Source organism: Teleopsis dalmanni, chromosome X (assembly GCF_002237135.1).
Source record: "Teleopsis dalmanni isolate 2A chromosome X, ASM223713v2, whole genome shotgun sequence".
Taxonomy (NCBI): domain Eukaryota; kingdom Metazoa; phylum Arthropoda; class Insecta; order Diptera; family Diopsidae; genus Teleopsis; species Teleopsis dalmanni.
The window spans coordinates 52464912-52529040 of NC_051848.1; the positions used below are offsets into that span (position 1 = coordinate 52464912).

The 64129-nt window shown below is 29.2% G+C and overlaps 8 protein-coding genes across 13 annotated transcripts in view; 3 read left to right on the forward strand and 5 right to left on the reverse strand.

Moving 5' to 3' along the window:
• Positions 1-12696: 12696 nt before the first annotated feature.
• LOC119687278 (myotubularin-related protein 2) lies at positions 12697-16880 on the reverse strand. The gene is made up of 2 exons (XM_038101541.1): positions 15080-16880; positions 12697-13071 (listed from the first exon to the last, which is right to left on the reverse strand). Exons 1-2 carry the CDS (start codon positions 16806-16808, stop codon positions 12749-12751), a joined length of 2052 nt encoding a protein of 683 aa, XP_037957469.1. The 5' UTR covers positions 16809-16880; the 3' UTR covers positions 12697-12748.
• A 100-nt stretch (positions 16881-16980) lies between these two features.
• LOC119687277 (FAST kinase domain-containing protein 1, mitochondrial) lies at positions 16981-24124 on the forward strand. 2 transcript variants are annotated; one of them, XM_038101539.1, is made up of 9 exons: positions 16981-17564; positions 17616-18925; positions 18988-19139; positions 20081-20360; positions 21222-21372; positions 22320-22443; positions 22509-22618; positions 23723-23805; positions 23861-24124. In XM_038101539.1, the coding sequence occupies exons 1-9, from the start codon at positions 17193-17195 to the stop codon at positions 24066-24068; spliced, it is 2790 nt and encodes a 929-aa protein (XP_037957467.1). In that variant the 5' UTR covers positions 16981-17192; the 3' UTR covers positions 24069-24124. The 2 variants fall into 2 exon arrangements, with proteins under 2 accessions (XP_037957467.1, XP_037957468.1); XM_038101540.1 differs by having other exon boundaries at positions 23727-23805; positions 23861-23940.
• Positions 24125-24265: 141 nt separating this feature from the next.
• Positions 24266-33470, reverse strand: LOC119687351 (phosphoribosylformylglycinamidine synthase). 2 transcript variants are annotated; one of them, XM_038101638.1, is made up of 9 exons: positions 33384-33470; positions 32807-33292; positions 30411-31345; positions 29095-29174; positions 28552-28812; positions 27948-28162; positions 27240-27885; positions 25915-27063; positions 24266-25054 (listed from the first exon to the last, which is right to left on the reverse strand). In XM_038101638.1, exons 2-9 carry the CDS (start codon positions 32882-32884, stop codon positions 24336-24338), a joined length of 4083 nt encoding a protein of 1360 aa, XP_037957566.1. In that variant the 5' UTR covers positions 32885-33292; positions 33384-33470; the 3' UTR covers positions 24266-24335. The 2 variants fall into 2 exon arrangements, with proteins under 2 accessions (XP_037957566.1, XP_037957567.1); XM_038101639.1 differs by having other exon boundaries at positions 33380-33468.
• Positions 33471-38152: 4682 nt separating this feature from the next.
• LOC119689454 (protein slowmo) lies at positions 38153-40189 on the reverse strand. Of its 2 annotated transcripts, none has more exons than XM_038104288.1 (3): positions 40110-40189; positions 39673-39722; positions 38153-39572 (listed from the first exon to the last, which is right to left on the reverse strand). In XM_038104288.1, the coding sequence occupies exon 3, from the start codon at positions 39488-39490 to the stop codon at positions 38843-38845; it is 648 nt and encodes a 215-aa protein (XP_037960216.1). In that variant the 5' UTR covers positions 39491-39572; positions 39673-39722; positions 40110-40189; the 3' UTR covers positions 38153-38842. The 2 variants fall into 2 exon arrangements, with proteins under 2 accessions (XP_037960216.1, XP_037960214.1); XM_038104286.1 differs by lacking the exon at positions 40110-40189 and adding an exon at positions 39829-39925.
• Positions 40190-44831: 4642 nt separating this feature from the next.
• On the forward strand, positions 44832-47473 carry LOC119690067 (lysine-specific demethylase 3A-like). The gene is made up of 3 exons (XM_038105056.1): positions 44832-45011; positions 45070-45282; positions 45422-47473. The coding sequence occupies exons 1-3, from the start codon at positions 44948-44950 to the stop codon at positions 47383-47385; spliced, it is 2241 nt and encodes a 746-aa protein (XP_037960984.1). The 5' UTR covers positions 44832-44947; the 3' UTR covers positions 47386-47473.
• Positions 47474-52720: 5247 nt separating this feature from the next.
• Positions 52721-54475, reverse strand: LOC119689252. Of its 2 annotated transcripts, none has more exons than XM_038104043.1 (2): positions 54385-54475; positions 52721-54278 (listed from the first exon to the last, which is right to left on the reverse strand). In XM_038104043.1, exon 2 carries the CDS (start codon positions 54215-54217, stop codon positions 52730-52732), a length of 1488 nt encoding a protein of 495 aa, XP_037959971.1. In that variant the 5' UTR covers positions 54218-54278; positions 54385-54475; the 3' UTR covers positions 52721-52729. The 2 variants fall into 2 exon arrangements, with proteins under 2 accessions (XP_037959971.1, XP_037959972.1); XM_038104044.1 differs by having other exon boundaries at positions 52721-54264; positions 54385-54469.
• Positions 54476-58428: 3953 nt separating this feature from the next.
• LOC119662715 lies at positions 58429-60233 on the reverse strand. Of its 2 annotated transcripts, none has more exons than XM_038072412.1 (2): positions 60110-60233; positions 58429-60033 (listed from the first exon to the last, which is right to left on the reverse strand). In XM_038072412.1, exon 2 carries the CDS (start codon positions 59984-59986, stop codon positions 58436-58438), a length of 1551 nt encoding a protein of 516 aa, XP_037928340.1. In that variant the 5' UTR covers positions 59987-60033; positions 60110-60233; the 3' UTR covers positions 58429-58435. The 2 variants fall into 2 exon arrangements, with proteins under 2 accessions (XP_037928340.1, XP_037928339.1); XM_038072411.1 differs by having other exon boundaries at positions 58429-60047.
• Positions 60234-63137: 2904 nt separating this feature from the next.
• The window catches only part of LOC119688414 (sesquipedalian-1-like), a 22468-nt gene continuing 21476 nt past the window's right edge, over positions 63138-64129 (forward strand). Inside the window, exons 1-3 of the mRNA XM_038103095.1 lie at positions 63138-63582; positions 63664-63858; positions 63948-64124. Of these exons, the coding sequence (XP_037959023.1) occupies positions 63381-63582; positions 63664-63858; positions 63948-64124 (574 nt within the window). The 5' untranslated portion in view covers positions 63138-63380. The remainder of the gene's footprint in view (positions 63583-63663; positions 63859-63947; positions 64125-64129) is intronic.

The window sequence follows — 64129 nt, forward strand, 5'->3', positions numbered from 1 at the left end:
ATATGGATTTTACTAAAAGTTTTTAAAAAATTTTACTAGGAAATACAAATCCATGGGATCTAGAGAATTTACTATTCAGAACAATTTTTAAATAGTCATATCTCATGCTTTTTTCGTTGTACTCTATTCAGAAGAACAAGTCATATCTCATGCTTAGTAAATGATAGAGACTTTAAAACTTTTTCCGTTGCACTCTATTCAGAAGAACTTGACCCTTAATTGATAAACTATTTTGGAACTTGCTTAAATTTGTAATCAGTATGTTTACCATCGTTATATTTCAAAAAAATAATAATTTTTTCAAATTTGTAATTAATTTTCCGTTAAATCGAATACCAGTAACCGACATACATATACTTTGTTTTGCCCTCATTCACCGCTACGCCTTTTCTTACAGATTCCTTTTCGATATTGTAGCTGTAAAAGTATCTCTAACATCACGCTTGCTACGCCCAATGATGTCAATGTTGTTGGCGTAAATAAGGAAATGGACACATTTGTGAGATATTATTACATTACGATTAACAACTGAAATGCGCATTATCAGTTTCACCACGAAATTGAAAAGTTCACATGATAATGGATCACCTTGTCCGAAGCCTCCCACGGTATCAAAAGGTTCGGAGAGACTCGATTCTACCTTGCCGCAGCTACGAGTATTGCTCAACGTCATTCTGCAGAGTCATATTAACTTTGCAGAGATAGCGAACTCAGACACTGTGGCATAAACGCGATACTTTATAGGGCTGTCGAAAGCTGCTTCATAAACGATAAAAAGGTGGTGAGTGTCGATGTTATGTTCGTAAACTTTTTCCAGGATTTGTCGAAGTGTGAATATCTGATCAATGTTGGAACGACGACCGCTAAAGCCCAATCATTGAGTTTATATATGGCTTCAACCTTTCACACAATACATTTCAAAGGACATTGTACGCAACAGGTATTAGACTGATCTCGCGATACTAGGCGCAAATTGTCGGGTCGATTTTTTCAACACAGGACAAAGAGTACTGAAGTAATACATTAAAATTTCAAAAACTTTTATTACTATTTTTTCCTTTATTTATAAATAAGGAATCCATTATTCGTGTTTCAAAAATGATGATGCTTTGAGAATAATATCGAATATTTCTATATGAAGTGTTCCTATCGATAAAAAAGTTTGCAACATCAATGTTATATTAAAATGCATATTTAAATATAAAAGTTCAAAAAAAAAATATTGCTTTTTTATCTTTAATTTTTAAAAAAAAGTTAGTACAACAGAAATAAATATTTATTTTTCAAAAATTTATAAATGAATAAATTTAATTACTATTACAGGAGAGCAATATAATACACATATAATTTTATAAATTATAAATAGAACTTCATGAAAACAATTCTTAAATCTTTATTAAACAATTATAATAAATTATATATATGTAAGTGTGATATAGCTTTTCAACTTTATTGGAACGAATTGTTATTGGTATTATCACCTTAACAAAATGGGTCTGTCTGAAAAGTTAGATTGTCGACTCAGTTCAAAAGCAAACGAGACTTCCAGTCACATTCTTTATGACTACCCAGGCTGGACCTGGGGCCAGGAGGAAGTCACTGGGTCGAAAATTATTTTCTCCTTCTGATATTAGGAGGTCCGAAACGGCTGACATTTTGGCTTTCATACGAAAAGTGGAATGTCTTCTGTTCGGTTAGGGTCTATAACAGCACACAAAATCAACTATGGTGCTCCACTCCGTCAGAAGCCGATACTCTATTTATTTCTATACCATTGTAGTAAGTAAGTAAGAGTTTATTAATTTATCACTATTACAGATATGCTTTTATAACACAATGATCCTCATACAGAGTACATAAAATAGATAGATAGATGAATTAGATTATTTGAGAGAATAACTATTAAGTTGTCTGTCTTCTATACCATTGCACCATTGTATCATTTTAATTATAAGATGCATTAGAGAAGTCATGAAATACTATCCACTAACCTCTTTAGCCTCTTTATGCTTATACAGACTATTTTATAAAAATCATGTGTAATGACACGTGTAATATTTAATTACTCTAAGTATTTTCACACTATTAATGTCCCTAACATACCTATTAGTAACAAGTTTAAAGGGCACACCTGAACTGCATGCATATTCATTATTCCATTTAAGTTCTACTTAAAAGCTGAACGGACTATAAAGTGTATTATCCCCTCATGCCCGCTGGTATGAAGTTGACAGCTTCAACTTAATACTTTCGACTATGTTTCGTCTGTAGTCACTGATTAAATAAATTTGTAGTAGAATTAAATTTGGGTCTTTGCTTTAGCGAAGTCACCATCTCGAAACTCATTGCACAAACATCACTCGTACCTTGAATTTAAATGTACAAAAGTCACATTCCTGAATTTTGAATACAGTTTTGTATCCTCTTTGAGTGTCCAGGCATGGCAAGCCGCCTTTGCAGGTCTGGTCTGTCTGGTTATTTTTCTGTATAGCGTAAAATATGTTTAGATATGCCTAGTATTCTATTTCATATGTTCACATATATGTGCCGGTGATATGAATAATCATGTGTATACTATTCTAACAGGACTTTTCACACAGCTGGTGAGAACTTATACTAGGATGTACTGACATTTTTAGTGCACAAAACTGTTAAAATGTTTGCAACTTCAATGTTTACGCCGCATTCTTACGGAAAGTTTTATCTGCAAGGACCAATGCAGATGTACGTTCTAATTAGTTGAAGTGAGATTTTAACTGCAAGGAATTTAATTGTTGGCATATGAAATGTTTTTAAATAGTTCACCCATAACAATGAAACACAAAATTAAGAAAATTAAAAATAAATAAAACTATAAAGTTTTTATAGAATCTTACTTCAAATCCTTACAATATTATTAACAATACTTTATCTTAAAAAAATGTAACTAATATCTATGCTACTCTAATCTAAATATTGGATGATATAAAAAGTATCTGCTGCAGATACATTTTTTAACCAATACTTTCTTTATTGAGAACTAAATTTAATAAAGTTTATATTAGTTATTATTATACCTATATGACTTCTTACTATTTTTCAGGAGTTCATAGTTCTATCGGCAAATAACTTTGCCGGTAGAGCAATTTTTTACCATTAAGACAGTTTTGCTGAGACCAAGGACATTGGTAGTCAGATGGTGCAAAGACTGAGCTATACGGTAGATACATCAAGACTTTCCAAACAAGTTCCATCAATTTGTTTTGAGTAACTGGAAATGTGTGTTGAAACAAATAATAAATAATAATGACTAGATTTGGTTTAATTATTATGTTGAAGCTATTTGAGCCAGTGCACTTAAGCACTTTTACTCTTTCTTAACTCGAGATATTTTTAAAACCTCTCTTTACGCTTTGACTGGATTATTGTTTATCACTTTATCAGACTAAGCAATAATTCACCGCAGATCTGCATACCTCCCCGAGGAGCCTGTAACCAATCTGAGATTTGATAACGCGGTATTGGTAAGTCTGTCAATTTTCGCAAATAATTTCAGGTCTCTATTCTTTATATATTTTTTGATAAGATCAATCTTGAGGTCCCTGACGATGTCATTCGTCCTAATGTACCATGGTACTTTGAAAAGTCTTCTCAGAGCCTGGCTTTGTTTAGATTGAAGGTGAAACTAAAATTGAAAATCTAACACCGATCCCTAATGTTATTTAACCTACATGCTTTCTTTATTCGGTAAGGCTTTAACCCAAAAAACCGTTGCTTCATAAGGTCACTGAAGATTTACCGAAAAAAAAGCTTTTTGCTTATTTATTGAAATAGTTTAATTAAACAAAAATAATAATTTCGTCTATAAAATTATACTATGAACTTCATTTGTTTAAAAACAAATTTTGTATATCAAGTAATATGGCACCTCAATGTCCATACCGGAGTGCTTTAAGGATTGCGTCAAAATGGAAACTTCCGAAATATTGTATGAACACAGAGCGTTCTCATAAATGTGTTAATTTAATATTTAAACATTAATTATAAACTTTTCACTTACCCTGCTCAAATGGATAATGTTTTTCATGAGGTATGAGGCAAAATACCTGGAAAGGATGTCGAATACATACCCTATAACATATGTTCGGAATGCAAATTCTCGTACAAATGCGAATGGTGGAAGATTTTGCTTGTTTGTTTTGTGAGTAATTGGTGTGCATATGCAGTTTTCTATGCGGTTTTTAATTTTATGCTAAAATAAAAGTTGTACAAATGAAAATAATTAATTAGAAGTCTACAGAGAGCACAGATTTATGTGGCACGAGCCCGACGTTAAAGTTTTTAAACTTTTTGGATAAACAATAAAATTATGTGAACGAAAATTTAGTTTAAAAAATACAAAAAAAAATCAATATTTAAAGTAATTATAATTAATTACACAATTATCCATTTGCTCTCCATTTTGTATATATAATTGACCTTAACCAATCAAGAAGTAGAAAAAATTTAAAAATATAAAACACATCATACAAAATCAATAGATATCCAAATCACGTCTTTGTTGTTTTATCTACAACGTCAATTACCTCTCTTCTCAGGAATCCGCTCTTAATAAAAGATTTCATTGAAATATAAAGCTTATGATTTTATAATATTTTCCACAACCGAGCTGCATCCACGGTTGCCACTTGAAAATGTTTTTCTGTACCAAAATTGGTTCAAAAAGGTACCATTTCTGTAAAAAAAGGTCCAATGTTTTTTTATTGTCTTTTAATGAGAAAATACAATATACATATATAAAATGTACAGAAGATATAGAACAGCACAAGTCTTTTAATCCATAAACATTTTCTTATTTAAATAATCGGACTATCTTTTGCTGACCATATATAATACATATCTTTTTTACGAAATAGTTTTTTACATAACATAATATCATTTAAGGTCTTAAAATCCATTCCGATCGAAATTATTTTTTACCTTTTGCAGCTAAAATATTTGTACTAAATCAATACTTAAAATTTAATTAATAGTGCACAGTTGCATCCATAAATAAATTTTATTAAATAATATAATAATATGTACGGTAAAGTTCGCGCTTTAGCAAAAAGCCCCATATTCTAAAAACGAGTACCAGAATACCATATGGAACAAAAAGTAACAATTTTGGTACTAAAGTACCAAAGTACTCAAAGATTTATAAAAAAATGGTTCATGGGAATTAGGTAGCAGTCTCACTTAATTTTCTACTCAGAGATCCATTAAAAATTAATTTTGAAATTTAAAAATAAGCAAGTCATACCTTTCCAGTTTTCTCTACAGCGTCACTTAATTCTCTACTCAGCAATCCATAAAAAATTATAAGTTTTGTCTACAGCCTCACTTATCTATCTGTCTAGGTATCCATCAAGAAAGAGTTAATGTGAATAATTCGTCAATTATTTTCTTTATTTGTCGATTAAATGATTATTGTCGTTAGAGTAATAGTTTGTGTTTGATATAGATATTAAGTTATACGAACAATGTACGCTACTCATGCTAGATAGTTCTGAATCTGCTTCTTTAAGGCATCAAACGGAGATAAACCATTCGTTGGGGGCTTGAATCTGGTTATGATATGAGACATAATTTATAAACATTTCTAATTTAGCTAGCTATTGCAGGCACCTTCCTACAATTTTATTGACTATAGATCTACGAAAAAATTGTGACGAAAAAACCTACAGAAGAATACACTAATAAGAATCGAAGTTAAAAACAATATATAATGTATAAATACAACGTATAGTTGTGCAGTACTTAATATTAACGTACAAATGCATGAAAACGCATATGGGTCTGATCAACCTCATGAGACTCGAATGTGCCTATCAAACCATATGCCCAACGGAGTGTTAAGCAAAGAAACTTTATAGCTATATATATTTAACAACTATTTTATTCTTATTCTTTGAACTAAGAATACTTAAAAAATGTTTAATACGATTTTAGCTAGGACCATTTTATATCCGTTTCGTTAGTTCTGTTTTAGTCCTACTTTTCGATCTTCCAATCTGTTTTAGCTTAAATTAAAATAAGATAGTAATACGCAAAATTTCGATTATTTGAAGCTTTTATCAAAGGATAGCGCAAATATGAAGTGTTCCGTTGAGATGATAACTTCGGAAGATAACTTTTTTGAATGAATTCACAGATACACAGGCACAAAATTAACTCTAACCTAAAAATGTATGAATCTCTACTTCTTAAAAAAATTTATCCAAGGAGAGTAACTCAAGTCATAAATCTAATTTTTATCAAAAATGTTGAAAAAAAATTTGTTTTTTGTTTTTCGTATATATACCATATGTTAACTTCTTATCTTATAAACATTTATTGCAAATTGATTTATCATTAATCGCACACCTGTAATCGTCCTTTAGAGCGAGCTTCTTCAATTCTTTCCTCTTTTATGGACAAACACATACAAATTTATCAGAGCGTGTAAGACCTCTCCCCTAACGTATCCATCCCCAATATCCTCCCTGAAGACTTTATTCAAGCTTTACGCTGCAAACACCCCCCTCCCCTCACAATACTTCCCTCACTACTCTACACCATTCCCCTTTTCAACCGCGACTATCGTGACCCTAGTCACAAAGCTTGTCGCCAGTCTCACTCGGACGTATGCGCTTTAACGCCACTCCCATCACTCTGTGTTCCTAATTTACGCCCCTGCTTTCAGACTTAGAGAAACCCAGATCGCTAAGTATTAAGGCTTTATGTTCACATTTCTCTCCTTTGATATCTGGAATGAAGTTTTCTAAATGCTGTGGAAATTTTCTCTCCATTCATTTCTATGAGTTGGTTTTAGTGGATTCAAGTCTCACCCTGTGGTTTTCGATGATTTCCACCTATTGCGTATAGGAGATATAAGAAATAAATTTAAAAGAATATGCAATGCAATTAATAAAAAAAAAATATGAAAAAAATAAAAATAAATATAAATAAAATAATATTGAATATTTAAAATATTTCCAAATTAATAATAAAATAATAGAAGTGATATGAATAAAATTCTCCTCTCCATATCTACGTATGCCCATGAACAGATTTCGAGACTTTATCTAACATTATTCTCACCCATAGGTTTTTGATTTTCACCGAGCTTAGGCAATTCATTTCACTCATAACAATTAACTACTATTCTCACCCTTTTAAATTCTCCTTTCAATGCCGGTATCTCAACTTAATATCATCCGTTCGTTCATTCTTGTAATAATAATGTCCCACTCATGGAGATTATGGGTTCTGTTTAAATTAAAATTAAAATGCGAGCAGAAAAAGTCGTGACTGTCATATATCTCACTTCAATAACCAAAGGACTCGATTAAGAGTCTATTAAGTTAAAAGAAATAGTTAGCTACCCAACATTTGTTCGTTTTACTTCTCCTAAATTTTCCCAAATGTGTTTATATTTTTTTTCAATTTATTTGAATATTTTTCTTTACAGGAGAAAGTTTCCTTATTTACTTCTAAATTAACTTTCAAATCTTTATTATTTCACATTTTGGAATGTGAATCTTTAACTGTTGTTATTTCAGTTCATTCTTGTGTGAATGGTTCTTCTCTTTGATTTGCTTCTCAACTCCTACTACTCCTAATAGAGGACTTTACTATAAACTTAAACTGTAGCAAAACGCAACCATGAAAATGTCTTAAGTAACTTTTAGTGCGTTTGAGACAATGTAACTACATTTTGAGTTGGCATATTAAGTACGATTCAAAGCTTCAATTCTTCTAAATAAAATATAATCTACACTTATTGTAAGCTTTTTTTTAATTTGCTGGGAAATGTTTTAAGGCAATAATTAAAAAAATTTGTTGTATAACGAGTTGGATTTTTGGTTCTATTTTTATTTAGAATAAATATTCTAAATTCTATTTAGAAAAGGTTCTATTCTAATAATAATTTTCATACCTATAATAAGTTGAAACTTTTGGACTCAAGTCAATCGTTAGTTTAATTACTTGTATATCATGTGTATCTTGATATATTTATATATTCTATTCTTAACGAGTCTTTCTTTTCGAATACATAATATAATCGAAGTAATAATGGTCAATCTTTTGCTTTCTATTATTTCAATAAGATCATTGCTATCACGGAAGTCAAAACTTTTATTAGCCTGTGTATTAGACAACTGTGTATTATTAGAAAGTGGAATAGTGGAATATGTTAATAATTTAATGAACAAAATTGTTTTTTTAGTCAACTATAATAAACTGGACTTTTACACTATACTTATATATATAACATGGTAAAGTTAAAGATATTTCTAATATAGAAACATGGTTTTAACATAAAACATAGCTATAATATCATATATTTAATATATAGGACAAGCTTATCCCACACTTCTGTAAATCCTGTTTGCTGCTATCCAAAATTATGAGTATATTTACCAATTACTATTTAAGCAATTACATTATCAATTCCTTCAATTCCTTCTATATTTGTGGGATTAATTTTCTATATCACAGCTCACTGTTTCAAGTAATAAAATAGGCACTCTACGTGTTTTTATTGAGGTGCCAGGCTTAATATAATTTATAAAAAAATTTTTTTAATTTTTTAAAAATTCTTGAACACAGAAGCGATATTGAGCTAACAAATGAAAATATTGTACCCATTTTTCACTTTACCTTCTAATGCAAACCTATAGCACTTCAAAAGATCGATCTCAAGTGGAACGTTAAATTTTCATTTTATTCTAATAGGTATATAGAACCACTGAAGCTAGTAAACAACCACAAAAACTTGTAAGCAATTGATAAGTTAGGAGTATTTTTAATCAGATACCTGGAGATTTATCTTTTTTTACACGAAATTATCTAGCAGCCCACTAGTAGTACTTGTAATATTTTCAAAATATTTCTTAGAATATTTTAATTTTATCAGATAAAGTTTGAGTCCTTGCACGTAAAAACTCTTAAAAGATAACACATATATATTTTCTATATTTCATACTTATTGTATGCATTGGTATATATTTATTGAATGTTCAATGAATATTCATATATTCATTCATTGGTATATGTTATTAGCAATATTCTATTGCATTTTTTTATTCTTAGTTTTTATTAGCTTACTTGATAACGAACAGGTTTTTACGATCCCAACCAGCCAAATAAACAGACGGAAAGAAATATGAATAAGCTACTGTAATTTACCATTATGCCATTATTGCCAGTTATATAGTAAACAACTTGAATAGATAAATTTATTACGTCATATCTTTATTGGTATAATATAATAAAATCGATTTAGCAATCTACTGAACTTATAAGAACTACAATGCCCTTTATTTAAAATAATACCAATAGATTGATCATTTTCTATTGATAACATATTGAAGCACTTAGAGAAAACGTCAATATAAATTACTTTTCTAATGAAAAGAAATAGCCTACTAAAATACAAGTCATTACTATTAGTTATAGAATTGCAACACAAAAGATCAACTACTATCAACTCACTTAGCGATATCTCCAGCATCAGCATTAGGCTTTGTTAATGCCTCTGGTTGGTTCTAGTTTGACCCTCTATCAACTACCCACTATTACGAGGTTTTTATGGATTCAAAACGGCTTTTATCTTTAGCTATTTGAGGAGGATTCGTCCTCCCTCCACCACAACTAACTAACTAACTATGGTCGCAGTGCTCCGCTCCATTGGGAGCTTGTACCCTGTTTATTTCTATTAGTTATAGAATTTGTTGATAAGTGGCAATGATAATTAAAACTAAACGCGATATTCCGTAAAAATAATAAGTGTGAACTTCCTCGAATTCAAAAATCGATTGATTTTATCGAAGTGAAATCAATTTATCTAGTAGTAGTAGTTATCTAAATCGAAGCATTTATTATCGATATCATCTAATTGCATACTCTGGAAGTCCACTTTACAACGTAATATTCCTTTAATACTTCTAATTCCTGTAACAAATTGGCTGTCCTACTGAGATTTGTCAGTAATAATTTCAAGCATAGCATCAATCGATTCTTTATTACAAAAGCATTACCAATAACCCTCAGAATCAGTATTACTGTTTATCTTCAAGCATTGGAAACGTTAGATAAGTATGAATACCATCCTTTTCAAAATATGATATTAAAACCTATCAGAGGAACTATATATTTTTAGATATACATAGGTATAGTGATACACATATATACACATATCAAAAATATCTGCAATTTTTACACAATTTGATTAATTATCAAAAAAGTATATATGGAATATGTGAAGCATAACCCATCGACTAGGTGGCTTAAGGTGCTGAAGCTCTTTTCGATATAAGGGCTATAGAGGGCTATTTTCATGTATAGCTTTATTCATTATTAATGCATCATGACTGTTTACTAGCCTAAAATTTTTTTGTAAATTACTGTAATTATCTGAATAATGCATTTCTACATTAAATTTAAGTTTAGATGCTACAAAAATAAACTAACCTTAATATAAAACAATAATCTGCAGTGACTAACTGTCTAACTTTTTCTATAACTTTGGAAAAGCAATAGTTTATTAAAAAATTACTTAAAAACTCTTAAAAACTGTTATTGATATTGATTTTGCTAATATAAAATGTATGAAACTATTAATCAGAATATTTTCATCTCCTTAAGAAGAATAATTATTACCATATCTACAGCTAGCTACTAATACTTGCAATTCACTTACATCATGTATATTTTCCCGGTTCACCAGGTCTCCGTATAATAACATCAAGTATTGGAAACAATGACTGATTCGGTACTACTTCGGAACCCCCACAGAGAAACTGTGACTCAAATCTTAGCCAAGTGTTATATAGGAACCCCCACAGAGAAACTGTGACTCATTGTAGCAAAGACTGATTTTTAAGGAAAGCATTTCTTTGACTGTTTATCGGATTTCCAATCAAAAACTTAGGAGGATGAATTTAGTTCTAACTGTCAGCGATTCTTACTAGATACCTACATAATATTAAAATCGTGAACAACCATAAATTATAGAAAGCAGAAGCATATCTGCTGATCACTCGTTGCAATCAAACAACCGATATCATAATAATATAATCACAAACAAATAATGATTTAGAAATAACATTCCTCATATTAAGAAATTACATTCCCAATCACTTTTAGAAATCCCTCACTAATCCTTCAGAATTAATGCATTATAATATGTATTAATCTTACATATATCACATATCTCAATTAATATCATCTTATATACGTGATTAATATCGTATTGTGTGTGTGTGTGTATTATCTAATTATTATATTATCTTATTATATTATTATTATATATATATATTTATCTTATTTTATTATTTTATCTTATTATTATATTATCTTATTATATTATTTTATTATTTTATCTTCTTATATTATCTTACCATTTTCGTAAGATATGTGGCTTATATAAGTATGTCGTCACATATATTAATAAATATCCTTATAAAATAACTTAATTAAAAATAAATAAATCTTAATTTATATATGTGATTAATATCCTACCTTATTATCTTATTTTATTATTTAATCTTATTATTATAATATTATGTGACATCTTCTATATATATCTCATATCTTAATTAATATCCTTATGAAATATCTTAATTAAAAATATAGAAATCTTTATTGCGATTAATCAGTTTATATGACAAATTTAAGTAATGGACTATTTATCGTGGTTATGACGTAAAGAAAATATGATTACATGTAAAGTGCTAATATCTAAGCTCAGTGAAGGAAAAGAAACTTTGCCACTTCAAGGATACATTTGTGCTCAAGTTAGTGTGGCAGTTAAAAACTGAAAACAGATAGTCGATATCATTAGGAGTACAGTTGAATATCTAAAATACCCGTTTATAAAATAATTACAAGTAAATTTTCAATACATGAATATATCCTAACCTCATGTATGCAAATTACTGCAGCAAGAAGGCGTCTTTCATTATAAGTTCTTAAAAAATTAGACCAATGTTATTTAAATAAGTTTTTTATGATTTTTATATTAAATATATTATATTATATATTATATTATATTATATTATTTATATAATATTTATTATATTTATATTATATTATATTATATATTATATATTATATATTATATTATATTAAATATATATTATATTAGCTACCAAAATATAAAAAATCATATTAATATACATATATGGACATTAAATCAAAAATCATATTTAATTATAACATAATTTTTAACTTCATTTATTATATAATATATTGCATCTATAAATAATAAAATGAATTACATTTTAAAATACATTAAAAAATTATTACATTTTATATCATTTTTAAATTAATATAATACGATATATATTATAATATGTTGTGTATAAAAATAAATGATATAACAGAATAAGTTTCATATTAATATATTACAGTTATATAATAAAATATATTAACTATATTGATTGTATTTTCATTAATATATGTTTTTATAAACAACAAAATATATTTTATTACTTAAGCATAATTTTAAGTGATTTAGAGTCTCCCAATAGTTTCAAAGCTAATATAAATGAAATACAGTATGTACTTTGTATATACGATATAATAACTAATTGTCGCTATAATAAAAATAAAAATTTTAAATTCTAATTTTCTTTTTACTAAAATTCTTTACCATAAAAAATATATTCACTAACAATTATTTGGAAATACTTTTCAAAAAATCTAAATATATAAAAAGTTCTAATGATAATCTTTAGTTTGTTTAATGCATGGGTGAGGCCAAACGCGTTAATGACTGCGCTAATTGGCGGGTTTGTGCCCTGAGGCGCATATCTCTAACTTGCTTCACAAGCTGTTCCTGCAACGCAAGCAGCTCACGTGTACGTTGATAAATTTTATTTTGTGGTCGCATACTGGGGTTCCAACGGCAATAAAGCCCTTTCCATAATTTCACAATACGCATGCTAGCAACTGGTCTTATCACATTTTTAGCACCTTGCGAAAATGATGGATATAATGGATTTAAATATTGATCCAAAGAACCATTTATATGTGTCCATAGCGATACTGTTTTATGTTTTAAATCTGCAATTTAAAAAAACAAAATAATTTAATTTAATTAATTTAAAAATGTAAAGAGAGAAGTTTATATTTTTATATAGCAAGTATATCAAAATTATGTTACACTTAATAGAACTGATTGCTTAAAATTCGTTTCATGACTATTGACTATATACAATAAGATCTAATTTATAAGTTAATGTAATAAAACATGATAAACACCTAATATAGTTATTATGGAACTAGACTTCTCTCAAACGTCAACACCAAAACTAATTATTCCATTTGGAAAAAGTATTCAACTAAATAAAAAATAATTGTATTTCAGATACATTAAGAAACGTATTTACGCGTTGAAATGTGAAGAATGACCTCATTCAGCTCACATAATATCTACTGGTAACAGACATGCTTTAAAATGCTTATCTTTGAAACATAAATTTGTTAATAAAAGGACTTCATAGACAGCGATCCTATAGAACAAATAGACTATCTCATAAGTAGCCTATATGAACGTTATAACGTCAAAAATTGTAGGAATTCACAGAAACTTTAAGTTAATGTGCAATCAGTCTTAAATTGGGTTTTCAATTTAAATCACGCACTCTTTATAAGAAGTCAACTCCCTTTAATTATTCTATTTAATAAAAACTAATAAACTAATTATTTAAGACATGCCAGTTGGAATAACACTATTCTTTCTCAGAACTCCGATACGAAAAATTTAGATAATGTTTTAAAAAGAAATATATATAAAAAATGAATATCATCCCAAAATACTGCAAATTTGGATGTAACAAGGACAGTTTATAGAATTCCCGCAACCGCACTTGCAAAAATTTATTTTCAAGCTTACCGACAAAAATATAACTCTTTAATTAACTTTAGTATAAGTAAAAATAATTTCAGGCACTACAATATACCTAGTACAGACTACAATAGCCTGAAAAAAGTATATTGTTTGGCTTACAACCTTCAACATAAAAGTTGGAAATATGTTCAATCTTTCAAAGGTTCAGATCATTGCAGTGTCTTCAAGGTAAAGGCGCTGTAGTTAATTCGTTCTCCATACAAAGACCATATCCCTTATCCCTTTTCTGATAACCGCACAACACTTAAAGCCAGAAAATGTCACACATTTTTTGAAGAGGATTATATGAGTATCAGAGAACAAAAACCGCGAAGCATGTAAACTTGCAAAAGCTGGTTTTCAAAAGCATATTTTACTATGAGAATGGATAGAGATTGTATCTAATGGTCAACTGCAACTGTCTTAGTTTTTATTCTTTTGTTATTGTCATTGTAAAGAGACTGGTTTATGGACGTAGATACGGCCTCTTTAGAACCTTGCTGTTGTATCTATTTTTCTGTCAGTTGATAGTGATGCTTATACGACTAAAAGTACTATGTGCTCTACAGACAATTAAAATACAATAAATTTCTGCCAAAACTTTGAAAGAATGATGTATCAATAATGATGTGCCATTGCATTATAACTATATATACAATTTAATTTAAACAAATGTATTTGTAGAATATAATAATTATATAATCGATAGAACCTGTAGAGCAGGAAACAGTAATGAATTACAGGATAAATATTCCGATTAGAATATGATATAAGGAAAGCTGATCCTTAGTTGTATTCATTCAATTCATATGGTAAGTATGGATATTAATTATATATATAACGAATTTCCTCCAGAACTAAAATATCATTCCTTAAGCTTGAAAATTTACCAAAAAGTTGCTTATATTAATACAAACACTGGAGGAGATGAAGGTCATAACTACATTGATACAACTCATTAAACTGATGCTGATTATCTATACTTTATGGAATTTTCTTTGTCATCACTACATTATAAGGGACATAAAAACATTGATGCAACTCCTTGAACTGTTAAAAGTATATGTGTTTTTTATGGTCTAACATACCTCCTATATACAAAACATAAAAATACACTGCTTGAATAGTGTATATGATTAGTTTTTTTTTTTTGTTCTATTTAATATTGAATTTAAGGCTTACCTTCACCAACACGTTCAGCTTCTGTATTGCACAGAAATGTTCCAAAGCGACAGGAATACAAATGATCAATAATTGTGATAAGAAAATGTTCATTAAATTCGAATGCGTTTTTGAATTGCTCGCTAACTTGCCACACACAATCGATAAATTGCAAAAATACTGGCGACCGATCTGCATCGGAATGACGATTATCACCGTGTCCGATGCGCTGCTGAAATTTATGTCCAAACGAAAGCCATTCCTTTTCAATGAGCACCTCAAATCCACGCAAAGTTCGATAATATGGATCTAATAATAACATTGCTAACGCTGTAAGTTGCGCTGTACGATCCCAACCATCGGAACAATGCACCACAACAGATGTACTCATTGTTTCAACTTTATCGACTATACGAACAGCACCAGCCAATATACACTTTATATGTTTCAACCAGAGACTATTATCAATCGAAGATAACCATTTTGAATCATCTATAGTTGGATAACATGCTTCTTTCACCTTTCGTAAGCTTTCTCGCATCACATGTATATTGTGTATATCTAAAAAGTGTATCTCAACGTTTTTGTATGCCTCTTCGGATTCATAACCACCGCCTTTAGCTTTATTAGCTATTGCATTAGCACTGGGTCGTGCATCCATTATAGCTAATTTATCAGATTGTGCATTTGCTTCCATTATAAAACTAATATACAACTCATCATCTGCATTACGTTTGCCACCCACACCCACCAATGGTTGAGAGCAACGTGTTATTGTGGCCTGCGAACGTGGATGCATCCACGACAAAACTGGCAGTCGACAACGTGAACGAAATTGTGCAACACGTCGTAAAAACTCATCTGATGCAGCCTTTGGTACAGCCCAGACAGCCGGATAACTATCGCACACTGCATAGGCCTCATTTATTTTTGTGGCTCTCCACATATCATTTGGTACACCAAGACGACGCAATTCAGCTAAAGGTTCATATACAGCCCATCCATTATCAGTTGCTATTGGTGGTGAGCCAGTTGCAGCAGAATGTGCAAAAGCAAAAAGTCGCCCACTAAATGACAATGGAAATGCGTATGACTGTAGCTTCTCAAAAACAGTGCGGCGGGAATGGTTTTGTTGTTTGTGTGCAAAACGTAAATTACGCATATCTTTACAAAATATTTCAATACCATATGAATTTTCACCTCTTGATGTAGCTCCACCAATTTTCTCCACGCGTGCTATCACACCTAGTGGTACATCAACAACTACTGGTGGCTCCTGATCTCGCATTGGTAATGAACGAAAATATAAACGATAATTTGTTATTGTGAGTGCTCCAAATACTGGTCCACGATATGGACACACATAAGTGACATCGTTCTTTTGATCTTGATCTTCCTCGCCGTCAAGGTAAACAAAGGGTGTGTCTCTGGGTGAAACGCCTTCCGCACCCTGTTTCGAGCCGCCGGAACTTGATTTCGAATCTGTGTCCAGTGAAATAGTGCTAGCATTTTTTGACGTAACTTTGTCAGTTAATTTTGTACTACTTTCCAGTGGTTCAATCGTGTTCATTTCAAATTTATGTAAAACAAAAGCAATACACAATAAAGGTGGCAAAGGCAAAACTACAGACAATACCCAAGCCCAAATATAGGAGACAATTTTTGAGTGTATTGGTTTAATAAAACACAACAAATACAACAATGGCAAGCAGCTGGAAGAACAATGAAGAAGTATAATGACAGATGACATCTACTCTCTGTCAACGGTGTGTTCAGTGCAGGCACTACAAATTTATGCAAGATATAACACGAAAGTTACTTATATCTTGCATATTTTTAAACTTATTAATTAATGTTTATTTATAAACAATTTTGTGAAACATTTATAACAAAAAATTAACACAAAAATGTGTTCATTGTGTCATTTTGTTGTAGTTCGCAATTGAACACAAATGTATGTGTTTTGACAGCAAATTATAATAAATGTAAACTGCATTGAGAGCTCAACACAGCTGATTTAATTAATGCCGAGCACAAAAATCATTAAATGTGGCGGGATTCGTCATGTTTATACAAATTAGCACGTACAAATTAAATTATATAAAAATAATAAAGTTAAGTAAATGAAGGCAAGATGAATTGCACAGTTTTCCCCAACAAGCAAATAAGAATTATATTGCGCATTTTACAAAGAAGACAGTTAACACTGTATGCAGCCTGTGCTTCAAGTTTGAATAGGACTACATGCGACCTTAATCGAGGATATAAAAATCTTTTCAAAAATCAAATTCACAATGTAACTGCAGTCTGTGATACTAAACGTTTTTATTGTCAAACTAATGTTCCAGTAGAACACAGCGACACCATTCTGCCTACAAAAAGTTCATATTTGGATGTATTTGTTGATCTAGACTCTGACTTGACAAATACAATGCTTAAGGCATTGATTTATCCAAATCCTGATGTACTGCAAAATAAACTTAATCATTGTCAAAGTGAACAAGAGGTATTAACATATTCATTAATATATAAATAATAAAGCTTATTTTTTCGCTAGTTGCTGGAAGAACTTTTGCAACAGAAACACGAATTTAAAAGTCGCCACTACGTTCAAAGCATCCTTATATTGTGGACGCTTTTTAAAAACACAAGATGCCTACCTAATAATCAAGTGTATTTTATGAATTTAATGTCGCATATACTGGAGGGACTGCAAAAATACATACCAAACCTAAACGAAATTGAACTGAGTTGTTCATATCTTTACTTACGCAAATTGGGTGCAGAAAATACACATACTACAATGCGTGAACTTCTATGTAACTCGCTTGAAAATGTAAAATTTGCAAGGGCGCCTATACCGCTTTGTGCACTTTCACGTTTGGTGGTAGGCATAAACACCGGTAGGGAATTTCACGTGCCAACTGTTTGTCAGCATTTTATGTGGCACATTAACGCTCATTTACAAAATTGTGTAACGGAAGAAGATGTGCGATTACTATCGATATGTTTTCTCAATTTGCACGCACTGGTTACTAAGGATATGCTGGACAAATTTAAGTCAAAAGTCCGTGAAATGTTGTTGATAGGCACCTTAAATTCTACCACTGTGAAATCGTTGCTGAAATTGACAAATATGCTAAATATGAGTATATGGTCACAGCAGAATTCTGTTTTGATACGCGATATAATGCATATGCTCCACACAAGTATACCGCAAATGAATGAAAACGAAATAAAGTTTTTATGTCGAGCATTTCACCATCATCATGAACCAGCTAGTGTGGCAGACCCACTAATGAAAGCTACCGAAAAGTTACCTTCAACAAATATATCAGCATTTGCATGCTTTATGCCATTTGCAGAACTAAAAAAACGTGAAGAGCTTACTAAACTATTTAGGAAAATGGTAGTTGTTAGAGAAAATTGGTCTGATTATAATGCCAGTAGTAATTTCTTTACAATATTACGCGGTTTAAAAATTGCTGATGTTAAGCTTTGTGATCTTTATTGGTCTACGGTGTTGGAACAGATTCAACAAGAACGAAATGAGGATTTAGTATTTTTACGCCATTGCCATCGTTATATGAACTTTAATAATAATTTGGGTGGAACATATCGTTACACACCTCTCGAAAGACATTTAAGTCAATTATCAATGGATGCTATTGAAAATAGTATAAATGGGCGGTTACCAAACAAATTTGCACGTCTGGCTGCTTTTGTAATAGCTTATGGTCATACAGAATTATGTTGGAAAAAATTTCCCAATGTTATAATATCGAAAATTCTATCTATGGCTGAACAGTTTACTATAAATGACTGTCTATTACTCAGTCGTGGCATACAAATCGCTTCAGAATTAAGGTTAATATAAAAACATATAAATATATATTCTACAATAACGGACATACATTTTATATATGTAGATTTCGCTTTTACATACCGACCCTGCTTGATTTGCAGTTGGACACAATTACCAATGTGTTAACAGCTTGTGCCGAAAGGCATCTCAGCAAAGAGGATAAATTAACTGTACCAGAACTTAACACAATCGTTCGTTCACTTGGATCATATAAAAGTAAGCTTTCAAATTATGATTATTCTATATTCTATGTTATTCTATATATTAAAGTTTTTGGGAAGAATGTGCTTATAGTACCTGCACATCAGTAAAGCAGTGCTTAAAAGTGTTACAATACTCGAGCAATTTTTATAATAATGTTAAACGCTCAAACAGCTTTAATCGCTTCTGTTTGTTTAATTTTGTAGCAATTTGTTTTTATTTTTACTCACTTTATATTCTTTAACATTAAAATTGAACGTTTAACGAGCTCAGTGATTAATTAATGTTTCAAAGTATTGAATCGATGAGGAAAAAATAGTGTGTACAAACGAAAAATAATTATTAAACTATGGATATATATAAAAAGTTTCCGAAAAAATGATGAAACTCTAAGAAAAATGTATTCGTCAATCCACCGCGTAGTGAACAACTTTAAAGAAACCGGAATTTTAATATCTAAGCCGCGTCCTGGGCGTCCAAAAATTGTATCAGTCCAGGAAAAGCGAAAAATAGTCCATATGACAAAAAAAAGTAAACACTGATTTACTGTACAATTTTATAGAGTTCTAACTAATAAAAATGGGATAATCATATACATAGGAATTTGTATATACTGCAGTTATAGATAATTGTTGTTAGAGAGCTATCTTTATATACTTTTTCTATAATTATTTTACATTTCAGAATTTCGTCTTAAAATATAATATGAATAGGTCTGGTCATCAAGTAACTGTAGTGCCATCTTTTGATCGTATTCAAAAAAACAAATGTTTGTCTGATTGATTTTAACTTAGCTTTTTTTGTTGTGGTTAGATATAAAGCGAAAAATTTAATTCGACACCTGGAGAAAAGCAAAAGGACAGCAAAATTACCGATTTCTAATATATATATATAACTTTCTGATTAATTTTTATTAATGAATTTAATTCATTTATTAATATTTAATTTTATTTCAGAGCTCAAAAATTCCGTTACATACCACAACGCACTTAATAAATATAAAGAAGTCGATTTAAGCGATTTGAACTCTCGTCTAATACGTGATATAACAATAAATTTAACTACCTCAAATTTTATAATACCAGAATTATTGGATGCCATGTGTAACTATGTAGAAAAGAACTATGAGTATGTAACTGCCGACACGGTTGAAAAACTTTTAACATGCTGCTACCATTTGGGCTATACACCAAAAACCTTAACCCTATTTGAATATGCAGCTTCAATGCTAATGAGGTGCGTGAACAACTGGTAATATAATTTATGATGAAAGAAACCATGTTTCTCAATGAAAACTATTGTTTTAACAGAGAGGTATTTTGAACAAAAGTAAATTACAACAACAAAATGTAATTTTTAATTAATTAATTTAATTTTTGAATGACTATATAGCTGTTCCGAGTATTTCCAAATACCCAACATCAGTGGTTTTATGGAAATATTTCTAGTATTTGATTATTTGTAAATAATTTTTTGACACTGCAAAGTTCAACCAAGGGTTGAACTCTTGCCCTGCCAAATTTGAAGCATAGAGTCAGTGTGACCTAAAGTCACACTTGACTTGCATCTTCGACCTTGCAGTTTTGTTAATTTGCTCTAAAATTTCATTAACAAGTTCACTTGTTGTGCAACATTAACACGAAATCATAAACCAGTTATAGACTAATTGTATTAATTAATTATATTTATTTTCAATTGTTAATTTTTTTTATGTAACATTAAATATTTAAAATCTATTTATCTGTAATAAGTAAATTTTGATGGCCTTGCTCGCTTAAATTAACAAATAACCTAGCTTTACTCACAATAAACTCCTTTACTCAATTAATAGACTTTACTCATTAAGTCTATTATGATATATTTTGTAACTATGGGAATTTACATCTATTGCATATTATGATGTCCTGATACCTATATTAACAGTGTCATTTCAAACTGTCAAAGTTCGATTGTTTTAGCGCAAATGAACTTTGAGCACAACCTATAGAGCCACTATTACGTGCTTGTACAATTGTTAAAGTATTATTATTTAAAATTTCATATCTTATAATCTAAAACTTAAAAGCCATTTAATGATCTGTTGTTTTAATTTTTCAGAGACTTTGAGCATATGAGTGGTATATCCATTGTACAGACATGCTTAGCGCTTTGCTTTTATAAAGCAATTCCTGAGCAACTTATCAATAGAGTGTTTTGTGTGAAATTCATTCAACGTATAGAAAATGAGATACAAATGTGCTATTCAAAGGTATGTATATCAGTTTAAACAAAACGTGATCATAGTCTATCGAAACTGTTGTAATACATATTGTAATACATATATTAAATGCATTTAAAATGACACTCTCACTCATACAAAAATCAGAATTTATTTATAGCTTTAACGTACTGACTCTTTAAACTTCAAGTTTCAAGGTGAACTGTCGATGATCTTGTAAAATGTAACTTAAGTAAAGACCACTATTCTGATAACGGATTTTAGTAAAGGCAGCTATTTTGAACAGATTTTTGTATAGGATAAAATCATAAAATATATTTTTATATAGTATAAAAATATTTCCTATATAATAATCCTATATACTATATGTACTATATAATATATATACTGATGTATGGCATATATATATGGAATAGTTCATTACGATGTTTTGCAGACTAGTCGTACAAACAATTGCATATACTACCTAAAAATTCGAAGTAATTTGCATAAGACAATCCGGTAAAAGGTGCCGAGATTTGAGAAATAGACTTGTTTTTTGTAACAGTTTCTTACGAAAAGTAATATAACATCACTGTAATTTTGGAAGCACTGTACACCCCAGACATGGGGTAAAAATACACTCGAAGTAGGACGTACATAATATTATACAAAACTACGGATGAGATAAAGGCCAAACTACAGAACGAGTTCAAGACGTGTTTTTTAAACTGTAGAAGTAACGAAAATTAAAACTTAAACTTTGAGTTTTATACGCTAACATTTAAAACGAATGGGCCTTACGATCACCATAAAAATCTAATATAACCTATATGCACAATATCAAAGACGATCGACTTTGAAGGGAATGGAATAAGCAATGAATGTTAAATTAATACTTTTTGAATAAATCAAAAGTGTTCATGTACATTAATTTTTTTTTTTTTGTGACTATTTATTTTTATTATTAATACATACAAAAATTATTTATTTTTAAGGCTACATATCCAGAACGTGTACTTAATTTAGTGATGCAGCTGAATCGCACGGTATGCTTGGATTTTCCTGAAGCTAATGTTCCTTGGTTTCAACAAAATTATCTAGAAGCACACCTAAGCAGAAGTAAACGCTATTACAGCTTTATACTATATACGTATTAATTTGTTTTTTCTTTTATTTTTTAATAGAACAACCGATACAAAGTAATTTTAGTGAAGATGTACGAGAATTACTTAAAAAATTACTGAAAGACAATAAATATCTTCGTTGTAATCACATAACGCCTTATGGATATCAGGTGAGAAGTTAAAATATTTTGTATAACATTATTATTAATATATTACTGCACTCCCAAATCAAACGAGCAATAATGCATTTATAAATAATAGAGAAAACCGTAATATGGAAAAGGATGCTACCTTTCCAAGGTAACTGTTCCAACCTTTAGTTGAACTGTGAAATACAGTATTAGTTGTATGTATATAGTATATAGAATATAGGGATGTATATAGTAACATAGAAACCAAAGTTTGTATTTGCTTACTTATGAGCAGCTCAGACTCCATCCACAATGTGTGCCCTAACTGCAGCTCTTCTCACAAATCTTCGTCCAATTAACCTTTGGACTCACCCCATTGAAGTGGCCAGGTTTCTCCGTCTGGATCCAGGATGATGGTTTATATATACCTCTTCCCTACTCTTCCTCATTAAAATCTTACGGACATTTATTAAAAACTACTAACTAACTTTATCCATTTATATGATTTAATTGAATTGAAATATATTAGTAATAGGTCAACTCAGTGATAAACTCAGTGTGAGTTGAACTCAGATAACTCAGTGGGAACTGAACTCAATAAGAACTAAATTCGGAACTACATAGCGATAACTGGACTCAGTGAGAACTGAATCTAGTAAGAACTGAACTTAGTGAGAATTGCATTTAGTAAGAACTGAACTCAATGAGAACTAAACTCAGTATGAAGTGAACTTAGTAAGACAGCAGCACAAAAGATCAACCATGGTCGCAGTGCTCCGCTCCGTTAAGAGCTGGTACCCTATTTATTCTTAAGTTGGTTAGGAGTAGCCAAGGGGTGATATACATATATATATATATATATATATATGGCGACCCAAAGTAACGTTTCACAACGAAAAGAAAAATCGGTTAATAGACATATATCATAAATACTGAGATTGTGAGATCCAATCTTTAAAAATCATTATTTGTAGACGAATACCATTCTCCGAAGCTGTTTCTTAAATGTAAATAGAAAGAAAAATATAAGTAATAAATAATATCTGTTAACAATCAAATACGCACACGTAAACGATAAAATAATATATAATTTCCTATTTATCTTTATGAAAAGTTAATATTCTTATTATCTTATTCTTTCAGATAGACTTTGTTATACATTTTGATAAGGACAAGCAACTCATACCAGCACCGGTTGAGTCCACATTATTGGATCGTATAACCAAGTAATTTAATTTAATTTATAAATTTGTTTGTTTTTTTATATATAACTGCTTACAGGGTAGCTATATTGTTGCTTAAATTGGACTCATTTTGTGAAAATGATCTAACTACACTACGTGGTCCGGAATTACTAAAAATAAAGCATCTTGAAATGATGGGTTATAAGGTGTTGCATATCAACGAGCATGATTGGAACTCAAAGTATTTGAATGTACCTGGTGCTAAAGATAACTATCTTAAATGTTTGTTGAAGATTTCGAATTGACCCGCAAGACTGTTTTATGTATAATACTTTTGTTATTGTTAGATATATATATGTAATCTTTGTACAAAAATTTGTAATTTATTGTAATTTACATTATTTTTAGAATTAATTTTTAAATAAATAATATTGTTCATAATTTTTTTTTGTTTATTTATTATTATATATAATCACTATGTAATTACTTATTAATATATTTTAAAGATTTTATTTCTATAAAAAATGTATGATATTCGTAAAAAGTGTTTGAAACACATAAATATAAATGCTCTATTCATCACGTTCCGTCTCCTCTTGGCACCAGTCATAAGCATTGTTGAACATTAATTGCCATGGACTTTCTTTCGTTGCTACATTAAAGTTAGGTGGTACATATGGCCACAGATGCATATCACTACAACGTTCTGGATGTGGCATTATAGCTAAATGGCGGCCGTCTTCAGAACATAAACCAGCTATGCCATTAGAGCTGCCATTTGGATTCATTGGATAACTTTCAGTTGGCCTTCCGTCATCGTCAACATAATACATTGCAACCGCTCCTGTGTTTACCAACACATCTAATATATTTAGATTGCGGAAAACAAATTGTCCCTCACCATGAGCTACCCAGCAACCTAATGTGGAGCCCGCTAATTTACGCAGCATAATGGATTTTGTTTGCTTATTTATAAGTAAACTGCTCCAACGGCATTCAAACCGTTCAGATTTATTATGCATTAAAGCAACGTCGGATATATCAGTATCGTCATTTGTATAAAGATGTCGTTCTACATCACCCACCCAACCGATTAATGTCATCAATTGGCAACCATTACAAACGCCCAACGAAAAAACATCTTCTCGTTCTTTAAATGCACGAAATTGTGGTTTTAACACATCGCTAAACATAATATTCCCAGCCCAACCTTTCGCAGAACCCAATGTATCCGCATAACTGAAACCACCTGGAAACACTAAGCCGCGATAATTGCTTAAAGTAGTTTTACCTGTAAGAAAAACATATCAAAACATTTATATAAATATATATAAAATAAATAAAATATTTATTATATAAACAAATGAAGATACAGGATGTTTTCGAATAACGTAAGAATCGAACCCTTGATCACACAAGCGATAAAACTCTTATATGACTCCAATTGTTCTTCTTGTTGTTGTAACAAACTGGGACCTGCTTGTTAAATTCCTATGGAGGGTGTAAAACGGCACTTAATCGTTGAAATTGACAAGGTGCCTCCGGAACATAGACCCGGCCAAGTTGTCCTTCTGATTCTGTTTTCTTCGAAACCCCATATCTTGTCTAATATTTGTATATATAAAAAAATATACAATGTTGAAATACAGTAAAAGCTTTCTTAAGCGCACACCGACAGGACCTGGAATTTTGTTTCAGTAGCCCGTGGAGACTTACATGGCAGATAACATGAAAGGAATTATAAAAACGAATTCATGGGTTAGAGTATTGTTGGGTAAGAGAGGTGTAAAAGATGAGAGGATTGTTTGGGAATAAGAGTGGGTTATGGATGAGTGGAATTTTAATTAAAGGTAACCTGAATCAAGTCGAGGAAACCTAGACACTACAATGGAGAAAAATGCATCAGGATATGAAAACAGATGGACGAAATCGTGGGTCGTAGATCCGCAGTAAGGTCACACAATTCTATTTTAATGAAGCTGACAGGTTAAAAACGTACTTTATATTAAAAATGGAAACTTGGGAATAATAATAGTGCACGGTAAAGAGTGATGTTTATATTTGAAAACACCCGTTCAACAAAGCTTTCGCAATATACATATTTCTTCTTTATTGAATACCATATAATTTTATAACAAAAGCAGTTCTTACCACTTAATAGATCACTCATAGTTACATCATGAACTTCAAAATTTGCTTTTAGCAAACAAGCCATCATTTCTCGATCACTATTAACACCTTCTTCACGTAGCACAGCCACACGTACTATACTTCCGCTACGTTTTAGCTTAAGCTCTGCAGCTAAATCAACTGAACATGAATATGTGGGTCCTCTACGATAAGTTAGCGATCTATATTCTTCAGTAACGCAGCTTGCATCTGCCTGCAATTTTTCCAATTGATAACTGGTACATTCCCATTGTTTACACAAATTTCGGACACTGTTCTGTAACAACACATTTCCTTTAGACTTAACGCATACATCTGCATCTAAGCCATATTGCGTAGTCTTTCCAATTATATAGGTTGGAACTTTCGCGCACATATATTCGTTTTGCACCTCAGCTAATATTGAATCCTCAACTTCTACAACCCAACCGCATTCTTCAGCGAATAAAATAGCAAATTCTGGCATACTGACAGCAGATTTATCTACATTATTTAAATCTATTTCGGTTATAACATCCGTTAAATCCAACTCAACGCCAGCAATGCCAGCGAAAGCCATTTCCAAAACACACACCAGCAAACCGCCATCGCTGATATCATGTCCAGCAAGTAATTTACGTTCTGCTAATAATAATTGCGTTTTATTAAAAGCATTCTTTAAGGTTTTTGTACGCTGCAACGTCGGGCATTCATTCCCTTGTTGCATATAGACTTGAGCTAATGCAGAAGCACCCAAACGGAATTTGCCTTCTATGTTTATCCACAAAAGGCTTGTTTGCTTACGCATGGAAGGTCCTTTCAGATCAGGTGTTATTCGAAGTGTGACATCCGGACATGGTGCGTATGTTGAAATTACTAAAGTGCCAGGCGATTTCACTGTGTCACCGCTTACTTTAGCTGCCATCGATAATGAATCCTTTCCGCCATCAACAGCTATATTTAGATCCTTCATAATAGCACACATTTCTTCGCAAGCATTAAACATTTTTGCTCCTTCACCTGGTAATTTAGCAGCCCACATCCAATTGCCAGAGCATTTAACATTTGACAAGTCTGTTATCTTCACGAAGACCAAGTTGGATAGTGCCTCTGCTACAGACATACGTGCCATTGCAGCAGCATCCAGCAAACCTAACAATTAAATATTTTTGTTAATGCAATTGAATAACAGTAAACCATTCATTTTAAGCATATCGTAACTTCTTAGGATTAACCAAACTCAGCAAAATTAGTTAAACAATAACTATAGACTTTAATTTCACCTTAACAGAAGTTTAAGTAGCTTTCTATCTCTTAAAATGAATTACCTTTAATTGGTTGTGTACCGATTGATGTAGCAATACCCTCTGTTCCAAAATGCGAAACAAGAGTTAGCCCGTAATCAGCAACTGGTGTATGCAATGGTCCAACACATTGTTGTTGTACTATTAAGCCAGTCACACAACGATCTACTTTATTAGTTAGAAAACGTTTACTGCCTACAGTAACCAAGGTTAAAACTCTTGCCAAGCTCTCAACATAATCAAAAAACGGTTCGAATTTCAATGGCAATAGTTTCACTAACTTGCTTTCCAATTCATATTCACGTTTAGGCATATCACCTAAAACATGTTCCAAATGTAAGTCAAATGGCATTGGACCGAATTCCGTGGGATCGTTTGTTTTTAAAGCACGTTCAAAATCTGCTTCACTCTCTACCAAAGACACACGTCCATCACCAGTTACAATACCAACAAAATTAATTGGACATCGTTCACGTTCACAAATCCGTTCTAACATTTTGCGATCCTCTGCTTTACATAGTATAGCATTATTTTCTTGATATTCAGCACCCCATAGCTCGAGCGCAGTTATTGTAGGATCTCCAAGTTGAAATTCTTTTGAAAAAATTATAGCACCAGCGAAACCAGGTTCTACAAGTTCTTTTAATACATTACCATTTCCACCTGCACCCTATTTTCATAAAATTAAATATAAGTACAAGAAGGAAGTTGTTTAGGAATATCAATACATACCTGATCATGTATGGCTAGTATAGGATTTTTTTCACCCATTTCAATACAGGCACGCACCACACGGTTCACCTTATTTTCCATTTCTGCATCACCACGTTGCACAGCATTAAAATCCAAATCTGTATCATTTGAACCCTGTATTTCAACTGAACTCGCTGCACCACCACCAACGCCAATGCGATAAACTGGTCCACCAATTTTAGCCAGCAACATACCTTATTAAAAACCTCAATTTAGTGAAAGAGTTGTTAAGAGTTGTTAAGCATAATAATTTTAATATAAATGAAAAAAAACAGAGAATAAGGTCGTTTTTAGATATATTATAGAAAAAATTTTAAAAAACAAATGTTTATTTTTTCAAAAATACAGTAAAAACTCTATTGAGAAAACACGTAGCGCTACTTTCTTCTTAAGTCAGAGTAAATCAGATTATGAAAAAATAAATTGATTATAGAAAGTACCCACACAAGAAGTGCGTATATAGAAGAGTTTTTACTGTATTTAATGTAATTAGTACCTAAAGCTCATAACTAACACAAATTAAGCAATGTGCTTTGAAATTAATTTTAATATATTTAAGAAATTATTATGCTTATCTACATACCACGTTGAGGATTAATTTTAGCAGTCATAGAAGCATCCATGGTACCCAAACCACCACTAAACATAATGGGCTTCACGTACTCATCACGTTCACCTTGCGCATTCATAATCCCATAAGAGGTCACAAATCCTGAAATAACTGGCTCGCCAAATTTGTTACCATAATCGGATGCGCCATTACTAGCATCGATTAGTACTTTCAGAGGTTCAGCAAAAGAAGCTGGATAGGTAAAGTTGTTATTCTCATGGTGTTGTGGGTAATCTACAAAAAAAAAAAGTTATATATACAAATAATATATATAAATAATATATATAAATAATATATATAAATAATATATATAAATAATATATATAAATAATATATATAAATAATATATATAAATAATATTATATACATATATTTTTAATACAAGTTCCGTGAAGAGAGATTTTTTATAATGAAAAAGTAATAAATACCAGTAATTAAAAATAGTATTTTTATAAAACCATTTATAAGAATAAATACAGCAGAGTTATCTTTATATTAACAGCATACGTCACTTACGTGGTATGTTCAAACATCCGACACAATATCCTGCAGTACCGGCTATAGGTCTGCCACCGCGTCCTACACCTTGTACATCTCTGCAAAAAAAATAAATTTTTTTTATAAAAAAAAACAATAAAATATAAATAAAAAAACTTGATTCTCAAAAAGAATATGATTTTATATTGAAATTAAATATGGTAGGCTGTTTTATTCGTTCGTCCTTCTCTCTCTCTTTCTTTGCCGTTCGCTATCGCTCGCTTGCTTGTTTGCAATCTCTCTTTCTCACTCCCTCTTTCTCTCTCTCACTCTCTTTCTCTCTCACTCTCTCTCTTAATATTTCTTTTTCTCTCATTCTCTTCCACTCTCTCTCTCTCTCTCATGCTCTCTCCCTCCTGCTCTCTCTGTCATGCTCTCTCTCTCATGCTCTCTCTCTCTCATGCTCTCTCTCTCTCTTTCTCTTTCACTCTCTCTTTCATGCCCTCTCTTCTTCTCTATCTATCTCTATCTATCTATGACAACAGTTTGTGTTAAACTATATTATATATATTCTGAGCAACTTTTTCCACTATCCTTTATATTAAAATATACTTGGTTATTGAGATATCGATATTGAAATTTTTAAACATTTTATAAAATTGGTATTACGACCGATATTTAATTAGTTTTTTATATATATACCGGGCTTAGGTCGTTTATTTAACACATAGGTTTATAAAAATGTTTTTTTAAAACAATTAAAAAATTTTTACACTTTTTTCCAACTGTGTTAAATGTTTAAATTTATTTAATTTTTATACAAAAATTAAATAAATTTAAACATATACAGTGTATACACTGAAGATGGTCTACGATGTAGACCGAAATATTTGTATTAATATAATTTTTGTATAAAAATTAAATAAATTTAAACATTTAACACAGTTGGAAAAAAGTGTAAAAATTTTTTAATTGTTTTAAAAAAACATTTTTATAAACCTATGTGTTAAATAAACGACCTAAGCCCGGTATATATATAAAAAACTAAACATTTTATATTTATTACACTAACAAGTAGAACTAGTATACAAAATTCGCGTCAGATGGCGTTTGGTGTTTTCCATGTAAAACTTTCCATGCAACTTTAAAGCTCGATATCTTAAAAACGAAACTATATGAATATAAAGCGTAATGAAAGAAATGATTTAGAATATTAAAATTTACTAAAATCGGTTGTCAAATTCTGGCGATTCACAATAACATAAAATATAGAGTCAGAAATGATTAATAAAAGTTGAGAGTGGACAAATCTTAACCAAGGCTTAAATGAGTTAATAGTACATGTATAGACATACCTTATACGTCCACCAGTACCAGTTGTAGCACCACTAAATGGCGCAACTGCCGTAGGCATATTATGCGTCTCAGCTGTAAAAATCAAATCAGACTTGGTTGAGCATATTTCAACCTTATCGGGTCCATCAAAACTCTGTGGTCTTATTTGTAAATGCTCGAAACCAGTTATTGCACTACTATTATCACTAAATTTAATTGTGTTATTTGGATAGGTGTGTGCTTGAGTGTCCATTATCATGCGTATTAATGATTTTGGTTTCTCTTCGCCATCAATAATCATTTTACCACGGAAAAACCAATGCCGGGAATGTTCACTATTGCTTTGTGCACAATCAAATAGCTCAACGGTAGTGGGATTGCGCTTTAAGACTTTTGTAAACAAATTATTATAATAATCTAAATCCCATTCTCCAAAAGCTAATCCCAATTTAACATTAACTTCCTCCAATGCTTTGCGGCCTTGCTCCAGTACCGGCACAAAATACCATGATGTCAGAGATTTTGGTAGTCTCTCATCGAACGTTTTTTTGGGCATATTTTCAGCAGTGTAACAACATTCGGTCATTCGATCGCTTAAATAGTCAATAATTTTTGCAACAATATCCTTAGGACATTTCTCTTTGAAACCAATAAGATAACGCATTGACGATTCCAAACGCGTTATTTGTTTCATTCCAATATTGTGGCATATATTTAAACAATTTGTGGAAAATGCTGTACAAAAGTTAAATCGCGGCCCAATTTCAATGAGGAGTTCGCGATCTGCAGATTGAAGGCATAACGCGGATTGACGTTTGAGGTGATCTACACTTTGTGGCTGTTTCAGTAACCAACGTAATGCTTTATCATATTTGTCATTCCATAGTGCAATATCAAGTGCTATCTCAATATGAAAACACTTTTCCATTGACAAACTGTCAATGTCCGCATTAATCTGTAAATATAAACAATATATATAATATCGAATATTTATTTTATTATCAAAGTGATCGTATGTCAGAAGTTTAATATGACGTAGAATAATATCACTAAGCTGGAGGTAGGATTTAAGCTGTAAGTCAACAACTGTGTTGTTGGTGTGACAAAAAAATGGATCAGCTTGGCTCCGATTTTTGTGCGAAGTGAATCATCTTATCATGTCGCTTATTTGGGATGGTTTCCAGAGCAACTCGGATTAAGTCCCGCCGCCAGTCGTCATTTGAGATGTTTACTGGTTAGCTGGTTTACTGGTTGAATAACAGTAACAATTACTATAAGTGCTACAGTCTACACACATATCAATAATATGAGTTTATTCATAATAAGAAATTGGTTTTCACATGAATATATATTCACCTAATTAATATTAGAATAAAAGGCCTTCTCACCAAATCTCCTTAGCTCAATTTACTCAGTAAATGGAAAGAATATGTCAGAAATATAAAATAAGGGTTTTAAATGTAACTTGTGGCAGTTGAAATATCTTGTCACCTTAGTGTGGCTACAGGTCACTTTTGCGTACAGAACGAGACAATTAAAAGTACGTACAATATGAGATATACAGCAAAAGTTTGGGCAGATGTCTATAAAAGATAAGATTCTTTGTGATAAGTAATTGGTTTACACACGTAAATATTAGTATACGTATATAGTTTAATTAAATCTTCAAAAGTATTTATTTAATGTTCAAAAAGAAAAATATTAATTTAATTTAATTTATATTGTATATATAATGAAAACTTTTCAAACGGACGGACAGCCCTATTAAGCGGATATATCTTTTCGGTGGATAATTTTTCTAACACAAATTGAATATTCGTAAGACTAAGTTTACAAATTTACCTTATTTAGGCGAACATTACACTTAAACAAATAAAAGTCAGTTTACAAAAAAGATTTCACTGTAATATATAATAATATATAGCATATATATATATATATATTCAGTCAACATATGTATAAATATATTCAGTCATATATATGTATATATATATTCCATAACTCAAACTTCTATAACTCGTATTTTCTATAACTCGAACGAAATAGAGTGCAACAGGGTTTAGAGAGCATATAACATACAATAACAAAAAAATTCTTTAGCTCGAAGTCTCCATAAGTCGCACCTTTTCTTTGCAAAATGGTAATTCGAGTTATGGAAGTTTGACTGTATACCATATATATAATTGAATGTAATATTTATAATATATATGTTGTGTTATATATATTATTGTTATATTGTTATTTATGTGGGAAATAATATATATATATATATATATATATATAGAAGCTGCATTTAATTATTAATATATATATAGATATATATATAGAAGCTGCATTTAATTATTAATATATATATATATATATAAAAAAATGGAAGCTTTATCTAATTATTAAGCGGGATGAATTCTTTATTTACCTCTCTCAATTGATCAAATACTTTGTGCATACGCTCCACCTCCCAATTATCAAAGGTATAATAACGTAATATGACCATATTGTCACAAAAATAATATTACACTTTATTGTAATTGAAAGTTTAACACCACCTCGGCAAGCCGTTGTGATACACTAATTAATCGAACGTTGACAAATATTGCCAAAAGCCTGCTTTTTTGCAGTTATTTGTGCAAATTGTGAATATCAGTGCGTGGAGGAAGGTCAAGTCAAATGTAATGCAATCCCACAGCTGCAGGTTATCATTAACAATGAATATGTTATGTGATTACCGACCGCACTTTCGTTACAACTGTTGACGTTATGGCCGCTCGTCGTACGTAACGTCAACACCGAATTGAGAATACGAGGTGCAGTGTTAAATATTGTTTACGCCACACTCGCGCCGCATCATTTCCATTGATAAGCAAAATATTGTGTTAAAAATATTATTTAAAACATTAATAAGCTGCAGAATAAAAATATTTATTAATATTTTTTCAATACATATTCATATATTTCAAATAATATACAAAACGTCACAAACAAAACAAACCAACACTAGAAATCAATCAACTAAATTTACGAACACCGCGCCAATCGCAACGAACACGTGCAGCTAAGCAACTATACAAAAAGCCCGCGTATCGTTGTTGCTGTCAAATTAAGATAACAAAAATGTAACTATCTGTATTACGTATTCGGTATCCAAAAAAATACTCGTTACTTCAACTGTTAACAACAACACAGACAGTCAAAATGCTTAACACAAAAAATATGTATTTATGGTATATTTTGATTTATATAAATTAATCGATTACATTCATTGCATTGATTTCAATGCCCGGTTTCAATATTACGCACGACAGTGTCTAACTCATATTCACATAAATACGCAATAAGCTTACATATATACACTATTCATTGACTTATTAAAAGCTATTTGCACGAAAAAAATCAAAATAAATTGATTATTTGTTTAGCAATTCATTTACATTCTGCGTGCTCGCCTAGAAATATATGTGAATAACTGACTCAATATAGATGTTGGATTCTACAAATTGATTGTCTGCGGTGCCCCTTAAATCTAGTTAAGTTTTACAAAATTTTGACATTATAGACTTTCTATAGTCTATAGTTTTCTTGTATGAAATTTTATGTCAATTTTTCGCGCGAAATAGTTGTTAGTAGTAGACTTTATGCGTAAATAATGATTCCTATCAGACTATATAAGAAACATACCAATCAGCTGCTGACAGGACACCGCATGCTGAGAATAGTACCTTCTGAGAGTAAATCTACCTTACAATGGCATTTGTTATGGATGTGCCTCTGAAAAGTAGAAGGAATGCGTGTTCCACCTTCTTTGTCACTGCGCATCTTTAACAAATAGAAAATTAGAAATCTCTTAAACGTGTCGGGCTACCTTCTTTCAACGACCTGACAGAGCTCTTAATAAAATAAAAAATAAAAATAGTTTTGCATCTGTCAGGTTAGTTTACTTTTACTTGAATGTCTGGAGTCTGGCCTTTTAGCGTTATGTGTATGCTGACAATGGCGGTCAAGCCGGTCTATGTATGACCAACGCTAAATCGTGGTAGCACAATGGGTCAATATTTGAGGTGAAATGGGTCTTGGTGTACAAGGCCTCTTTAACTTTAACCTTATACTATGTTTAGACAGCCAAATTTCATTAACATCGTTAAAATAAAATTAAGTTAATTTGAAAAGTGTTCATACTGCTCTAATGTAAAAATTTGCACTACTTTCAAAATATTTTCCCGATTTTATTAAAGTCAGCTGTTTTTAAAAATAATTGTTACTTTGTCCTTAACTCAACTTATATTTTGCTTGATATTTATCTATAATTTATCTTTCGCATAATTGCATTTGAAATTTCCCTTAATTTCAGCTTTCATTTCAATGAAATTAAAATTATTTTAATTAATTTCGTTCTAACCTGCAAACTGAATTTTTTATGGAAAACACAACTTCGCTGAAACAAAGATGAAATTAAGATTTTTGCGAATTAAAATGTGGGTGAACATAGTATTCGTTTCAACGAAATTAAAGTTATTTTAATTAATATCGTTCTAACTTTCATGTTGAATTTTTTTTTTATGGAAAAAACAACTTAATTTTGCTGAGATTAACACGAAATTAAGGTGTGTCTGAACATAGTACAATCTGATTAGGTTTTATAAGTAAATTAAAGCAATGTGAAAGTTTTTCTACAAGTGGTAGCATTGATTACTTTCAAACAAATTCTTAGTCACAGTATGATAATAATTGTTTTTAAAATAAATAGTATAATGCGAATAAAAAATATTTAATAAAAAATTTTATTCTTTTATTTATGACCAAATTATTATAATAATTTATTAACAGGCTAATTGGTCAATTTAAATAGAAATTAAAAAACTATAATTTATTATTTATATCTAAAAACAGTTTATATTTTATTAAAATATTTAATAATAAAAAATGTAAATTTATCTTCATATGTTTTATTTTAACATAATTATATTTAGAATTGAACGAAATTTTTATTAACTACAAATAAACTAAAATATACTTTTATATAAAATTTGTTTATCTTTGATATTTGGTCTGTAAGCTCTTCATTTCTCAAAAAAAAATATGACAAATTTTAAATACCGAAACTTCAGCAAGGAATACTTATAGCAAAAGTAACGGGTAACCAATGCAGACAAATAAAGTTTGACATCACTACCGACTTGCAGATTTGAATAATAGCTTTCTCGTCTTATTTTTTATACCTTTTTATTTCTCTTTTTGTTAACATAATTTGAGAATTCAAATTTTGTTTAATATAACTTTGTTGGCATAGATTTTAAAACCATAGCAGGCACCAAAAACGTGAGCACAATACAACAACAAATTTAAATATTTCTTTCATTTTTTGTTGTTGCGGTTGTTGGTGGGTGGAGGGAAGAATGTAATAGAATTCACATGATGTCGAAAGCAGCGTGTGTTGAACTTAAATTGTTGGTGTCAAGTGGATTTAATAAATTTTTCTTTCTAAAAAATCTCACGATCGACAAGATATAACCGCAGCCTCTCAAGCATTAACATTTTTAAATATGAAATAATATTGACTGAATGAATTTGAATACAAATTCTAAATAAATAAATTATATTAATAAAATTAATGTAGATTAAAATTAATGTTATTGTTTATGTATTTATAATGTAATAAATAATACATAATGTTTATGTATTTATTTATAATGTAATTGTTTCTCTTAGTCTACAACTTGGAACTTCAGAGCGCATGACAATTAAGCTCTCATGTAAGATACGCTATCCGCTGTATTTAGTTAGACTTATGTTGCGTACAGAAGATCTCTTCCGGTTGCGTTATAATCTGCACAAAAGACATGCTAGTTGCGTCCTTGTGAGAAAGAATGAATGGCCTGGAATCCATTCATTCCATTTAGACAACCACTTGGTTGTCCTAATAGCCTGGAATGTAGAATGTAAGCGTGGATGCTTGTGGAGTCTTTTAAAGACACAGTATTTTATTTCACAGCGAAGTAATATATATCTTTATTGCATCACAGCTTAAAAGTGTCTTATAAACCTAAGAAATATTAATAAAATCTATATAAAGTCCAACTTTAATTTATAATCAAAAACAATTCTGTTGAAGAAATTTACATTTTATAGCAGTTAATTTGCAGTTCAAAATAATTCAGTTAAAGAGATTAGCATATTATAGTAGAAACAAGGGAAATATATATTTAAAATATACATTAAATATGGATGAAAACAGTCCTCAGACCATACATATATTATTAATCAGAATCCAGTTTAAAATAATCTACAGTTCTTACGCGGGATAGTAATATGAATAACATGTATGTTTACTTTATACTCTTAAGGGGATTTAAAATAGTCTATTATTTTCATACAGGGCAACATGAATAGAATATGTGACTATATGCTATCATGAAGAACCCGATTTAAAACAACCTACCATTTTAATATCAGGCAACAATACTAATATAATATGTGATCATATGCTGTTACGAAGAAACCGTTTCAAAATAAACTACAGTTATTATATCGAATAGCGATACCTATAGAATATGTGGCCATACGCTGTTACGAAGAAACCGTTTTAAAAAAAACTACAGTTATTATATCGAATAGCGATACCTATAGAGTATGTGGCTATATGGTTTTAGAAGGATTTCGATTTACAATAGTCAGCCGTTCTCTTATAAGGTAACAATACCAAGCAAGTTCTGTAAACTGGATAAAACTGTTAGCTCCGTCGGTGTCGGCTTAAGAGACCTTTCAATATATTCGTATATTCAAATGTGTAATGTTGGAATTCTTTTTTCTTGTCAAGCAAACTTTTGTCAATTAAAATTTAAAAAATATATATTACATATATAAATATATTTATGAATGTGTGTCCTTGATATCACGTCATTGGCATTGAAGAAGTAGCTAAACAGCCTCTAAAGCTGTCTTCCAATTGGAAAATTCCATATTAATCAAACTGAAAATCTCAATGAAATCTGCTACTACGTCAAGAGAACTTGGTCATTGACCTTCAATTTGGTCTATTACTATGTGCTTACCTATAGCTATATATAATTTAGTTAAAAAAATTTGAATGTTTAAAATATTTGAATGCATATACATAATCATATATATGTACACAGATATACATATTTATGTATGTATGTATGTATGTATGTATGTATGTATGTATGTATGTATGTATGTTGAAATTTAACGGCAGACAGAGTGAAGCATTTAGCTAAACTTTGGCACCGCAACGGCGTCATTTAAATAAAATACAATTAATATATACATACATGTATATTATTATTTATACATATATATGTATATATATATAATTGAAATATTAACTATTGATAAAAAAGCACAAAAAATTCATAATCATCATTTGTTTCAATTTTATTATTGCTTATCGGCATTTTTTGTACTTGTATGATTAGAAATTGTTGTTGGTGTAGTTTTAATAATAATTATGCCAATAATTAATTTCATTTCCTATCAATTCGCTATATAATACTAGTTTAAAAATAATTGAATTTCTTAACAATTTCGTTATACACAATTTTTTTTGTCTAGTTGCTTTCCGTTTACTTATTACAATATTCTTATAATTATAATAAATAAAAAAACAATAATTTGCATAAGAGCTTAAAGAACTTAATGTTATTGTTTATAACTTAGTACTAAAATAGTTGGCTAAATTATATATTATTTTATGCGAGAGGTCAGGTCTAGCCTGCAATAAATTTTTAGAAATTTAAAAATAACTAAATTCTTTTTTAATTGTATGCTTTTTTTACTTTCGATTTGCATATCGGTAATTGCACAAATGAAAAAATATATATTATATATTTTTGGTAATTTTTTATCTTTCTTTTTTTGTTGGCTTGTCGCGTATTAAATTTCACAATGGAGTGTTAAAGAAAATAATTAACTGTTGGCGGCGTTAGGGGTTGTTGTAGTTTTTGACTTGGGTCGGTTCGAAATTGCATTAAAAAGTTAATAAATTCTATAGTAAGAAAATTTAATTTTTCATAACACTTAATTTCATTTTATGCAACATATATAATTTCACACATTTTTGTATAATTAAAAATCAAATTTTCGTTTTGCATAATTAATGTTCAGCACGTTTATCAGAAATTTGTTTAGTTTATTTGGTATTAATTTAAATTGCGGCAAAAAGTTGAAACGATCCGCTTTTAACAATTATTTGATTTAGAAAAAATTTAGTTTTTTTATCATAACTATAATAGCACAAATTTCAAAAATAAATTATGTCCAATAATTAAACTATTTTGTAAATCAAAAACATTCACACAAATTTTGTTATTGTACAACACCAAATTGGTTTGGAGTCCTCCAGAGGTTGCTCCAAAAGCGCTTAACACTAATGTTGTGGCATGTTTGGCATGTGCATATATATATATAATATAATATACATATATGCAAATGCAGTTATCTAAATGTGCATGTGTTTCGCTGCCTGCGCGCTGATTTCGTCCATACTCTTCCTCGCGCTTTCAGTCATGTCATCAATGGAACGGCGGGTTGTCATAATAAGATCATCTGTGCTTTTTGCTGCTGAATTTGCAATGCCTTTAACTTCGGCATTAATACGTCCAATAACCCATTCAAGACCTTGTCGTCCTTTGCCAGCATTCATGCTGATACTTGACGTTAGAAGTTCTTCCATGTAATGAGATAGGGGCACACCTTGCACACTGACCGAAGCCTCTTGTTTCAGCAATGTTTTGGTTTCATCTGTGGGATGCGGTTCATAATACAGTACCTCGTCTACGGATATGTGACGACAAAATGTCAAATTCATAGTTTTGAGTACCATTTGCCTTCGCGAGGGGTCTACAGTTGAACGTTCACTTGCAAAGCAGGTTTTGGCAGTACCAATTAACGCATGTGTCCACTTTGGGAAATACCATTTTGATTGAACTAGACGATGTGTATGCAGCACGCCATCAATTACTTTGCGATCAACAACGTCGGTGCCAATAATTGATGGAGTCATTGGGTTTGGATACTTGCGCCATGCTGCCTGTGTTACTGTCTCCCACGGATGATTGAATGTATGCTCTGATGTCCAAATCTTCATTATGCAAGCGTAGTTGTGCGGATAAGATTAAATAACAATCGTGGTGTTCGTAGCGATTGATTCCGCTACGCAATGCTAAGGCCTATAAGTTAAAAAAAAAATTTTTATAAAAAATCTTCAATTATTATATGCGCGAAATATTTTTCAAAAAAAAAATTTATAAAAATTATTATTCACGTAACCTTTTGCCAAATATGTGTCAAACGAACGACTATCTCGTCTTAGCGAGACCCTAAAAAGAAAATTTGATGAACGATGAATGCAAAAGAATCGAATAAAACTGATTAAACACACCACACAACTAAAAAATCATATGTCTAAATTCATTTCCTACTTACTATTCTTTATTATTTACAAGGTTGTATTCGTATCAACTCGCCGAAACTTGTTATTCTAATTTAAGATTTTTTAATACAAATGAAAATCAGAAATAAAAAAATTTATTATACGTTATTGTATAAACCATTTTAAAACCTTAAACCAGGCAACTATGTTCAAATTTTAACAAAATATGTAACTTGCATTGTTACAAAAGGTATGTTCACATTGTTCACATCAAACAATTTCAGTTAATAAGTCACAAATTTCCACTAAGAATCCATTTAATCACAAAGCTTACCTTATATTAAAATAGAAAACCAATAATAAATTAATAGTATTGAATTACATTTATAGATCTTATTAATTCTATACAACTTATTAATATTGAAAATGATTATGAATTAAGTTTTTACTAAAAAAAATATTTATTCACAAAGCTTGCTTTATATTGAAAAAATAAACCAATAAAAAATTAATAAAAGTATTGAAGTTGTGAATTTCGCCATTAAAACCAACAAATATTGAAAGTGATAGTGAATCAAATTATAACTTTTGGATTCACCGACTTAAGGTAACGCAAAGAAACCAAATGGTTGTGTTCAGAGTTATGTGAAAATCAACTTGCACGGTTGCATCCACGCAAATCATTATAAATCTTAGCAAATTATTTTAAAAAATTATTAAAATACGAAAGTAAAAGTCTCTTCATGACTTTTATTTAGCATTAGTGGCTATTATGAAATGTCTACTGAGTCGATTGGTATGCAAATTTCTTATTAGAAAACTTGATAGACAAACAGATGCACTATTGTGAATGATGCAAGGGTTGTGGAGCGCGTAGCTTCAATTTAGCTTACTTTGTTCAATTTGCTTGGTTGGAACATTAAAATTAATTTAAAATTCTTGATATAAAATAGTATAAAATGTGAAAAATCTGAAAACTCCTAACTCTTAAATAATATTTTATTAATATGTAAGCATAATTTAATATTATATTATACTAGGCGTTTTCGGTGACTCGCAAGTGTGGCAAAAAATGCAAGCTGGAATTATTGAAATAATATTTACAAAAGATTTATATTTGTTGCATTCGACATTTTTCTTCTAATTTTCTTTCCTTTATTTTTAATTAAGTTAAAAATCATGAAAGCTCTTTGTATAACTACTAAAATTTACTTAATGAGTTAAACTTAAGTAAGCAGTGGAAACATATTATAAGGAGATAGGTCTTGGCACTGAACAAGATTTTCTAAAAATGAAGCCCCTCCCTAATTTAATTAATCTTTTAAGTGCATTCGCTAAGCAGTAACAAAGCAGTTGTGAAACGCTTTCATGATCCAAACCACAACTGCGACAGGATTCTTGAAATAGGAGATTCAATCTTCTAACATGGTTTTCTAATCGGCTGTGCTCTGTTAACAAGCCTACCAAAAGATTGATACCTTTACATGGCAGCTTAATGAAAGTGATTCAGTCTTCCACATGGTTTCCTAATCGGCTGTGATCTGTTTATAGGGCATTTCAATGAAAGTATTGGATTGTTTCCTAATAGAAACAATTGCTTACAATTGAGTCTACCCATCTTGTATTTAGTTGTTTAACACTGATAGAATTCAACAATTATATATATTACTAATATCGCGCAAGAGTTATTGAATGCAGGCAGCATTAAAAAATAAAAAATTTTAAAAACTGTCAGCTAACAGCACTAAATAATTGGAAAAAATATTTTCAATAAGAAAAGATAAACAGATCTTAAATACTTGGTTAATTTGAAATATTCTTTATTATTTTAATTGCAATTACCAGTGTCAGCTAATGTCACTCATAAACGAAGATCAATGTTAACCTGTCAAATTCAAAAGGTTTCTTCACAGGAACAGTCCACCTACCTGATTTACACAAAGAAAAAACTTTTTAAACCGTTTATAATTTATTTAAAAATTATGAACTTATATTGTTTATGGTAAAAATTTATGTTTACATCAGAAATCATACATTAATAAAGTTTTTACACAAAATTTCTTTTAAACAATTTTCACAATACAAAATACACTTAAAATAATATTCAATGTTCAAAATTAAGTTAAAAACGAATTCACCAAATTAATTACTAATAAAAATCTTTAAAATACAATATATTTAAATAAAATTTGTTTTATAGTCATTATGGCATAGTCCACTCTTAAACAAAGCCAGCTTAAATTATTTAGGTTCCATTATTGCAACATTAGCACCATCTTTGAAAGTGATAATAAGATTTGTTCAGCATTTCCTTTAAGTTCATATACTTTTCACTATGATTTGTTATATGCATTTTATAAAATATACTGGCAGTTTCTTATATATCATTTCCTTTTTTATTTGTTTTATACATTTTGGAAGATTTTTCAAATGTTTTTTCTGCTTCGTCCACTATATTCACCAGGATAGTTGATTTTCCGGATATTTGGTTAAACATTATGTTTATATGTTTGGTTATATATTATATTGAATAAAAAAATGTATTTATGTATATTTTACCATAATTTAAATGACGTTATACTTGTAGGTATATAACGAAAAAATGTATTTATGTATAGTTTAATATAAATTATATGACGTTGTATATACTCCTGTATGTACATAACGGCTTAGCGATATAACGGCAACCCAAAATTTGATAATTGTTTTTGCATAATGTAACTTAAAAGTATGCACATTATAATCAAAATAGCTTGCGTTTTAATTTTAATAAAGCTGAAAAAATTTGCTAAAAAGTATAAGCAACAACAAAAATATGAAAAGCACTTCGAGAGAACAGTTCCAATGCCGTTTCAAATATAAAGTAATTGCAAGATGTGCCTAGTTTTTGGATGGATATACAGTAGTCAATTTTAATGAAATAAACCATAAAAAATTGCTTCTTGATGTAACTATCATTCACAAGCATTTTTAAATGTTAAAAGGTTTTCAATAGGTTAGGTTAGGTTAGTATATTTTAATCCGTCTGGATTCAATAATGTTGAGGCATACCTACATTACCTACTACTTTACGATTGTGTTAAGAAGTTAAATTTTGTATTATAACAATACTGAAAAAATTTTATCTTTTTCTACTTTTAATACTTTTAATATATATTATTATTTCCAATGAATGCTATACACTCACAAACTTGTAAACTATGTAGGTATGAAATATAATATTATATTTGTTATATATTTATTAGGTCTGTTCCACAAGCTACTCGTAGTAAAGCTCAAGTAAAACACAAGTAAAATTTACACGAAAATATACGAAAATTTGTTGGTGGAACGCACTTGTGTATACATAGTGTTATTCCAAGTTACTACGAGTAACTCATGGAACAGACTTATTATATCGCAGACTTTAGGAATCATGTTGATTTGAGTGATAGGATGAAATAATTTGAACATATTTTCTACATATTAATTACTAATAAATAACTGTAAATGTTGAAAAATAACTTTTGCTCTCCAAAAAAAAATTTCATTAACTAGTCTCAAATTTTTAAAAATTTTTTATGCAAATACAAAGAGAAATAAATATAAATTTAACAATTAATTTTAACCTACAAGAGGTATACTGAAGGTTTAGATCAAATTTATAGACCTTTAATTAAAAATAAATTGTTAAGTTTAAAATTAAAAACTAATTATCATAGGTGGGATGGAAATCTATGTCTCGCACATTGACGGCACATCTAATTAAGCTAGATTTTTTTTGATATCTTATACTTTAATTAATATATAAAAAATTATCTCCTACATTCATTCTACTTAAATAGATATGTTACTAATATTACTAATATCTTCACACTTCACTATATAGTTATAATATATAAAAAGTTTATCGACTATCAGTTCAACAACAGGGAGTCATATTAGTTGTGGAGTAGATATAAATAAAACCTATAAAATTTATAAATATTAATAATAAAATTAATTCAATAAAGATCGAATTAAGTCCACTGGTCGTGTTCTTTTAAGTCTGCGACATCTTGTGAGCTCAACTATAGAGAGTAAGCTAATATTGGAGTTTTCATGTACAATGATTGTTAAGTGATATTTTCTACTACTAGTTTCGATTTCTTCGTTGATTGTTGGAATTTGAAGATTATTGTGTATGATTGAGTTGCTTATGTACCATCCTGCATTTATTATTTGCCTAAGGATTTTAGACTGGTGCCGTTGGATTATGTCTATATTCGAATTTTATGATGTTCCCCACATTTGTAATCCGTAAGTCCATATTGGTTTAATTATCATTTTATAGAGTATGATTTTATTATTTAAGCAAACTATATATAACTATATATATAATATAATATAGTTTTTTCTTAATTCTAATTATATAAAACTAATTTAGTATTTGCTATTATTATAAACAAATACTTCGTGATTAAGATGAATAATAAAAATTTTCTTATTATAAAAAATTGAAGTTAAATGAATTCTAATAAATAATTTTATTTCAATGAATTTTTTATTTAATTTTAATTTAATAACGTATAATATAATAATAATTATTACTTCATTTAATTAAAAAAATCAATAATTAGGCTTTATAAATTTAAGACTTTGATTTTACCCACTTTCACTTCAACTTCAGCTATTCTTTTTAAACATAGACTATGGCTGATCATATACTATTATAATATCAAAATATTTTGGATAGTTTAAGATATATAAATAAATACATTATATATTATAAATATGTAAATTTATAAAATGTATAAATTTATTTTATATATTATTTTAATAATCACTGGTACCAACTAAAAACTATAATTCATAAAATATAATTGATAGTTATTTAGAAGCGTAATATTATATTTTTATTAGTACAAATTTATTATTATATTAAAACATTAATTGAATTTTTTATTTAGTCAAGTAAAATGTGAATTTTACCCACTGTTAGCAGGGCATATATTTATATTTTCGAACGGTTTTCAAACTTTTTAAATAGCGGCAGCACCATTTTGCCGTACATTTTTGTGGTTCATGGGTTCTTTGATTTTCTATCCGTTTTTAGTGCAAAACGTTTGGACATATACTAAACTTCTTTGTGTAAAATTTAAAATTCTTATAGTCATTGTTATCATTTCTATTATATTTATAATTGAAATAAAAATGTGTGACATTAATGATGAGTCTGATATTATTAGTTGCTCAGGATCGCGTCACAGTGATGCTGGTTAGAAATTAAACCGAACTAATGTCTTTTTTTTTAATTATGTTTTTTTTTTTTGCAGATTACATCGATGAACGCGCAATCCTGGCTCTGGAAGACCTAGTATCAGAACCAGGACCAAAGCCACAACCAGAGCCAGAGCGAGTGCTAGAACCAGAGCCAGAGCCAGTGCTAGAGCCAGAGCCAGTGCTCGAGCCAGAGCCAGAGCCAGTGCTAGAGTCAGTGCCAGAAGCTGTGAGTTCAAGCCGTGATGATAAGAACAACAGTGGCTCATGTCAGTATTTCAGTAATTGTGTACTATAACTGTATTCTATAAGTGTATAATATATAACTGTTTGTATAACTGTTTCGTACAACTGTATTCTTTAGTAATTGTATTTTTTAATATGTGTATTTCTTAATAACTATTTTAGATCATTCACTTTCTAAAAGAATAAAAATAGATGAAAGTGATGACCCAGAGCATAAACGGCAACAAGATGATGACTTGGACCTTAACCCATCATCGTCTTTAAAAAGTGTGAACAAAAATTTGAAACCATCACTTGAAAATCTTAATATAGCCTTACAATATGACGTATGTGCTAAGCTGCAGGAATCACGTATTTCCCTATGTATTGATTGTAGTAAAAAGAAAAAATCAAGTAAAATGGACAAAAAGTTTTGTCGTTTCCTGAATTTTCGTAAAGTGAGAGTTATGCCAGATGGCACAGTAAAAGCTATTGGTTTTTTGAAAGAAAATGATACATTAAATAAAGGTGATGAATCTGTTTTTCAACCGCTAGAACCCACAAATGCCAATTTAAATATAGCAGACAGTCTTTACATACTAGATCATATAGGCGATCACTTTTGTAAACTCTGGCAAAAAGAAATGCAAACCATTAGTAAATTAAGGAATGAAGGAATAGAGCTGGCGAAAAGAAATATAATCCCTAATGTGCGTGAAATGTGCGACACCTGTGCAACAACAATTTTCAATGTTCATTATATATGCGGAGAATGCGGATTTATTATGTGCGTGGATTGTGTTCAAGAACGTGGAGCACTAATAAGAGGTATTAAAGTCACCTGTATGTACAGAAAGTGCAGAAATGCAGAAAAACTTGTACCATGTTATATAATACCTAGTGATATATTTAAAGACCTAGTGCGTAAAATGCATGAAATACGTACATTTCACAAACAAATACAAAACTGTGAGTGCACGGAATTCGAAAAGTATGACGCGACACTTGACACACCTCGAAGAAGAAAAGTCGAAAAACCTAAAACCGCTGCCGATAGGGCAATCAAGAAATTTCAAAGCAGATGGAAAGTGTGTAAATCAATTATTATACAAAAATTGGCTGTAAAATTGGATTATTCAATCTGGACGCCAGAATATTTTGAGCAAAAGTTTGGTGACGTCAACGTCGATTTAGTCAACTGTATGACTAATAATAAAATAAAAGGTCGTAAAATGCGTATCTTCTGGCAAGGCTTCGAAAATTCAATGCGTAGAATGAAAGACTTCTTTAACAGACCAATGATACTTAAAATTAAAGATTGGCCACCAAACGATGATTTTGCCAAGATTCTTCCCAGCCACTATGAACATTGGCTATCGTTATTACCCGTGTCAAAGTATACATTACGCGAAGGTACTTTAAATATGGCTAGCAGCTTGCCAAAGTCTTTTGTTCCACCAGATTTGGGCCCAAAGATGTATAACGCATATGGTGTAACAGAATTTCCAAGTAAAGCCACAACAAATGTACATATTGACATATCCGATGCAGTTAACATATTAATGTATGTCCATTCATTTACTGGTGAAGAAGGCGAAAGAGTAGCTGCAGAAGTTAATTCTATTATCAAAACAAATCGCATTTCGTTTGCAGAACAAAGAGTTTTTCAACCAAAATCGGCAACTCCTGCAGCTATTTGGCATATTTGGCATCCCAACGATGCCGAAAAAATACGTCAAATATTATGGCCTGTAGCGAAGGCTCAACCCAAATTTAAGAATGTCAAAGATCCCATTCACGATCAATGTTTTTATCTTGATAGATCGTTACGTCACCGCCTATTATTATCTCACAATATAAAAACAACTACTATACTACAAAGAATGGGACAAGCAGTATTTATTCCAGCAGGAGCTCCGCATCAAGTGCAGAATTTGAATAATTGTGTAAAAGTTGCTGAAGATTTTGTGTCTCCCGAAAACATTGGAAACTGCCTTGGACTATTGAACGAATTCCGCAGGCTACCTAAATCACACGCAAATCACGCGGATAAATTGCAAATAAAAAATGTTTTGTATCATTCTGTGAAGGATTGCTGTAGTGTCTTACTCAAAAATGAAAATGAGATGGTTGAAACCGCACCTTAATGACTTCATTAATGTATAATTCTGGCTATACATTATACTATTCATTTAATTTGATTAAAATTTTAATATTTATTTTGCATTTTTTTAACAATATTTAAATATACTTCTATATAATAATTTATAATATACTATTATTATAAACAATAATTTGTAATGTACTATCCTTATATACAATAATTTATAATGTAGCATTATTATATATATTATAATTTATACTGTATTATTTTATATAACTTATTAGTATTTATAACTACATACAGAATATTTATATTTACGTTACAATTATTGATAGATATGTCTATATATGTTCAATTAAATATTTGTATATCATACATATATATATTATAATATTGTATATTTATTACACATATATATATACAGTTAATAGAACTTGTTATTATATATATAATTTATATATATTATATATATATATATATTATGTATTATATATATGTATATTATATATATGTATATTATATATATATTTATTATATATTATATATATGTATATTATATATATATTTATTATATATGATAACCTTAAATAAATCTGGCATGATTAAATAAAATAGTATTTATTACATATATATATTTATAAAAATACTGATGTTTCTAATTGAAGGTGTAGTTATAAGAAATGAATTATAGTACATGTAATAAAACACATTTTATGAATAAGTATAATATATTAAATATATATATTTTAATAAATATTATAATATATCTTACATATTTTGTGTGGTAAGATAACTGCAAATTCAATTCTATTTATAATTAAATTTATTTTTTTATATATTTTTTGTTGCAACAGTATTATAATATTTAATTTTATCGTATTATAAAAAAAAATTACACATAATCATATATTAATTAATTAATTAAAAAGTACTTTATTTTATTTTTATTTAACTTTTTAATAATCTTATTAACCATACAAATATTAATATTACATTTAATTTCAGTTATGAAAACAGAAATGATTATAATTATATATTAATATAGAGTGAATATAATAATATTTTGCAAAAAAAATGTTATAATATATTTAATATATATAACTTCCTATATATATTGTAATATATTATGTGGTCGAATATTATATATTCATTTCTATATTTTGTTTCATTTCTTTATATTCTATATTACAATATTGCTTTGTGTTATTACACATTTAGATATATCATAAAAATAATATAAATTTAAAATATGTATCCAAATTATAGTCTATTTAATTTTTTTATTAATTAAAAGAATGTTAGTGAATATAACACAATTATAGAACTAAATGTTATAATATATTAAATATATATAACTTCTTATATATATTATAATATATTACATATATTGTGTTATAGTTCATTATATATTCATTACTTTATTTCCACATTCACTTATTTACTTATTTACATATTATTCTTAACCTTAATTTTAGCTTTCATAAAAATATTATAGTTAATCTTAAGTATATAACTCAATTGTATTACATTTAATTTTGTCTTATCGTATTATACAAAAAGAAGATTGTAATCATGTATAAATTTACACAGCAAATTATAAAACTGTAATAATTTATGATATAATATATTATTTATATATATATTACAATATGTATTTATATCATGAAGTGATATTATGAAAACTTCATAATTGAAATTAAGAAAATTTCATTGGTTTAGTTTCACAACATGTTAAATATATTATAGATTTTATTATAATACAATTGTAATTATATATTTTGATATATTATATTGTTTGTAGAATATGAATTATTACTTTATTTTTATTTTTATGTCTGTGTTTTATGTTATACCTTGAAATGTATTACTAAAATATATATCAAAATAAATCACAATTATGTAACGCTTAAATTTGTTTTTTTTTTTCAATTATTTTTAAATTATTTTTTTCATTGTATTTTTCAGTTAGTAGGTCCTTCATTTTGTCCGAGGCATAATACATAACCCAGTTTTTTTTATCTCACTCTCTGGGGTTACTAGTATCATCACGAACAGGCAAACTGAGGCATTGAAAGTGAGACGTGAATGATTTCATTTCGGAAGATCAGCGATAACATTGCACATCGCTTCGTCTATTTTGTCAAATTCTTATATATAATAAGAATACATTTTTTTTTCTTCGCATTACTTGAAATAGTCATAGTAATTAAATATTTGGTTTATTAATTTGCTTAAATGCAGTAAAAAAGCTGTAGAAGTCAGATGTAGAAGACATCATAAAAGCCAGGCACAACAATTGTTCATACTTGACAATATTCTCTTGTAAAATCTTTGGATATAAATCTTTTCCAATAACCAAGTCAACCCTATTTTATTAATTTCAAAATGTTTGTGCCAGTTATATTTCTTTCACTGCTCCAAATTGTTTAAATTTTTCAACTGTTTGTACTTCTTCAAATGTTAAGGTTTCATTAAGAACAACATCATTACTTGGCCGTACGTACTGTATTTATAGATACCGAAACATTCTGTGAAGTTAACAGTAGATTAAAAACCAGCTCAGTTCGAAAACTGATTTACTCACTTTCAAAAAGATCAAACTATATCCAGCAAAGCAAAAGAGGCTAATCAACCCATAACAAATTAAGTTGAAACTATTTTAGACATCAGCATAAACGATTTTCGAATTAACACATATGACAGTTTACTGTAAACTCAAACACCAACACCAACTGAGAAAAATAGGGTTAATTAATGATGATTAAAGTAAGCGCTATCCTAAGGATCAGACAAAAATACAAGACATACTATTTGGAAGTCCAGCTGCGGATAGACACAGAATCAATTACACACGGTTTGGGATCTTAAATCCCCCGGCTAATATTAACTAATATTCAAACCAAATTCAAAGAGTCAAATATCTCATGAATCAATACTTTCTTGTCACTTAGTTATATGATTATCTTGTTTAAAAAATAAATACAAACTTGCATTAGTTGTTAGATTTTTCAATAGCGTAGAACTGGAATGGTATAAAGAGAGCACTGTAAAAACGGCCTCCTTTAACTGTAGAAAGCATAAAGCAAAAATAATAAGCTCGAATAACAATAACCTCGAATAGTCACTTATGTTTATTACTTTGTAAGCTAGTGAGTACGTTAAAATTTCTAAAGGCAGAAACTATTACAACAAATACATAAAACAAGACATCTATACGTTTATATTTAATGTCTACCCTAACTGTAGCTCTATTCCTTACGGTGCAGCCCATCTGTTCTTTTGTCTTAATATACACACTAATTTCAACTTTATTAATCTTTGGCCATTTTGTAAAATAATTTGACCATATTAATCTTTGAGACCCATTTGATTTTTCCGCACCACCAATGATAGTTTTAATTAACTACTCAGTCACACATTCTCTTTATCCCAAATAAAGTTTCTTTTTCTCATTCTATCATCCCCCAACCATATCCTAACCTATGTATTAGGATTTGTAATTCCATTCATGTTTCCGGCTATATAGCTATCCACGGGTTAAAAGAGCAATAAAAACAGGGTAATATTGATATGGTTACAGAAGCGATCAGTCCTACTCGACGCTTATGATATCTAAGTGACGTTTTTTCCTGCTTCATAAAATACACTGTGAGAAAGCATTTACAATGCATTTTTGAAAACCACTTGCGCTGTTGACAAAAAAGATTCTTCTTCTAAGGTCCATATTTCAGAGGCATACTAGACAAACCCAGACATTTGCATAGAAAATTACTTGCTAGATGAACAATATTGACATCTTAATAATGTTTTGACAAAATCTTAAAATAAAACACATTCATATTGTAATAATAAAATTAAAATGTTTTATTTATAGTTTAAAAAAAGAATTTGTTTAAGCAAATAGCATCTATTCAATGAAATATTGTTACAATAATTATTATTGACATTGATATTTTTATTATAATATTTTTATTAATAATATAATATTATTAAAAAATATTGTTTATATCAACAATACTAATAATAACTATTATTTATGTTAATAAAAATGTTTAAAAAAATTACAATTGCAATAATTATAATTAAGACCATAATACACAATAATAATTATTATAACGATAATATTCACGCCATAATAATATATAAAAAAGCATGAAATATATAAAAAATGTAAAAAATAATATAAAAAAATATGAAAATATAAAGAAATTATGAAAAGTAATATAGTTTTTTATAATTTTGTTTTCAAATAATATAATTTAATATATAAAGTATATAATTTTTGTGGTCATTTTTCCCAAATTTAAAGTCATTTCTTATATTGACAAAATGTGATTTATATTCACCAAAACTTTAGTTTTAAATCATTTTTTTTAAACTATTGTGTTTATTTAAAATAAAAAATTTAATAATTTAATTAATAGAATTTGTTAAAAAAAGTCATTATTATGACTGATTACTTTTCTTCATGTTAAATTTTAATTTTTTATGTATCGTATTGCTTAATTCAAAAATGTATATTTTCAATAGTTATAAAATAATACGAAAATAATTGAGGAAAAAAGTATTCAAGTAGCAAAATATGTATATAGTTATATATAGCACAACTTAAATTTTTAATACTTTAATTTTCATTGAAATGTATTTAGGCTTTTATATATTTTTTATATATCAAATATAAATAATTTAATATATATTTAAAAATTTTTTCAAACTTAATTTTAAAGTTTTTACTTAATATATTTAGTTTTAGTTATTTAGTTATTATTATCAAAAAAAAATTAAAAATAATAATTTAAACGTTATAAAATAATATAATTCCATTAGCTAATTATTTTGGTATACCATTGTACATAAGGTGTTGTGTTTTTTTTACTTATATATTATTTAATCAGCACTTGATCTGTTTTCTTATAATTATAATTATATTTATATTTATATATGTATATGTATACATTTTTTTAAAAGATGTATATTTCACTTCAAATATTAAGGAACAATTTTAAGTCATATAGCGACTCAACAAACTTAGATCTAAATGAATAAATTTAATCAAAGAAAAAAATTAACTAAAAAAAAACAATAAAATAAAAGTAAATTTAAAATAAAAATAAATACAAACATATATAAATAAAAATTAAATGTAATAAAAAAAAAAATATAACTTAACTAAATATAAATAAAAAATATGTAAATAAAAAAAATAAATACTCGTAAAAAGTATAAATAAAAAAATATTAAATTTTTAAAAGTTATAAATAAAAGAAAATAATAAATATATAAATACAATATAAAAAAAATTAAATATAAAAAAAATTATGTATAGAAAAAATTAAATCAAAAAAATTAATAACAAAGACAATATATTTTAATAGCCTCAACTGTTTTTATTCAATTCCCGCACGCTTGCGGATATTGTAACGGGTAAAGATCCTGTTGTACTCGAGTGGATTGTTCTTTGCCAAAGAATCTTTCAGCACACGCCGATATTTTTGTAGCAAATCTACTTCCTTTTGCAAATGTTTTTCCACACACTCTAAATGTGGTTGCATGAATCTTTCTGGTGTATAAGTTCCCATCAAACCCATACGATGATGTATATTGCCATTAATATTAATGTAATCAGTTTTGTGTTTTATAAGAAAATCCCGAAATCCCTTAAATTCAACATTTGTTTTCTCCAACAAGGAGTTCGATCTTTTACAAACTGGTGTCCCGTTTGGACCAACCAAATCAGATCTAACAGAAATAAATGGCCCCTTCTTACCAGGTGAAGTGGTATCGTTCATAGGTTTATCAGTACATAAATTCAATTCAGAATATTTTGTTTCATGTAAGTCTTCTGGTAACATATTATTAAGTTCAGCATCAAAATCAATATGTTCTGGCTCGTTTAAGATTGGATTCTCTTTTAACTTGTATTGTTTTTTGGGTTCAGTAGCTATTTGTTTAGTTGCGTCCTTCAAAGCAACTGTTTTTTGCATTACTTCAGTTTTCTCTTCCTTCATAGTATCATTCGAATCCTTAACAGATTCTGCATCGATAGGAACAACTTTCTTAATTGTAGCATTTGAAGCGACTATTGATAGGTCTTTTCCAGTTTTCTGTTCATTTATACCCTCGCTACCCTCATTAGCGACTTTTGCATTATCAGTAGCAACTTTATTAAACGCATCTATTGAAGCTGTTATTGGTAACTGTTCTGTAATGTTCTGAACATTCACATTGTCGTTGGAACTATTAGCGACTTTAAGACTACCAGGATCAATTTTAACTGCACCTTGTGAAGCGGCTGTTGGTGGCTTCACTTCAGTTTTCTGTACGTTTGCATTACCGACTTTTATATTGCCAACAGCATCTTTTTTAATCAAACTCGTCGAAGCAGGTATTGGAAACTTTTTTGTAATTATTTGAACATCTATACCGCCGTTAGAATCATTAATGACTTTGACATTACCAGTTGCAACTTTAGTAATTGCCCCTTGTGAAGCGACTTTTGGTTGCTTCACTCCAGGAGCAACTTTTTCAGTTGGAATCTGTAAAGGCGATGTTTCTTTGCTCATTTTCCCAACGCTTGCTTGTAGTTTCTTAATATTTTCAGTTTCGGATTTTGTAGTTGGCTTGACAGATTTGCTGGCAGCCTGGGTTTGTTTTTTTCCATGATTTGAATTGGTTGGCTGTTCGTCATCGTTATCAGAATCATTCACAAGCCTACCTTGTGCATCACGCTTTAACCCAAGTTCCAGAATCAAATTTGACTTGTCTTTGCGTTTATTATCCTCACCTTGAAAATTAATTTCACAAAAATCACCGTCCATGTCATAGAACTTACAGCCCATCATTTCCATGGCTATTTCTGTTACAATGTATGTCATCTTGATGTTTGTTGTTATTCAGAGTTTAGAGAAATTACAAGATTCCGCTAAAAAATTGTTACTATAAAAATATATATATATATATAATATTTACTTTACTAGTTACTATAAAAATATATATCTACTAAAAATATTATCAGCATTTCAAAACAATTAAGTTAACTTACAGTTTCGAGTATATTTTATAAACTGTTTAACAGGAAAAAACACTAAAAATTATTTTTGAAGCTCAAATCAATCTCACACTCAACAATGGGCTTTTACCACTAAATATGAAAAGATGCCGGCATTCGGTTAAGTACCGTTTTTCAAATTAAAAAAAAATTTACCAGTGTTGGAATGTGTAAAAAAAATATGTAGTATGAATGCAATCTGAAGCGAATATAAGTTTAAAATATCTATCCATATATTTATTAATTATAAGAATGTAAGTGCATAAAACACAATTATAGCACTAAATGTTATAATATATTAAATATATATAACTTCTTATATATATTATAATATATTACATATATTATGTTATAGTTCATTAAATGATCAATACTTTATTTCCACATTTACTTATTTACATATTATTTTTAACCTTAATTTTAGCTTTCATAAAAATATTATCAAGCCTTTTCTTTTGTAAGCATATCACAAAAGAATAACTGCATATATTAAAAATAACATATGAAAGAACAACACTGCAGAATTATTTAGTCCAACCTTTTTGAAATCGCTTAATTAATAAGCAACTCAAATCACATGGTTGCCAAGACTAAAAATTTGTCTATTGTGAACGACTTGTGGAAGAACATACGAAATTTCTAGTTAACTGTCAACAAATGATTTCGTTAATTATTCGTATTTCGTGTCGTTATTGTTCGTAACAAATGAATTATTTTTCTATTTATTATTTTACTGTTAAAAAGCATAAAAAATCATTTTTTTTCACAATATTGCAAAAAAAATATCTCACCAATAATTGCAAAGAATTATTATTCCTTTTTTTAAATTTTAATTCTAAATTTTATTACGTGTTTTGCCTAATAAAATTTCCATTTTGTCCAGAGTTGCCATCGCAAATAGTGTAGCTGTAGATGTAGAAGACATCATAAAAGCCAGGCACAACAATTGTTCATACTTGACAATATTCTCTTGTAAAATCTTTGGATATAAATCTTTTCCAATAACCACGTCAACCCTATTTTATTAATTTCAAAATGGTTGTGCCAGTTATATTTCTTTCACTGCTCCAAATTGTTTAAATTTTTCAACTGTTTGTACTTCTTCAAATGTTAAGGTTTCATTAAGAACAACATCATTACTTGGCCGTACGTACTGTATTTATAGATACCGAAACATTCTGTGAAGTTAACAGTAGATTAAAAACCAGCTCAGTTCGAAAACTGATTTACTCACTTTCAAAAAGATCAAACTATATCCAGCAAAGCAAAAGAGGCTAATCAACCCATAACAAATTAAGTTGAAACTATTTTAGACATCAGCATAAACGATTTTCGAATTAACACATATGACAGTTTACTGTAAACTCAAACACCAACACCAACTGAGAAAAATAGGGTTAATTAATGATGATTAAAGTAAGCGCTATCCTAAGGATCAGACAAAAATACAAGACATACTATTTGGAAGTCCAGCTGCGGATAGACACAGAATCAATTACACACGGTTTGGGATCTTAAATCCCCCGGCTAATATTAACTAATATTCAAACCAAATTCAAAGAGTCAAATATCTCATGAATCAATACTTTCTTGTCACTTAGTTATATGATTATCTTGTTTAAAAAATAAATACAAACTTGCATTAGTTGTTAGATTTTTCAATAGCGTAGAACTGGAATGGTATAAAGAGAGCACTGTAAAAACGGCCTCCTTTAACTGTAGAAAGCATAAAGCAAAAATAATAAGCTCGAATAACAATAACCTCGAATAGTCACTTATGTTTATTACTTTGTAAGCTAGTGAGTACGTTAAAATTTCTAAAGGCAGAAACTATTACAACAAATACATAAAACAAGACATCTATACGTTTATATTTAATGTCTACCCTAACTGTAGCTCTATTCCTTACGGTGCAGCCCATCTGTTCTTTTGTCTTAATATACACACTAATTTCAACTTTATTAATCTTTGGCCATTTTGTAAAATAATTTGACCATATTAATCTTTGAGACCCATTTGATTTTTCCGCACCACCAATGATAGTTTTAATTAACTACTCAGTCACACATTCTCTTTATCCCAAATAAAGTTTCTTTTTCTCATTCTATCATCCCCCAACCATATCCTAACCTATGTATTAGGATTTGTAATTCCATTCATGTTTCCGGCTATATAGCTATCCACGGGTTAAAAGAGCAATAAAAACAGGGTAATATTGATATGGTTACAGAAGCGATCAGTCCTACTCGACGCTTATGATATCTAAGTGACGTTTTTTCCTGCTTCATAAAATACACTGTGAGAAAGCATTTACAATGCATTTTTGAAAACCACTTGCGCTGTTGACAAAAAAGATTCTTCTTCTAAGGTCCATATTTCAGAGGCATACTAGACAAACCCAGACATTTGCATAGAAAATTACTTGCTAGATGAACAATATTGACATCTTAATAATGTTTTGACAAAATCTTAAAATAAAACACATTCATATTGTAATAATAAAATTAAAATGTTTTATTTATAGTTTAAAAAAAGAATTTGTTTAAGCAAATAGCATCTATTCAATGAAATATTGTTACAATAATTATTATTGACATTGATATTTTTATTATAATATTTTTATTAATAATATAATATTATTAAAAAATATTGTTTATATCAACAATACTAATAATAACTATTATTTATGTTAATAAAAATGTTTAAAAAAATTACAATTGCAATAATTATAATTAAGACCATAATACACAATAATAATTATTATAACGATAATATTCACGCCATAATAATATATAAAAAAGTATGAAATATATAAAAAATGTAAAAAATAATATAAAAAAATATGAAAATATAAAGAAATTATGAAAAGTAATATAGTTTTTTATAATTTTGTTTTCAAATAATATAATTTAATATATAAAGTATATAATTTTTGTGGTCATTTTTCCCAAATTTAAAGTCATTTCTTATATTGACAAAATGTGATTTATATTCACCAAAACTTTAGTTTTAAATCATTTTTTTTAAACTATTGTGTTTATTTAAAATAAAAAATTTAATAATTTAATTAATAGAATTTGTTAAAAAAAGTCATTATTATGACTGATTACTTTTCTTCATGTTAAATTTTAATTTTTTATGTATCGTATTGCTTAATTCAAAAATTCAAAAATGTATATTTTCAATAGTTATAAAATAATACGAAAATAATTGAGGAAAAAAGTATTCAAGTAGCAAAATATGTATATAGTTATATATAGCACAACTTAAATTTTTAATACTTTAATTTTCATTGAAATGTATTTAGGCTTTTATATATTTTTTATATATCAAATATAAATAATTTAATATATATTTAAAAATTTTTTCAAACTTAATTTTAAAGTTTTTACTTAATATATTTAGTTTTAGTTATTTAGTTATTATTATCAAAAAAAAATTAAAAATAATAATTTAAACGTTATAAAATAATATAATTCCATTAGCTAATTATTTTGGTATACCATTGTACATAAGGTGTTGTGTTTTTTTTACTTATATATTATTTAATCAGCACTTGATCTGTTTTCTTATAATTATAATTATATTTATATTTATATATGTATATGTATACATTTTTTTAAAAGATGTATATTTCACTTCAAATATTAAGGAACAATTTTAAGTCATATAGCGACTCAACAAACTTAGATCTAAATGAATAAATTTAATCAAAGAAAAAAATTAACTAAAAAAAAACAATAAAATAAAAGTAAATTTAAAATAAAAATAAATACAAACATATATAAATAAAAATTAAATGTAATAAAAAAAAAAATATAACTTAACTAAATATAAATAAAAAATATGTAAATAAAAAAAATAAATACTCGTAAAAAGTATAAATAAAAAAATATTAAATTTTTAAAAGTTAAAAATAAAAGAAAATAATAAATATATAAATACAATATAAAAAAAATTAAATATAAAAAAAATTATGTATAGAAAAAATTAAATCAAAAAAATTAATAACAAAGACAATATATTTTAGTAGCATCAACTGTTTTTATTCAATTCCCGCACGCTTGCGGATATTGTAACGGGTAAAGATCCTGTTGTACTCGAGTGGATTGTTCTTTGCCAAAGAATCTTTCAGCACACGCCGATATTTTTGTAGCAAATCTACTTCCTTTTGCAAATGTTTTTCCACACACTCTAAATGTGGTTGCATGAATCTTTCTGGTGTATAAGTTCCCATCAAGCCCATACGATGATGTATATTGCCATTAATATTAATGTAATCAGTTTTATGTTTTATAAGAAAATCCCGCAATCCCTTAAATTCAACATTTGTTTTCTCCAACAAGGAGTTCGATCTTTTACAAACTGGTGTCCCGTTTGGACCAACCAAATCAGATCTAACAGAAATAAATGGCCCCTTCTTACCAGGTGAAGTGGTATCGTTCATAGGTTTATCAGTACATAAATTCAATTCAGAATATTTTGTTTCATGTAAGTCTTCTGGTAACATATTATAAAGTTCAGCATCAAAATCAATATGTTCTGGCTCGTTTAAGATTGGATTCTCTTTTAACTTGTATTGTTTTTTGGGTTCAGTAGCTATTTGTTTAGTTGTGTCCTTCAAAGCAACTGTTTTTTGCATTAATTCAGTTTTCTCTTCCTTCATAGTATCATTCGAATACTTAGCAGATTCTGCATCGATAGGAACAACTTTCTTAATTGTAGCATTTGAAGCGACTATTGATAGGTCTTTTCCAGTTTTCTGTTCATTTATACCCTCGCTACCCTCATTAGCGACTTTTGCATTATCAGTAGCAACTTTATTAAACACATCTATTGAAGCGGTTATTGGTAGCTGTTCTGTAATTTTTTGAACATTCACATTGTCGTTGGAACTATTAGCGACTTTAAGACTACCAGGAGCAACTTTAACTGCACCTTGTGAAGCGGCTGTTGGTGGCTTCACTTCAGTTTTCTGTACGTTTGCATTACCGACTTTTACATTGCCAACAGCATCTTTTTTAATCAAACTCGTCGAAGCAGGTATTGGAAACTTTTTTGTAATTATTTGAACATCTATAATGCCGTTAGAATCATTAATGACTTTGACATTACCAGGTGCAACTTTAGTAATTGCGTCCTGTGAAGCGACTTTTGAATGCTTCATTCCAGGAGCAACTTTTTCAGTTGGAATCTGTAAAGGCGATGTTTCTTTGCTCATTTTCCCAACGCCTGCTTGTAGTTTCTTAATATTTTCAGTTTCGGATTTTGTAGTTGGCTTGAGTGTGATGTTTTTCACATCTGCTGTAGCTGTATTTTTTGCTGCCTTAGCCGGAGCTTCATTAACAGATTTGCTAGTAAACTGGGTTTGTTTTTTTGCACGACTTGAAGTGGTTGGCTGCTCCTCATCGTTATCAGAGTCATTCACAAGCCTACCTTGTGCATCACGCTTTAACCCAAGTTCCTGAAGCAAATTTGGCTTGTCTTTGCATTTATTATCCTCACCTTGAAAATTAGTTTCACAAAAATCACCGTCCATGTCATAGAACTTAAGGCCCATCATTTCCATGGCTATTTCTGTTAAAACGTATGTCATCTTGATGTTTGTTGTTATTCAGAGTTTAGAGAAATTACAAGATTCCGCTAAAAAATTGTTACTATAAAAATATATATCTAATAAAAATATTATCAGCATTTCAAAACAATTAAGTTAACTTACAGTTTCGAGTATATTTTATAAACTGTTTAACAGGAAAAAACACTAAAAATTATTTTTGGAGCTCAAATCAATCCCACACTCAACAATTGGCTTTTACCACTAAATATGAAATAATGCCGGCATTCGTTTATAATACCATTTTTCATATAAAAAAACATTAACCAGTGTTGTATTGTGTGAAAAAAATATGTAGTATGAATGCAGTATGAAACGAATATTACTTTTCGCCCTCAATTTTAATATGAACATAATGCATGTCATAAAATCGGTATTCTCAATCGACTGCCTAAATCGAAGCAGGACATAACTGATGATTATGAACGATTTATAAAACAAGTTAACGAGGTTCATTAAACTTATAGCATTGACAGACGGGAGCTAAATTATCATTAAGGGGCTAAATTATAATTTATTTGCTCATTTAGCAGTTTTAAATGATCATTTATGGTCATTAAATGACCGAATTTAACCCAATTTATTCGTCATTTAGGTTTATAGAAATGGTAATGCTGCATATGCGAATGAAACAAAATAAAAAATGGAACAAATTTCAAGCTATTTGGTTGTCAAAATGTAAACAAAACATATTTGGAAACATTGTAAGTACTCGTTATATTTTTATATATATCATATTTTTTTTATATATTTTATATTTCTTTTGATTTTACATGAATCAAATTAATAAACTGAAGCGCCACGAATGGACGGAGGAGGATGAGATTTTCCTTACAGCAACTTCTTAATGATAATTTATACCGTCTGTCAGGGTATTTTTAAAATGATCATTTAAGGCTGCTTAATGATAATTTAGTGCGCTCGTCTGTTAATGCTATTAACTAGTACCGAAGCTGATTAAACTGTTGAAATTTGACATTGACATATCGCTGTAAAAGTTAGCTTCAAAGTTTATTTTGTAACATTTTTAAAAAGTACAAAACAAGCAAATGTATTTCTTTATAATTAAATACGCTCAATTGCTGCAATGAATAATTTTCTTCCGTTTTAATTCGGTATTAATTTAAGGTGTATTTCTTTGATATGAATGCTTCAATAAAACACATAGTGCTCAAAATAAACGCGCAAAGCAAAAACAAATGCGCTAAAATAAGGCAACTTTCTTGAATGCGCTTAACACGAATAAGCACGTCGTACTACAATGGTGACAAATCTTAAAACAGATCTATTATATATATATATAGACCAGTTGAGAGAGCGTAACATTCTTGTCGTTATTTGAAAACGTTAGGTTGCGGTTATATTTCTTCTGAATTTTGTCTTGCGTGTTCGTACATATGTTTTCTCATGCGAAAACACTGACAGTTCTGGTTTGTTCGTTTTGAAATCGAAATGGATAGTGAGGATGAAATATATTTTGCGGCAAATTGATTATCAAGTTATTTATTAGTTTGTATCTTACTCAAACAAAGATATTGGCAAATCACAAATCCATTTCCTTTAAATAGTAAATGTTTTTAAATTTATTTTCATTTATAAAGTTAAAGTTACGTAAAAATAAACGCACCTCTCAATTTCACTATTAATATCTTCGATTTTTCTCGAACTCATGAAATTCAAACAAAATATTTTATTTATTCAAATATTCGCATGAGAAAGATAAGAATTGTTCGCGAATTGTTCGCAGCAACTGTAACCACTCACATATGATTACATATACATATAGATTTGATTTGTTCGTACGAACATGCAAGACAAAATTCGCATACAATTTTTCCTTCATCCATTATGTCTGTAATAAAAACTTAAAATTAAATTTTATGAATTCTAACTCTAACTGAAAACAGAATTCTAATTCACTATTAAAATAAAAAGTATTTAAAAAATATTTGCAGTTATTATTATAAAATTTTCTTTGTTTTTCAAAATTTATTTCGCTGTTTTTATTCGCTGTATATTTATTTTATTAGCTGTTTTTATCAGATTTTATTCGTGAAAATACGTGTAATGAGCGTAATCTGGCATTTTATTTGTGTTATGCTCTTAGTTTGTACTTTATTTGTATTTTACTCGAGTTTTACTACGAGTAGCTCGTGACGCAACGTACTGTTATATCATGTTTCCAATGCAGCTGAAACTACTTATGTGAATGTAATGAATGTGAATGCACGTAAAATAGCTTGTATATATAATAAATATATCAAATTTTGTCAATTTCTCTTGTAGGAAATTTATTTTTAAGGATTGCATTCGACATTTGTCGCTTTAAATGAGTTGAGACCAATGGAAACCTTTTGCATAAGAGGTAATTAGTTTTGAAAATATGGTCTTAACTATTCTCATGCAAATCAAATGCAGAATTCCCATATTAATTTTTTTTGCTTAAAAAAAAACTTTATTGGCAAATGAACATTTCGTATTATGTTTAACTTTATATAGACCGTGTGCGAGTTTGAGTAAATTGAGGTAAATAGTAAATTATGTCGGTATGGCAGCGAATGTTTTTATTTACCAGAATTTAGAGTAGAGTATATTAGACAAAAATTAGGTAAATTAGGTGTTACCATTGTAAAAATTTTATAAGACGTTTCATAAGTAAATAAATAAATTTGAAAACTTTTAACCAAATATAATAAATAATTGCAATAACTAAATAAATATATAAATATTTACATAAGTCCAGCGCCAAAAATCCCTAGGATAAAGTAATTTTAATTTACTTTACCTCAATTTACTTGAACTCGCACACGGCAATAACGTTTTCACTTTTAGGTCGTGTGCGAGTTAGGCTAAGTTGATGCTAAATCAAATGGGAGATTTTTTAGGATTTTTTGCACTGCACACATTTAGCCATTTATCAACACGTATCGACACATCACTACATTATCTGCTCATCTTAGAATTTCCCTCATTTAGAACGCAACTTAGCCTAACTCGCACACGACCTTAATATTGAAATATATTTTAATAAATGTTTAAGATTTTTTACTTATTAAACTTACTATTATTCCGTAATTATAATGTGTTTAAAAATGTTTAATAAAAATTTTTATTTTCTGTGACCGATAGCTTCTGCAAATTGAAAGCTGTCAGAATATGGGTGTTTAGGTCATTGCAACTGTGAATAGCAAAATTGAAAATTGAAAATAAAGGAGAACAAGTTCAATCAGCACAAATCGCGATACATTCTGATACGTGCTGGTAGTTTTTATGTTTATATTTTATTTTTATCCGTCAAAGAAAGTCAAAATGCATTAAATCATTTGGCATTAATGAGTTAATTTAAGCGTGGAGCAGTGTAAATCTTTTGACAACAATGAAAATTAATGAGAAAAATTTGTGCGTCTTTGCCACAAGTCCTCCGTATGACTGCGAAGGTTTTCTTAGTAAGCGAGGTGAGGTCAACAAGGCATTTCAACGACGTTATTTTGTGCTGAAAGGAAATTTGTTATTCTATTTTGAGCGTAAAGGAGATAAGGAGCCCCTGGGACTAATTATAGTTGAAGGTTGTACAATTGGTAAGAGTATTCAATAAAATGACATATGAATTCGATTAGTATAATGAAGTGTTTGATTTTCCTTTTATTTGGCACGACTAGAATTATCGGAAGAAAGTGATCAGTATTGTTTTGAAATAGCTTTTAATGGTAATCGCACTTATATACTATGTGCGGAATCACAGGAAAGTATGGAAACCTGGATGAAATCACTTACGTGTGCAGGGTATGAGTATAAAAAGTTGATGGTAGCAGAACTACAAAGACAACTGGAGGAGATTGAGGGTTCACGTAATAGTAAGTTGAATCGTTTTGTATATATGTAATTGGTTATAGTTGTCTCTATTGCATATTATTGTTGTTGCTGTCAATGTTTGTGTATGTAGAAATGCTTGGCGAAACTATAAATACAATTGTATCTGCACCTAAACCGCCGCCACGCCGACAAAATCCTTTCAATCGACCAGCACCACCACCACCACCACCTGCCTCAAATGGTCATATTGCTAATAACACTGCCAACACACCGTTTATAAACGGTCATTTTGGCGCAACGTCACAGCGTTCC

Excerpts from the sequence above, each read along its gene's own strand:
- LOC119689252 (XM_038104043.1), bottom strand. The coding sequence starts at position 54,217 with ATGACATACATTGTAACAGAAATAGCCATGGAAATGATGGGCTGTAAG.
- LOC119687278 (XM_038101541.1), bottom strand. The coding sequence starts at position 16,808 with ATGTCATCTGTCATTATACTTCTTCATTGTTCTTCCAGCTGCTTGCCA. Across the intron at positions 13,072-15,079 it reads AGCTGAACGTGTTGGTGAAG|ATTTAAAACATAAAACAGTA; the intron begins GTAAGCCTTAAA and ends TTTAAATTGCAG.
- LOC119690067 (XM_038105056.1), top strand. The coding sequence starts at position 44,948 with ATGTGTGACATTAATGATGAGTCTGATATTATTAGTTGCTCAGGATCG. Across the intron at positions 45,012-45,069 it reads ATCGCGTCACAGTGATGCTG|ATTACATCGATGAACGCGCA; the intron begins GTTAGAAATTAA and ends TTTTTTTTGCAG. Across the intron at positions 45,283-45,421 it reads TAAGAACAACAGTGGCTCAT|ATCATTCACTTTCTAAAAGA; the intron begins GTCAGTATTTCA and ends TAACTATTTTAG.
- LOC119689454 (XM_038104288.1), bottom strand. The coding sequence starts at position 39,490 with ATGAAGATTTGGACATCAGAGCATACATTCAATCATCCGTGGGAGACA.
- LOC119687351 (XM_038101638.1), bottom strand. The coding sequence starts at position 32,884 with ATGGTCATATTACGTTATTATACCTTTGATAATTGGGAGGTGGAGCGT. Across the intron at positions 29,175-30,410 it reads GGTACTGGTGGACGTATAAG|AGATGTACAAGGTGTAGGAC; the intron begins GTATGTCTATAC and ends TTTTTTTTGCAG. Across the intron at positions 27,886-27,947 it reads TACTAGCCATACATGATCAG|GGTGCAGGTGGAAATGGTAA; the intron begins GTATGTATTGAT and ends TTATGAAAATAG.
- LOC119687277 (XM_038101539.1), top strand. The coding sequence starts at position 17,193 with ATGAATTGCACAGTTTTCCCCAACAAGCAAATAAGAATTATATTGCGC. Across the intron at positions 21,373-22,319 it reads TACAAATGTGCTATTCAAAG|GCTACATATCCAGAACGTGT; the intron begins GTATGTATATCA and ends TTTATTTTTAAG. Across the intron at positions 23,806-23,860 it reads TTATTGGATCGTATAACCAA|GGTAGCTATATTGTTGCTTA; the intron begins GTAATTTAATTT and ends AACTGCTTACAG.
- LOC119662715 (XM_038072412.1), bottom strand. The coding sequence starts at position 59,986 with ATGACATACGTTTTAACAGAAATAGCCATGGAAATGATGGGCCTTAAG.